Genomic DNA, 72,089 nt, shown 5'->3' on the forward strand with positions numbered 1-72,089 from the left:
ATGTTTTTGTAGATAGGCTTTAAATTTTTTCCAATCTTCTTCCACCGACTCTTCTCTCTGGTCTCGGATTCTGCCAGTCATTTCCGCCAGTTCCATGTAGTCCATCAACTTCATCTGCCATTCTTCCCTGGTGGGTAGATCTTGTGTCTTCCAATACTTTGTGATAAGTATTCTTGCTGCTGTTGTGGCATACATAAAGAAAGTTCTATCCTTCTTTGGCACCAATTGGCCGACCATGCCCAGGAGAAAGGCCTCTGGTTTCTTCAGGAAGGTATATTTAAATACCGTATTTTTCGCCCTATAGGACGCACTTTTTCCCCTCCAAAAATGAAGGGGAAATCTGGGTGCGTCCTATGGGGCGAATGCAGGCTTCGCGGACCTCTCCGCAAACAGCAGGAGCGCTCCCGCTGCTGGCGGAGAGGTGCCTGCATGCGGAAGCCTGCGTGCGCTGAGCTCAGCGCGCCCAGGCTTCGCGGACCTCTCCGCTAGCAGCGGGAACGCTCCTGCTGCTGGCGGAGAGGTGCCTGCATGCGGAAGCCTGTGCGCGCTGAGCTCAGCGCGCCCAGGCATCGCGGACCTCTCCGCTAGCAGCGGGAACGCTCCCGCTGCTGGCGGAGACGTGCCTGCATGCGGAAGCCTGCGCGCGCTGAGCTCAGCGCGCCCAGGCTTCGCGGACCTCTCCGCTAGCAGCGGGAACGCTCCCGCTGCTGGCGGAGAGGTGCCTGCATGCGGAAGCCTGCGCGCGCTGAGCTCAGCGCGCCCAGGCTTCGCGGACCTCTCCGCTAGCAGCGGGAACGCTCCCGCTGCTGGCGGAGAGGTGCCTGCATGCGGAAGCCTGCGCGCGCTGAGCTCAGTGCGCCCAGGCTTCGCGGACCTCTCCGCTAGCAGCGGGAACGCTCCCGCTGCTGGCGGAGAGGTGCCTGCATGCGGAAGCCTGCCCGCGCTGAGCTCAGCGCGCCCAGGCTTCGCGGACCTCTCCGCTAGCAGCGGGAACGCTCCCGCTGCTGGCGGAGAGGTGCCTGCATGCGGAAGCCTGCGCGCGCTGAGCTCAGCGCGCCCAGGCTTCGCGGACCTCTCCGCTAGCAGCGGGAACGCTCCCGCTGCTGGCGGAGAGGTGCCTGCATGCGGAAGCCTGCGCGCGCTGAGCTCAGCGCGCCCAGGCTTCGCGGACCTCTCCGCTAGCAGCGGGAACGCTCCCGCGCCCAGGCTTCGCGGACCTCTCCGCTAGCAGCGGGAGCCAGCACTGGGCTCCCACGGCTTGCAGAGAGCTGCCTGTTTGGGGGCTGGTGTCGGGGGAAGCTCGGGCTTCCCCAACCCCGCGCCTGGGGGGGAAATAATTTTTTTCCTTTATTTCCCCCCCAAAAAACTAGGTGCGCCTTATGGGACGGTGCGTCCTATAGGGCGAAAAATACGGTACCTTTTTCATTTCATTATAGATCATCTCCCAGAATGCCTTAATCTTTGGGCACGTCCACCAAAGGTGAAAGAATGTACCTTCAGCTTCCTTACATTTCCAACATTTATTGTCGGGCAGGTGATAAATTTTTGCAAGCTTGACTGGTGTTATGTACCACCTGTAGATATTTTCATAAAATTCTCCTTTAAGGCATTACATGCCGTAAACTTCATACCTGTGGTCCATAACTGTTCCCAGTCAACCATCATAATGTTATGTCCAACATCTTGTGCCCATTTAATCATAGCAGATTTCACCGTTTCATCTTGAGTATTCCATTTCAGCAACAAGTTATAAATTCTTGACAAATTCTTAACTTTAGGTTCTAACAACTCTGTTTCTAATTTTGATTTTTCCACTTGGAAGCCTACTTTTTTATCCAAATTATATGCCTCCATTATTTGATAATAATGGAGCCAATCTCTCACTCTGTTTTTCAATTTTTCAAAACTGCAATTTTAACCTGCCTCCCTCTTGCTCTAGAATCTCCCAATACTTTGGCCATTTGGCCTCCATATTGAGTTTTTTCAATGCCTTCGCTTCCATTGGTGACAACCATCTTGGGGTCTTATTTTCTAACAAGTCCTTGTATCTTATCCAAACATTAAACAATGCTTTTCTGATAATGTGATTCTTAAAGTCTCTATGAACTTTAACCTTGTCATACCACAAATATGCATGCCAGCCAAATACATTGTTAAAACCTTCCAGATCTAAAACATCAGTATTTTCAAGAAGCATCCATTCTTTCAGCCAGCAAAATGCGGCTGATTCATAATAGAGTTTAAGGTCTGGCAGTGCAAATCCACATCTTTCTTTAGCATCTGTTAATATCTTAAATTTTATTTGAGGCTTCTTGCCCTGCCAGACAAATCTAGAGATATCTCTCTGCCACTTCTTGAAACAATCCATTTTGTCCACAATTTGCAATGTTTGAAACAAAAACAGCATTCTTGGCAATACATTCATTTTTATAACAGTAATTCGACCTAGCAGTGATAATTTCAAATTTGACCATATTTCTAAATCCTTTTTCACTTCAGACCAACATTTTTCATAGTTATCCTTAAATAAGTTCACATTCTTAGCAGTCAAATTAACCCCTAAATATTTCACTTTCTTAACCAGTGTCAATCCTGTCTCCTTCTGGAACTTACCGTATTTTTCGCTCCATAGGGCGCACCTGACCATAGGGCGCAGCTAGTTTTTAGAGGAGGAAAATACGGAAAAAAATATTCTGAATCAAATGTTGCACTAAACTATTTAAAGCAGCAAAGCGGGCGGCTCCTGTCCACTTTGCTGCTTTAAATTGAGCCTCAGAGGAGGGTAGGAAGGGGAACCATGGCTTATCTAAGTCCAGTTAATAATGCTGAGCCTGAATTATGGCCATCGAGATTAGCCTGGCCATCTCAGTGGAAATCTGGGGAGGCTGGGGTGGACTTTCAGTGGTCAAAGTGTGGTTGTGTCTTCCTGCCCGGCATCTATTTCCTGCCGTCTTTCCCCCTGCACCCTGCTTCGAGGGAAGGAAGCGGAGCCATGGATCCTCTGCTCGCAACTGCAGTGGATTCCCTCCACTTTGAAGCAGCAAAGTGGGAGAGGAGCTGCTTACACAAGTGTAAGCTGCTCCCCTCCCACTTTGCTGCCTCAAAGGGAGCCCAGGAGAAGGGAGTCTGCTGCATTCCCCAGCAGAGGATCCATGGTCCCCTTCCTTCCCTCCTCTGTAGTTGCTTTGAAGAAGGAAAGTGGGAGAGGAGCTGCTTACACGAGTGTAGGCTGCTCCCCTCCCATATTGCCGATTCAAAGCAATCACGGAGGAGGAATCCGCTGCTGCTGCAGCCGTGAGCAGCGGAGGATCCATGGTCCCCTTCCTTCTCTCCTCCGTAGTTGCTTTGAAGCGGGAAAGTGGGAGAGGAACTGCTTACACGAGTGTAAGCTGCTCCCCTCCCACTTTCCTCCTTCAAAGCAATCACGGAGCAGCGGAGGATCCATGATCCCCTTCCTTCTCTCCTCCATAGTTGCTTTGAAGCAGGAAAGTGGGAGAGGAACTGCTTACACGAGTGTAAGCTGCTCCCCTCCCACTTTCCTCTTTCAAAGCAATCACGGAGCAGCAGAGGATCCATGGTCCCCTTCCGTCTCTCCTCCGTAGTTGCTTTGAAGCAGGAAAGTGGGAGAGGAACTGCTTACACGAGTGTAAGCTGCTCCCCTCCCACTTTCTTCTTTCAAAGCAATCACGGAGCAGCGGAGGATCCATGGTCCCCTTCCTTCTCTCCTCCGTAGTTGCTTTGAAGCAGGAAAGTGGGAGAGGAACTGCTTACACGAGTGTAAGCTGCTCCCCTCCCACTTTCCTCTTTCAAAGCAATCACGGAGCAGTGGAGGATCCATAGTCCCCTTCCGTCTCTTCTCCGTAGTTGCTTTGAAGCAGGAAAGTGGGAGAGGAACTGCTTACACGAGTGTAAGCTGCTCCCCTCCCACATTGCCTTTCAAAGGGAGCCCGGGAGGAGGGAATCTGCTGCAGCTTCCCCCACCTCCCGCAGAAGCCGCGCGCTCTTTAAAGGGGCTGCGCGGCTTCTAGCTTTTCTGGGAGGTGGGGGGATTCCCCCAGCTCGTAGAAAAGCCTGCAGGAGCTGCACAGCCTTTAAAGAGGGCGCCGCTCTTGGGGGCTTTTCCCCCAGGAGGGAGAAGGGACTGATACGGCCAGTCAGTCCCTTCTCCCTCCTGGAGAAAAGCCCGCAAGAGCGCACGAAGCTTGTTTCCCGCCTGCCTCCCCCCTGCATTCGCTCCATAGGACGCACACACATTTTCCATTGCTTTTTAGGAGCAAAAAACTGCGTCCAATGGTGCGAAAAATACGGTATCTCTCTCAATCTCAGTTAAATTATTCTCTAAAACCTTCGTTTTCATCTTATTCAGCTTAAAACCTGCCACCTGACCAAATTCTTGAATTAGTTCTAATACTCTTTTAGTACTAGATTCTGGCTCCTGTAAAGTCAATACCAAATCATCAGCAAATGCTTTCAATTTGTACTGTTTTGCCCCCACTTGAATACCTTTTACCAATTGAGTAGAGGGGTAATAACCTCACTCCTCAAATCTTTATAAAAAATATCATCTAGCAGTACATGAGCTACTGATTCAATACTGCCATCTCCACATGGACATAAATGGTTTTTCAGTGGAATTTTTTTAAACCGACCCTGCAGAACAGCAGTATGTTAAATCTTGCATAAATGAAAGCACATCTGTATTTTGGGACTGTTAAATTTTGCAAGTAGGGTGCCAATGTGTCAAGAAGACTAGGTGGGAAATAATCATACCATGGACAAAATTTCCTTTACCGTGGCCAAATTAATCTGTCATTTGATATATAAAGTGCTGTCTAATTAAATTATCTGCTTTACAGAAGCCCAATGATAATAACTGTTGTGATGAATCAGAGGAGTAAAGCTTTTGGATGACAATTTTAGTCCACTTGCTCTTGTGACTGTCTCGCAATACTAGAGGTAGTAGACCAGTGGGGGTTAAATTCAGCCAAAGCCAATAATTAAATGTCCTATGCCAAATCTGTAATTCAACAAGTTCTCTGCACCGACTACCAAGGAATTTGATGTGCCTGAGTTTAGCCATAGACTTGCCCTGGTCTGGCCACCACAAACTCTTGTGTAAAAGAGAAATTTGTTTTGGAAAGTAGTTCAAAAGAAAAATTTAGTCAGGAACTGGAGCACAAAGGTCTTCTGTAGAAATTATTAATATAATGGTGTTTACTTGATGAGCACAGCACTGTGTACTGAAATGTCCCTAAGCATACATCTACACCATTTTCACATTCACACATCATTCAAAACCAGTATTAGAATAAATCCTTTTAGCATCTGATTAAATCCTCTTTGGTAATGGAGGGGCAGCCTGGAGAGAGAGGGACCTGATCAGCTCATAAATATGGATCCAGATTCTGCAAGACAACATGGGAAACAGTCTATAACTGGCTGCTAATTCACTTACCAGCCATAGGAAGAAAAGGGGAAAAAACTGGATGGTTTTGTTGCTATATAATTAAAATGTTGGTTTTTTTGGGGGGGTGGCTGGGGCAGAAGTTACGTACATAAATGATACAGAAAACCCTGTAAACATCAGCCTCACCATTTAATAAAGTCCTCTGGGTGCTGGAGTGGAAAGACTGAGCCATTTGATAAAAATAGTTTTATCAAATGGATATTAGCATTTGATGGGCTCAATTATCCACATTTACTAGCTGGCCAGAGAATCGGTTCCACTGGATTTCCATTTTTCACAGAAGCAAGCAATTCATTATGCTGCAGGTGTCCTATGAACTGTATATACAAAACCAAGGCTGGGTTGTTGAGTGCTTTATACATGAAAGAGCTACATTGGATGAGCAACCTTTACATCAACAAACAGGCCCCTTCATCTACAGTCAAACATTCTGAATCCAGAAGTTCATTAGAGAAGCAAGGTTATCTCACCACAAGGTAAAATAGTGGTAGGGGGAACCAGAAATGACTTACACTCTGGCTCATCAGACCCATACTGACATTCTCTGACACATCCCACTTTTTGGGGATTCTGGCGTCTCTATTGCTGCCATTAAACACACAGCAGAATCCTGACTGTTCCTACAAAGGAGTTTTTCAGTTCCAGGAGTTTCTGTGTCAGGGCTCCCTCCATACACACATAGGCCCCCTGGGCCAATTTGGACCAACAATACCGTCATATTCTTAGCTGTATATTCCTGCATTGCAGGGAAATGACCCTTTGGGTGCTTTCCAACTGTACTATGATCCGAGCGCATTAAAAGTAGAGTGAAGGAGTGGGGGGTTTTGTTAAGTCAATGTTCTCTTCAAACAATGCAATTCTCACCATGTTATTATTACTTTAGATTTGATTATGGTATTCCACACTGAGAGTAGACCCACTAGGCTTAATGAAACCAAGTTAGTCACACCCAGTAACTTCAATGCATCTACTCTGAGTAGGACTAGCATCAAGTATCACCCTATTGTTTTTCAATTTATCTGTCATTTACTGCCCTGGGATTTCAATCAATGGCCACAGCAGACTTAGAGGGTGCACACTACTGCAATACCTGTAAATTGTTACCTTTCCCTTTCTGGTCAGAGAGAGATGGAAGATATACTGCTCACTACGAATTACCGGTATATGTTGTTGTCATAATTTAGATTTCCTGGGGTGGGCTGAAACAATTTAAAAATTACAATATAAAAATAAGTTGAAACAAATTGCTGTAACATGGTATGTTTAAGTTGTTGCATTGCAACCATTTGACTCTATTCTCTTGACTGTAATTTGCACGGAAATGTATTAATTGTTTTGGTGGATTTTTTTGTCTTGACTGTTGCTGAAGGATCTCTAGCTATTTAGTGTCCGTGGTGACACACAGCCTGTACTTGACCATCTCTTTAGTTATGCAAAGGCCTATTCTCTCAACAAAAGTAAAACTGCTAAGTCAGGGGTCACTAAACCTTTGGGACCCATTGTCCCATTTGCAAACTGGAGAGCCAACGGTGGGCACCGCACACAACACACCTTGAGAGGGCATCTATGAGGTAAGACGGTCCCACAGATAAACAGTTGTTAAGGTTGCTAAGGACTTTGTATACTAACAGTAAAACTTTGAACTTGCCCCAGTAACAAATCGACAACCAGTGCAGCACTCTGAGCAGGGGGTTATAAGCCAACAAGGCCTAACTCCACTAAACAATCATGGTGCAGCATTTTGCACTAACTGCAGCTTCTAGATCAAGCACAAGTGAAAACTCCTTTAGAGCGCATTGCAGTAATCCAGTCTTGCCATAACCAATGCATGAACTAGGTGGGTGTTGGGCGATGACCAGTGGCTTTTAGCAAATGAATCTGACTGAGTGATTCATCAGCTACATCATGTCAATGCAGGATGTCACTCACTTTGGACATGTGCCGTGGATTTTGTTCAATTAACTACACCAGCTGTGATGTTTAAGTCACCTTTATTTCAGTCAAAGCAGCAGCCTCTGGGGAATGAATTCAGAAGGCCTCCAAGAGCAGGTCAAATTTTATAAGCTTCCAGATTAACACATCTAAGCACATGCACACTTTCTATGTCACGTAACAGGCAGAGGTTACAATTAGGCACCTACGCAATGGCCTTATCAGAATATCAAAAGGTAGAATAATAATAATAATAATAATAATAATAATAATAATAATAATAATAATATATCCCGCCCTCCCCTGCTAAGACCAGACTCAGGGCGGCTAACATCAAAATATATAATACATTAAAATATGAAATCAAACGATCGATTGAAATACAGCTTAAAACCAGAATAAAATCACAGGAACAGAGGAAGAACTAGGCCATAAACTTATCCATCAATGCCAGTAAATTCCTTCACACATCTTCATAGAAATCTTGGCTCTTTTTACAACACTGTCTCCCAAACATCCTTCTAACACTTTCTTTTACTGCCCATACATCGTAGACTATCTATCAATGTATGTATATACCAATCATTTCCCCACTACACTTGCATCAACTTTTCGAAGTCCTTTGGCCAAAGGAGCTACCTATGGGCCTTGCTAGTGGTACATTGCACCTTGGTGCATAAAAGAAGACACATCCTTGAGAAATGTAAGTTGTGTTTTCACTTACCAAACCAGCCACTTAACACTGGAAATTAGAGGAAAGCCATTCCAGGAGCAAAAGCTGTTTCTTACAGGCAGCATCTCTCATTTCACACATTTATTAAATCTGTAGCTCTAGATTGCACCCAAGATTCCTGCTGTTGATCTTCATGGAGAAAGACTGCCCATGTAGGTTCCTGTAAATGCTTCTCTGACCTGGTGCCTCTGCCCTGTACCTCCCAAAATGCCGTATCTAGGTGCCCTTCTTTGTTGCCAGGGAATAGCTTGTTGATTTGTTGAGAAGCAAAAACAGTGCAATTGTATTGCATTTATGACCTTTCAAGGAACTGAATTGCTAAATTGCATTATATTTAATGGGAATCTTTGCCTTGGAAAAGCTCATTAGTGGCCTATTAGCCTTTGTACAACCTCTGTGCCTGCCTTCAGCACTAAACAAGGATACTTCACAGGAGACTTTTCCTCCTGCTAGACACAGCTACAGCTTCTCAAAGGAACAGCTTCATAGATTTCAGTTTTCAGCAAGATTGATTTGGGCCTATGCTGTGCAACATTAACATCTAAAACTACAGATGCATATACAGTGGTACCTCTGGTTACGAACTTAATTTGTTCCAGAGGTCCGTTCTTAACCTGAAACCGTTCTTAACCTGAGGTACCACTTTGGCTAATGGGGCCTCCTGCTGCCGCCGTGCGATGTCTGTTCTCATCCTGGGGCAAAGTTCTTAACCCGAGGTACTATTTCTGGGTTAGCAGAGTCTGTAACCTGAAGTGTACCCAAGGTACCACTGTATATAAACATTCCAAACTCTTGTTAAACATGTCAGCAATCACAGTGCAGATAGACTCTGCAACAAGTAGAGATGATCCCAACAATTTTCCCCAGCTGGGGTGTGGGAAGGAACCCTAGTTACTGGAGGGGGGGGGAGGACATTTTTAGTCCTGGAAGATAACTATGCACATATACTCCACCCAATGTAAAAGCTGGTATAAAGCCATCACGGCCTAGGACCCTTGTACCTATGGGACCACCTCTCCTGATACGCCACATGGAGGACCTTAAGGTCCATAAATAGCAACACCCTATAGGTCCCAGGCTCTAAGGAAATCAGATTAACCTCAACCAGAGCCAGGGACTTTTCAACACTGGCTCCGGCCTGGTGGAATGCTCTGTCTTATGAGACCAGGGCGCTGCAGGATCTGATTTCTTTCCGCAGGTCCTGTAAGACAGAGTTGTTCCGCCTGGCCTTTGGCTTGGAGCCAATTTGATTCCCTCCCCCTCTTTCTTTTTTCCTTTTCTCCTCCTGTGATGAGGCTGCATTTTAATGTTTTAACGTTTTAATGTTGTATTTAAACCTTGTTTTTTAAGTTGTATTTCAATCAACTTGTTTTTATTATTGGTTGTTAGCCACCCTGAGCCCGGCCTTGGCTGGGGAGGGCGGGGTATAAATAAAATTTATTATTATTATTATTGGTCTCTAACATCAGTATTGTATCTAGGAATACCCTGAGAATACACAGTCAGTACTTCAAGGGGAATGCAACCCCTTCAAGGCAGATACTATACCTACACCCAGATCACCAGAACCAAGTGCAAAAACACACCCATCCTGTCTGAACAAGTGAGCCACCATATGGCCTTGCTTGTCAAACAGGCTTGTCAAACTTGTTGTCCTCCAGATGTTGTTGGAATACAATGCTCATCAGCTCCAGCCTGCATGGCCAATAGAACCAGTTTTGCATTGTGTGAAATTACAATTCTCAAACCTGCATGCATCAATGTTGCTTGACTTGCAACTTTATCTGTAATTTTTGGAAACAGAAAAACCAATTTTATTTGCTTAAAACTCCTACAGACCCTTTGGCTTCCAGTTTCCTATTGTGTCAAAAATGCATTCTGTGATAAGGTTACCAGATTTTTTCCCCCCAATGAATCCAGGGACACTTTTCAACTTAAATTGATTTTGTATGGGGACTAATTTGTAAATCCAGGGACTGTCCCCGGGAAACGGGGACGTCTGGTAACCTTATTCTGTGAGAGCATACAATTTATTATCATCTGCTTTGACAACAGCCTGTGTGAATTCTCAAATGTCAAACAATGCTGGAAATTGTACTCAGTTTATAAAGGTTTTGTTGAGTTGCCTCAGAAGCATTTCCTCAGAAATGTCCCGTATAAAGGACTCAAAAGTAATAAGGCAAAATCTGAGGGACAAGAGCAAATTTCACTTTCTGTCTCTTATAAAATTCATAATTCTGAACACAATTTCAAACCAACATGCTGTAGTCATGATGGGTCCTTGTGCTGTCTTGCTATTTGTCTGGGATTTGAATATGGATGCATGGCTCTGGCAATTTTGGTTCTCTCTGTTTCACTCCCCCCCCCCCCCCACATCTTAAATTCAGTTCCCTACATTTCTGCAGCAATTTGTGCTCTTTTAAAATAAAATTAATATCCTTATGAAAATGCTTCAACATTCTCCCAATGAACATATTTTTCCATGCAGTTTTGAGTAATGGACATAGTTTCTGCAGACAATCTTCCCTAATATTATTTTGTATGTTGTTTTCACTAATATATTCAGTTTTATGCACCTTCCCCTAATATACCCATTTTGTAAACATTGGTTGGTTGGAGAACTGTATCTTAAAATTGAAGATCAAGATAGGAAAAAGGATGCATGTGGGAAAGTGATTGGCTGTTGGGTCAGCAACTGGGAGAGGAGCGAGAAGATTAATTATTTTGCATAGGTGGAGCCTAAGGAGAAGCAGAGGTACCTCACCAACCCCATCCTTGGACCCCTGTGGAAACTTGAAGGAAAGGTTCATTTTTCAAAATCAATGATAAATAAATAATAATCTTAAAATAAAGCTGCAATCCTAAGCATGCTTGCTTAAAAGTTTAAACCCTCCTTCTCCAGCTGGTGTCCTCCAGATGTTTTAGACTACAACCACCATCAGGCATGGCCTTATATCTCTGTCTGGCAGGGGTTGATGGGAGTTGTAGTCCAAAACAGGCACCAGGTCCATACAAATTGGATAGAAAAATTGGCTTCCAGGTGGAAAAGTCAAAATTGGAAACAGAATTGTTAGAACCCAAAACTAAGATTTTGTCAAGAATGTATAACTTGCTGTTGAAATGGAATACTCAGGATGAAACAGTAAAATCTGCTATGATTAAATGGGCACAAGATGTTGGACATAACATAATGATGGCTGACTGGGAACAGTTATGGACCACTGGTATGAAATTTACGGCATGTAATGCCTTAAGAGAGAATATTATGAAAATGATATACAGGTGGTACATGACACCAGTCAAGCTAGCAAAAATCTATCATTTGCCCGATAATAAATGTTGGAAATGTAAGGAAACTAAAGGTACATTCTTTCACCTTTGGTGGACGTGCCCAAGGATTAAGACCTTCTGGGAAATGATCTATAATGAAATGAAAAAGGTATTTAAATATACCTTCCTGAAGAAACCAGAGGCCTTTCTCCTGGGCATGGTCGGCCAATTGGTGCTAAAGAAGGATAGAACTTTCTTTATGTATGCCACAGCAGCAGCAAGAATACTCATCGCGCAGTATTGGAAGACACAAGAACTACCCACTCTGGAAGAATGGCAGATGAAGGTGATGGACTACATGGAATTGGCAAAAATGACTGGCAGAATCAGAGACCAGGGAGAAGAGACAGTGGAAGAAGATTGGAAGAAATTTAAAGACTATTTACAGAAATACTATAAGATTAATGAATGTTAGAATGACATCGGATGGAGGTTAAAAGGTTATTAGCAACAATGTGGTGAAGGAGTATGGAAAATTTGAGGGTTAAAAGATGTAAAACTAAAGGTTTAATACATAAGATATTAAGATATTAAGATAAAGATTAAGACATATTAAGATATTAAGACAAAGATTAAGATAAGAAAGAGGGAAGGGGTTTGCTGATTAAATATTTGAACTGGAATACAGCGAGGGGAGGTGTGGAGAAGTCTGGGAAATAAGCAAATGCAAGGAATATTATGAAAATGGAACTGTTTTTATTTGTTTTTGTTTTTCTTTTTGTATTCTTGTATTTTTCTTTTCTTTTATTTTTTCTATGTAAAAGTCTTAATAAAAATATTATAATAAATAAATAAATAAATAGGCACCAGGTTGCAAAAGGCTGGACCGGCAACCAAAATCAATAGGACTTCAGAGGAAATAAGTTTAGGTCTGGGAGCATTAAGTATCTTTTTTTTTCAGATTTTTTACATATGGGACAAAGCTCCCCTCCAACACTGAAAAACTTTGCCCTTTTTAATGCCCCCTCATAATATATTTTTTTAATTTACTTTTAAATCTTCTAAAATTACTTGATGTTAAAAATACTGTTATCAGTTTGGAGGGTCAGAATGGATGATATCTATGGGTCCCTTCCAAACCTGTGATCCTATGTATGTGCTGTTAAGAGTCTATGAGAAGAAGCCTACTGAACCAGCCAAACCAGGTGTAGTTGGGACAACCCCCCCAAAAAAGTTATATATCAATAGGTGATGAAGAAAAGTTTTTAGTATGGCCAAAAGCAGTTCCTTTTATTATTACTATTATTTATTAAATTTTTGTACCACCCTATCCCCTCAGGTCTCAGGACGGTTACAAGATAGAATCACAATATTAGGTAAAGGTAAAGGGACCCCTGACCATTAGGTCCAGTCGTGGCCAACTCTGGGGTTGCGGCGCTCATATCTCTTTATCGGCCGAGGGAGCCGGCATACAGCTTCCGGGTCATGTGGCCAGCATGACTAAGCCGCTTCTGGTGAACCAGAGCAGCGCATGGAAATGCCATTTACCTTCCCGCTGGAGCAGCACCTATTTATCTACTTGCACTTTGACGTGCTTTCGAACTGCTAGGTTGGCAGGAGCAGGGACCGAGCAATGGGAGCTCACCCCATCACGGGGATTTGAACTGCCGACCTTCTGTTGGGCAAGCCCTAGGCTCTGTGGTTTAGACCGCAGCACCACCTGCGTCCCAGAATCACAATATACAAACACACAAAAAATAATAAAATCAAAAACAACCCAATCCTTCCCTGTGTTGCCTTGTTTCTATGGGAAGAGGGTACTAAATACTCTCAACACTGATTGCTTGTAGTTTCCCAAACAAGGTTTGTAGCTTCCCAAAGCATTAAGCAAAATCTACTCTGGAAGATTAACAAATGTGCGTGCACCTACAGAAAAACTTCTGTATTGCCTTTTTAATAGTTCATCAATAAAATATGAATGTAATTTTCTTATTAGGCAAGCACAGTATGAGGCTTGGAACTTAATATAGTAAATTTAATTTATATTCAGCAAAATTGCTAGCTGAGCAGCAAGCACTGAGTGTCATTCTATGTTCGATGGCTCTTCTGAAGTTGTGCACAAAGATATTCATCATAATTTGAGCATAGGAATGTAATTGGTAGAAATGAGCAGCAGCTGAGAGACCCCACAATGAGGGTGCGACACAACAAATTTCTCCTGTTGGCTGCAACGCCCATGAATACTTCCAGGGTCAGCGCTGCAAACAAAGCAACATAAGCAAATGAACCTGGCACAAAGAACGCAGATCACCCTTCTTCCCCCCTCCCTTTTTATTAATGTTAAATGAGAACCATGTAGCACTAATACAACAAGAACTGACTGTGATATTGGTGCCAGCACCACCTATTGATGGGGTGGGGAGAAAACTGAAGCATCCAGAGATCACAAAATATGTAAGATGAAGAAACAGACATTTAGAAGACCGAAGAAAGTAATTCACAAATTTTTAGGCTAGAGGTCAAAATGCTTAGATATAGTACCAGTCCATAATAGATGAAGAACGGAGACCAAACAGCAGAGAAGGATGTTTTCGATTTCTCAATAGGGCTTATCCACACTTATATTTTGCACTGCTCTTTCCAGACAGAGGTCCACACTTTAACACTCAGGTCAAAGCATTTATTCCCCCCTCCAAGCTTTCCCTCCAAAAACCTGGTCTTTAAAGCTGAATCAGAGCAAAAGTCACTTCTGGGTTTTCTGTGGATTGATGTTTGCTCTGATTGAGCTTTAAAGAGCAGGTTTCCACTGGGAAAGTTCAGGGCAAAAATGGATACTCTGACACAGAGCTTTAAATGGTGAACCATGCCTGGAGAGAGTGGAGAAAAGGTAAGTGTGAATAAGCCTTAAGCTGTCTGTTCTGCTCCTTTTCTACAATTGCCAACTGCCACACCTTGTTCCACCATCCTTTCAGGTGAAGTGGGAATGAGATCTCCAATGTTGGGCCAGTTCCAACCTAGTAGGTGGTGGTAGGTGAATAATTAGGATATTGTATAACACATTTTGTAAGCTTTCTGGAAATGGCCCTGCTTGAAATGATACCTCACAAACTGTTGGATGGAGATAAAAAAAGATCTAGATATATGGTCTAATCTAAAACTCTCACTGTTAGGTCGTATTGCTGTGATAAAGATGAATGTATTGCCAAAAATGTTATTTTTGTTCCAGACACTGCAGATTATTGATAAAATGGACTGTTTCAAGAAGTGGCAGAAAGATATATCCAGATTTGTCTGGCAGGGCAAAAAGCCAAGAATAAAATTTAAAATATTAACAGATGCAAAGGAAAGAGGAGGCTTTGCCCTGCCAGACTTGAAACTTTACTATGAAGCAGCAGCTTTTTGCTGGCTGAAAGAATGGCTACTTCTTGAAAATACAGATATACTGGACTTAGAAGGATTCAATAATGCGTTTGGGTGGCATGCTTACTTATGGTATGACAAGGTTAAAGTTCACAGAATGTTTAAGATTCACATTGTCAGGAAAGCATTGTTTAATGTATGGATTAGATATAAGGATTTCTTTGAAAACAAGACTCCAAGGTGGTTATCTCCGATGGAAGCAAAAGCAGTCAAAAAACTCAATATGGAGGCCAATTGGCCAAAATATTGGGAGATACTAGAACAAGATGGAGATAAATTGAAACTGCAGAGTTTTGACAAATTAAAAAGTAAAGTCCGTGATTGGCTCCACTATCATCAGATAATGGAGGCATATAAATTGGATAGAAAAATTGGCTTCCAGGTGGAAAAATCAAAATTGGAAACAGAATTGCTAGAACCCAAAACTAAGGTATTGTCAAGAATGTATAATCTGCTGCTGAAATGGAATACACAGGATGAGGAAGTGAAATCAGTAATGATTAAATGGGCACAAGATGTGGGTCACAACATAATGCTAGCCGACTGGGAACGGTTATGGACCACTGGGCTAAAGTTTACGGCATGTAATGCCCTAAGAGAAAATATTATGAAAATGATATACAGATGGTACATAACACCAGTCAAACTAGCAAAAATTTATCATATGCCCGATAACAAATGTTGGAAATGTAAAGAAACTGAAGGTACCTTTTTTCATCTCTGGTGGACATGCCCAAGGATTAAGACCTTTTGGGAGATGATCTATAATGAACTGAAGAAAGTATTTAAATACACATTCCCAAAGAAACCGGAGGCCTTTCTCCTGGGCATGGTCAACCAAGAGGTACGTATGAAAGACAGGATATTTTTTATGTACGCCACAACAGCAGCAAGAATACTTATTGCAAAGTATTGGAAGACACAAGAATTACCCACGCTGGAGGAATGGCAGATGAAAGTCATGGACTATATGGAATCCGCAGAAATGACTGGCAGAATCAGAGACCAGGGTGAAGAGACGGTGGAGGAAGATTGGAAGAAATTTAAAGACTATTTACAGAAACACTACAAGATTAATGAATGTTAAAATAACATCAGATTGAATGTAGAAGGTTATTGGAGTAAAATTTTAAGGATCAGAAGACCCAACATTCTAAGTTCTAAGCATTGAATAAGCTATATTAAGACATTCAAATCAGAAAAGAGGTTAATTATGACAGAGGAATGGGATTTGTTGTTTAATTGTATGAATTGGAATACAGGGAAGGGAGACTCGGGGAAGTCAGAGAAACAAGTTAATGCAAGATTAATATGAAGATAAGATTGTTTTTATTTCTGTTTTTTGTAGTATGTTATGTTTGTGTAATTCTGTATGTTTTTGGTGTATTGTTTGTTGTTTTGTTTTGCTTTGTTGTCTTTTATGCAAAAACGAATAAAATATTTATAAAAAAAGAAAAAAAAAGAAATGATACCTCACAAACTACAAGTATATAAAGGACAGAGGTTGATGACCAATTCTCCCCCCCCCCCCATATATGATATTATTTTATTTCATATGCGAATATTGAGGCACATGGTCACTCAGGGCCACTGGTATATGCAAATGTCTGGCTCAATTAAGACTATACAGAACCTTTATTCTATATAGTCTTAATTGAGCTGGACACCTTTATTCTCAATAATGATGGAACTCATAGGTGGATAATATATAGGTGGAGTAAATGGGATATTTGTATGAGTTAAGACATTATTATTCCTTTGAAGCTGTGCTGTATGTTTGTACTTGTCTGTGGTGCTTTTTGTACCTGTTTGTGGTGCTTTTTGGTTTTACGGTTTTTTATTCTTTGTTTCTTTTCTTTTTGCTGTGTTTACGCCCCCCCGGCCCGCCCCCCTGCCCCCATTAATAAAGCAATAACATTTTTTAAAAGATAAAAAGAGACAAGAAACTGTGTTCTTTGTGTATTGGACAGAACTTGATGCTCAGAACTGCCATTGTGTACCTCTCAAAAATGATTTCCCAGAAAAGGCAGAACTTGCAGCCTGAACCATCAATCATAGCAAACTCTGGGCTCTCTCCATGGATATTATGTAACTCACAAGCACTTTAGGTGAAAAAAATAAAAATAAAAATCAATGTTGCAATCCATGAAAGGCGTGTTCCAGTAGACTTTTGTTTGCAACTTTCTCTTAAGAAATGGCAGCATGGTGACTATGGTTGTACTTTCATGAATTGCCAGACTAAACAAATCACCTAAAGTTTTGAGGCCTTGTGTCCCAAATCCTATTTGGACATGGGAAGATGGCAAACAGGACCTGAGAACAACAGCAATCTTGAATACCAGCAATCCAAATTATGAAGATTAAAGGTCTTCCGGGATTAGGCAATACAGCCCTGCAATGCTGTTAAGAGATGAGAAATAAGCACATACCGTAGTTTCTGACCTCTGAGTGTTGATGAGAAATTGAGGTTGGGACTGCAATAAGATATGAGCAAGTGAGGGTATGGTTCTTTGTTTTTTTCTGCTTCAAACATAGCAAAGTTATGTATGTAGCTTGTTAGCAATATCCACTGCTTCCAACAAGTCCCATTCATCCTGCTCTGCCACTCACCCCACAACTACCATTAAGTCCACCCACCCAATGTTCCTCCCTACTTTCTTGACCCTGGCCTTGCCAACGGAAACTCTATCAGTCATGAGGCTAAACACAACCTCCGTGTTCAGAGGATATTTGGCACAGCGGTGCAAATGTTTTCTGCATTCCCGCATCAGTGCCCTCATTAGAGCCCCCAAAAGAACGCTTTGGCCAACCACTGCAACAAAGGCAAAAAGCAAAACTCAGGAAACCAGAATTAAACTGTGTCCCTTGCAATCTTGGTTTAGAGGGAATCCCACATATCAGAGTTTGCCAGGTCAGACATCACAGTAAACTGTAGTTTGCTTGAACAGGGGAACAGGAATAAAATAGGACAAGGAGTAATGGTGCTAGGTAATTTTAGATCCTGTACTTTATAGTCATGCTGTACAACTTCTAGATTCTTGATATGTTAGAGCAGAAGGAGGGGTCCATCTTGGCAATCATGATTTTTTTCTAAGAAATATTTTGATCATATGCAGGTTCACATTTCAAACTCACTTAAATCACAGCACCAACAGGACTCTAGGAATGAAATTGAGTTTGTTTCTTCTACTTGGATGCTACACATGTTTGCTTTGCTATACAAAATGATAATATGCATATTTTAAGTAAAAACAACAAAGCCAGTGGCTGTCACCTTGAGCATGCCTGCCTGACAGTAACCCTGACAATAAACCGGGGGTAGCTAACCTGGGGCCTGCAGGTTGGATCTAAACTGCCAAACCACAAGAACGGGGGATTGTTGGGTTGTTCTTGTTTTTACTGTGCATTTTGTGTTTTTTTTATTGTGGCTTTATGCTGTGAACTGCCCTGAGACCTGCAGGAATAGGGCAGTATGCAAATTTAATAAATAGTAGTAGTAGTAAATAGTAGTAGTAGTAGTAGCTCTTCTATGAGACAGAGTGAGGCAACTGCCTCAGGTAGCAAATGGTGAGGGGTGGGACATGGACAAAGCTGTGTGCCACGTTGCCCACACTGCAGTTTCTAAGCTGCTCTGCTGCCCTCAGGGAGATTGGAGGATGCTATCCGGCACCAGCATTCTGGCTGTCTGGCTTTTGTACATGAACTGTGGGAGGTGCTGCCTTATCCTTCACCTCAGGCAGCAACATGTATTTGGACAGTCCTGCCCCCACAGCTTTAAGACTCTCTCTAATGGGCACTTGGAACTTAGTGCTAAGTACCAGAGTGCTAATAAAACCTCCCTGCTCTTGGAAGACTGAAAGACAACATTGACAAGGGCACAGCCCAGCGCTGGAGTTTGTGAGGGGTAGATATAAATGCTGTGTTTTACTTTGCACAGAACAATCTGTGTGAAGTAAAGACAGCATTTCCAGCACTGGAATGGGGGAGCATTGGAAATGCTATTCTCTCATACCCTCCCAGTGTCCCTATTTTCCAGGGACAGTCCCAGATTTAAAGATGTCATCCCGGTTTCTTATTTGATCCCAGAATGCCCTCTTTTTCCTTAGGACATCCCTGCTTTCACATCAGATAAATGTTGGGGGGTATAGACTTATGCAACCCCCGAGCCAAGAAAATAAGTCTGCAACCTTAAGAAGATATCAGAAGGCAGCCCTGTATAGGGAAGTTTTTTTTTAAAAAAAGTTTAATGTTTTTCTTATGTTTTTATATATGTTGCAAGCTGCTCAGAATGGCTGGGGTAACCATAATAAAATTATATTCCCTAGGATGTCCCTATTTTCATCCGAGAAATGATGGAGGGTATGTATTCTCTCTGTGTGACATGTGTGTACATAAATGTTTTTGTGTGAGAGGTTGTATTTATGTCTATGAGATAAAGAGTGAAATGAAGACATGACAAGAGAACACTGCCTGCCTGCCGGCCTGACCAGTAGTGTGAGTGTGTGTGGCCCATCCTCCACCAAGGCCTTCATTGGAGTGACGGACCATCAATGCAGCCCTCGGGCTGAAAACAAGTTAACCACCCTTGTTTGTTTGTTTGTTTGTTTGTTTGAAAAAAGAAAATAGAAAAGATGCTGCTGTAATCAGCGCCAACTCCAGTGACCCCCTTGCTGACCCAAGAGGTGACATTGGACCTGTTTCCCATGGCTTCCCTTATTCACTGCTCTTTGGGTGGTCATTTGCCCGCCTCCTAAATTGGGTGTTCTGTCTGTTAGCCCCAATATCCATTCCTAGATGTAACAACTCACCATGAGGGGAAGAGGTTGGGAGCACAGCGCCTACTCTCAAGCTTCCTAACCACAGTTTACAGAGCAGTCTTAATGGAAGGGCCCAACTCAAGTCTGATCTGAGTATGGGGAAGGTTTGGACTTTCCTGTTGGATGCCTGGCACCTAGTGAAGACCATTTTATCCCAGCAAAGAAGTGCAAGAAAATTTTCTGGCTTGATTGTTACTCTTGGCAGATGATGATGATGATGATGATGATGATGATGATGATTACTATTAACTTTAGAGGTAATTGTGTCTATAACCTGTGGGACCAAGTAAATCAGTAAACTGAAGCACATGGCCTGCTCAAAGTGTCTTCAGCAATATGCTTCTGTGTGCCTACAAAATCTGCCCCCTCCAGTGTTTACCAAGGATAAAAAAAACGATTTGGGCTTTTGGGTGGTAATGCTTAAGATGTCATGCCAAGTTGGCCCTGACCCTGAGCTTCCATTGCTTCCTCTGCCTAAGAGATGCCTAAGGAAAGTATCCGGCTGATGATGAGTCTGGCTGAGTCATTCAGACTTAAAAGGTGCCAGCATATGCCAAGGACAGATGTTAACCAGACACAAAATTCAATTGTTATCGAAATATGACCAAAAAACCCAAAACAACCTTATGGCTGTGAGCACAGCAGAACCTTTAAAACAAAGTGGCCAGCTTCTTCGGCCTGAGACCACATTCACTCCAGATATTGATTTATTTACAGTGTGATCACAACCTACGCAGATTTGACTTGCAATTTCAACCATATGCAGTTGAACCATCTTGGCTGTTAGTCCTGGTAGACCTGATCCCTGCCTTGCCGGCTGCCCACCCCTGCTCTCACCCCACAACCTGGTCTGGGAAGGTGGGGCCCTGATTGACTCCAGCTATGAAAGCTGAGGCTGCTGAGCAGGCTCTTGGGTTGGAGTATTGTTTAGGGGGGTTGGGGTGGGGGTGAATTGTTGCTGGCTTTGATATTAATCTCTTGTATCTTTATTTTAGATTGTATTAGGGTTTCTGTGGAAATTGTTTAATTTGGTTGTGTTTTATGTAATGTTTACGAATGCTTTTGCTATGTTTGTAATGTGCTCTACCCTGCCCCACCCCCAGGAAAAATGGACCTCACCATGAAGTTGTTGCAATAAGTTGCCGGTGATTCGGGACAGCCCTGAACAGAAGCCAGTTTGACAACAGCCACATTCACCAACTGTGGAGGTGCTAAAAACTATGGCAAACTGTCTCCCTAGCTGGTTTGGGGAGGTTGCCCCTGATCCTGGTGACTTCAAGGGTTTTGGTAAAGGCAATTTTCATGTATGTATGGAAACCATGGAATGAACCCCTGCATAAGATGTGATGATATTTATTTATTTCTTGCATTTAAGCCCACCTTTTCCTGCAAGGAGTTCAAGATGGTGCAGGTGGTTCTCTCCCTCCTTGGTTGATCTCCATGACAATCCTGTGTAGGCAGCCACTGGCTCAAGGCCAGACTCAGTGAGCTTTCATGTGCTCAAGTGGGGAATTTGAACCCTGGTCCATTACTCTTGATATGTTGATCTGACACCTCTGCTCCTGTAGGTGTGAAAACATGTCCAAGGTGGCTTTCTTTGTGGGCACCCGTTGGTGCAAAAGAATGGTTAAGCTCCCACAGCTGCTCCAATCCAATTCTGAGCTCCTCACAGCTGTGCTATGGTTAAAAATGAGAGAGAAGGGACTCCAGTTTGGCTCTCACCTTCAGAGTACATTCACAAAGAGTTGCCAAGGTGACTCAGGAACAAGTCACATCCCTCTCTTTCAAAGGGTTCATCAACATCCACACTGAGTGGATGTTCCCAAGGACTGCCTGACTCATGAAGAATGGCACAAAGCAAATCAGAGTGAGACCCTGCAAGTAGACCTTAAACAGCAGCCTTTGTGTGGGGGATATATTACCCAAGGTTGTTACATTTCTCTAGCAGGAACAACAAATGCTCAGCAATGCTCAGCCTTACACTGAGGCTCATCCACACTTTTGTTTGACCACCCATATTTAGATCGTATTGCTCGGTTAATTTCCTTGGGTCCAAGAGCTTTTCTCGTTCTTTCACGGCGGTGCCTTGCAAAAATCCCACCTCACCCACTGAATTGGAGCTCCATTAAGCAAAACTACTCTTCAGATTTCCCATGCATCTGCACAGATCCACTTCTGTGGATTGGATCAGATTTTCACATGGAACGGCTATGGAACAATGAGGAAAAGCTTTCAGACAACACAAGCAAAATTCGGGGGGGGGGGGGCAGCCAAAGTGAGGATGAACTCAATGATCGGAACGAGTCAGATCGTTGGTCCGGCTAACTCAGCATTAACTGGCAGCAGCTTTTCAGGGTTTCAGGACATTCCCAGTCCTATCTGGAGCTGCTAGAGATGGAGTTGAAGAACTTCTGCATGCAAATGTGTTGTTCATTTAACTGAGCTCTGGCCTTTCCCAGGGCGCCCACTTAGAAGAGCTCTCATTTGACGAACTCAGAACACTTCAATATGGAAGGATATTACCTTTCATTAGAGCGATGGCTTTGAATTGAAGCCCTGTCGTTTACCTTTCTGAACCTTGAAGATTGTCACTGCTAATTAAACATAAACAGGAAGGACCTGCAACACCATTGTATATGCACAGCGCCTTGTGAGCACTAGTTAATGCAACAACCCAGCTCTCCAACTAATCGGCAAACTTCCAAAATTGACCTCCCTCTAGGACTTTCCTATTCTGTTCTCTGCCAGTAAACACTTATATAAATGGGGAAGATTATGTAAGAATAAATTTATGGTGCAGTCACATTTAGAATGTTGTGCATTAGTTTGGTCTTAAAAGAATGTCATGGGGCTGAAAAAATTACAGAAATTGACAGCTTAAACAATACCCTTTACCACAATTCAGTCTCCCAGCTTTCCTGTTTGTGCTTTAATCCAGCTGCAGGGGGCTCTGAATTTCATTGAAACAGCCATACCGTCGGCAATGGGGGGGCAGGCTTCTGCATCCCCTCTGTGCCCGCTTTCATTTTGCCTTGGTAGTACAGGTAATAAGGTATCCAAGCTCTTCTGAGTCCCCAGTTCATCTCAAAATTGCCTTATATAAGTGTAGATACATTTTATTGCATTGTGAAATTCTTCTGAGATGCTTCATAGAATGCATTTCAAAAATTAAATGGACATCATACTAATAGATTTCAGTTGAAAGAACCCATAGCTCTTACTCATCAGAGGCATTTCTCATGTTCCAAGGTAGATAATTTCAACATTATTATTACTATACAAAAAAACAATTATTGCAATAATGTTTGCTATCATATTTTTGTTAATAGGACTATTTATTCAACTAGCCTTGAAGAAGGGATGAGGAGCCCATGACCTTCAAGACAGGATTGGACTCCAAGTTTCTATCAGCCCCAAAGAGCCTGGCCAAAGGTCAGAGACAATAGGTCTTAGGTGAGTCTTGGATGGTTGAAAATTCCCTACCCTTGCCTTAAGACAATAGCTGGTCAGAGTATTGGATTTTGGCAAAGGAGTATCAGTAGCCTGATATATACAGGCATTGTGTTTCCATGGGAAGTAATTGCTAGACAATTGTTTCTTGATGCAGGTAAATGATCCCAAGAAGGCTAGCAGATGGCTGGAGGAAACGACTCATTCTTATTGTACCTTCTAGCAAGAGAGAAGGCTAAAGAAGTAGAGAATAGGTTTTTCAAGTGGGACACAGACAAAGCACAGTTTTGGAGGGCTCTGTAAGCTAACGCATACCCTCCAAGTGTCCTTAGTTTCCAGGGACAGTCCCGGAATTACAAAAGTCATCCGGCTTCTGATTTAGTCCTGGAATGTCCCTATTTCTCCCATCAGCACAAACCAGTGCCAAGAATGCTTGCCCCAAGTGGTGGCAGCAGCTGTGGCAGCTGCAAGAGAGCATCCTTTCACCTCTCTATGGCCCCTTCATGGTCTCTCCATGGCTGCCGTTGCTGACCTCCTGTCTTGGACGTCTTGTAGTGGCTACTGGAGGACGGGTGGAGGAGGAGGAGGAGGAGATGCTGCCACTGCCAGGCCCCAGCCCTGCATGCCGTGCTTGCTGTGAGGGGCAGGCAGAGAGCTGGGCCATCCTGGGTGGGAAGAAAGGAGGAGCATAGAGGGGTGCAAGGAGTCTTGGGGTTGTTTTTTTATAAATTGAAGGTTTGTTTGTTTGTTTGTTTGTTTGTTTTGTAAATCTACAAAAGAATAAAATAAAATAAAATAGGGATTCAGAGGTTTTCTCAGGACAGTGGTGGGTGGGTGTGCTGTGTCCCACTGACGTAGTGGTGGTGGAACTTGTCTGTCTTCTGATAGGAAATGCTCTACAGGACGGGGAACAAAAATGGGGTCTTGAGGAGTGTCCGTTGCAGGGGGAGTAATAAATTTCCCTATTTTCCTCTGAGGAATGTTGGAGGGTATGCTGACAGTATCAGGAAATATAGGGATTCTCAGGATAGATAAAAAGTCATTCACTCAGTGCAGAGTTAAACTACAGAACTTGCTTCCACGGGAGGCAGTGATTGCCACCAACTTGGATAGCTTTAAAAGAGGTTTGGACAGATTCATGGAGAGGAGGACTACTGAAGGTTACTAGCTAGAGTGGCTGGGGCAACCCAGTCAGATAGGCAGCACAGAAATAATAAAATTGTTGTTGTTGCTGCTGTTGTTGTTGTTGTTGTTGCTGATGCTGCTACTGCTACTGCTACTGCTACTGCTACTGCTATGCTCTGTCTCGAGAGGCAGCAATGCTTCTGAGTATCAGTTGCTGAAGTGGAAAGTGTTGCCCTTGGGCTTGAATTTGTTCATTTATGGCATTCATTCCTCCAAGAAGCTCAAGGTGGTATGTGTGGTCCAGCTCCTCTCCTTTTAATCCTCGCAACAACCTGTGAAGTAGGTTAGGCTGAGTGATGGTGAGTGCCCCAAGGTCACCCAATGAGCTTCATAGTTGAGTATGGATTTGAACCCGGGTCACCCAGGTCCTGGTCCAGTGCTCTAACCACCACACCAATTATTGGAGAGACCAACAGTGACCTTGGTGTGGTGTCTGCTATAGACCACCAAGCAAGAAACTACAAGGAGGAAGCAGCTGGAGCGAATGACTCATGGATTCAGTTGTCTCTGTACTAATGCGCAGAGTATGGGAAACAAGCAAGATAAATGGGAGCTTTTAATACAAGATGGCAAATATGACCTAATAGGCATTACTGAAACATGGGAGGGTAAGACTCATGACTGAAATCTGGGAATTGAGAGTACAACCTACTCAAAAAGAATAGACCAGACAGGAAGGAGGGAGGAGTAGCACTGTATGTAAAGGATGTGTACACATGTGAAGACATCCATGACATAAGCTGGAGCATGGAAAGCAGATTGAGAGTTTATGGGTAAAAATTGTAGGAGAGAGAAACAACTGTCTGCTATAGACAACCAAGCCAAACTGAAGACTTGGATAATGCTTTACTAGAGCAGATTACCAAACATTCCACATTTGGAGATTTCCAACTGACTATAAAGCAAAACAAAGTCAAATTATTTTAAATTATTTAGAATGGAGAGCCAGGTGTCCCCTGCAGAACATTGCTCAATCCTCATACCAAGCACTGAAGGGGAATCATAGAATGGTAGGGTTGGAAGGGATCCTGAGGGCAATCTAGTCCAACCCCCTACAATGCAGGAATTTCAACTAGATCATATGTGGCGGGCGGTCAACCAAGCTCTGCTTAAAAACCTACAAGGAAGCAGAGTCCACCACCACAGAAAAGCCAGGTGCTCGAGATAGCAAGAGGACCAGGACACACAATGGAGGTCATGGTATGGTACAGTGGTAGCAAGTACATGCCCTGTGTAGTTCTGTAATAAGATGGATTTCCTATTGTGTGTGTGTGTGTGTGTGTGTGTGTGTGTACATATATAATGATGTCAAAAGGCAAGTACAGTGTAAAAATGGCAAAATAAAAAAAATAATAACAAGAAAACAAAACCTATCTTTTTGTTGCAGGTTGGGAAGATAGAAATAAATGCAGAGGTTGATTAAAAGAATCGGAGGAAGCCAGACAAAAGAAGGAACAGCAGGTTCTAAAGAGCTCACAGCAAAACATAAAATAAATAAAAGCACATTGAGAGTATTTCTAAAAGGTGCCATATTTAGCTCACCCAAGGTTTTTGTGAAGCTGCTTATTCATATGCATTACACAAGTCTACCAGAAAGCAGCAAAGCCCTCTGCTTCTGCTCAACCCTTCAAAACCTTCAGCTGATAGGGCAGTTTCCTAGCAGTAGCAATGTATAGAGCTTTGTTTAAAAAGGTACCTGTCCAAGGTAATATTGGTAGCATCTTTCCATCCTTGTGCAACCTCTAAACCATGGGTAAGCAAACTAAGGCCCCAAGGGCCGGATCCGGCCCAATCGTCTTCTCAATCCATCCCGCACATGGTCCCGGAATCAGCATGTTTTTACATGAGTAGAATGTGTCCTTTTATTTATAATGCCTCTCTGGGTTATTTGTGGGGCATAGGAATTCGTTCATTCCCCCCTCCCAAATATAGTCCAGCCCCCCCACAAGGCCTGAGGGATAGTGGACCGGCCCCCTGCTGAAAATGTTTGCTGACCCTTGCTCTAAACGCTCACAGTGCCCTCCCTTTCCCTCTCCATGCCTTTCTGCAATGCAATGCAGGAGCAAGAACGAAAAGGTTACTGGAATTCTAGGATGTGTAAACAATAGAGTAGTACAGCAGACCCCAAACTTTTCTTCCCCATTCAAAATTTGTTTGGTAGACCACTTAATGGTTTTTTTCGCTTGTCACAGCAATTGTAACGGTGCTGGATGTTTTTAATTGTATTCTTACCACATCTTTTATTTCTTGCACATTTTTTAAAATTACATATTGTATTTTATTGTATTACAGTGTGAATTGTACAATACCATTTATTTAGTTATTTCACAAAATTTATATACTGCTTGATAATAATAATAATCCCCCACAGCCTCAAAATGATTTACAAAGGGAACGAAACAGTAAAATTATCAGTAAGAACAACACTTGAAAACATTCAAAAGATAAAATCAGCAATAAACTAAAAATGGATTATAACGTATATGAACATTCTACATGTCTGGACAGGTTTTTTGCAGACACCTAAAAGAGTACAGTTGTTGTTCAGGGCATTGTATACTAAGATGTTCAGGGCTTCGTACACTATTAGCCAAGGGCTGCATGATGGAATCTAGTGAATCAGTGAATCGAGATGCCCACTGGGTGGCAGTGATAAGGACAAAGAGTGTGTGTGCGTGCGCGCGCGCACATGCATGTACTCACTGTGTGCTCGCTGTTGCATACTACAGTTGTTGTTGTTTAGTTGTTTAGTCGTGTCCGACTCTTCGTGACTCCATGGGCCAGAGTACACCAGGCACTCCTGTCTTCCACTGCCTCCGCAGTTTGGTCAAACTCATGCTGGTAGCTTCGAGAACATACTACAGTAGAGTTACCATATTTTGAAGAGCAAGCAAGATGACACATTTGCCAATTTCCAAAGGATGTTCATATTTCAGCACCATATACGACTGTTTGAAGCAAACACGCTCCCCAAACAGTTTTTTATTAGTTGTGGAAGCTCATGGGATATTGGATTCAGAGGCTTTGCCCAAAATATCTCTTAATCACACAGTGTTATATTGAGGGAGCTTAGGCTAACACATCAGTTTGAACTTCTCAGACTGAGGAGGACTGCAAATGCCATAGTGTGATGATGATGATGATAATAACAAAAATACATCATATTACAGTCCAGTTTTGATTTTTACAACACGGTGTGCCAGAACAATACAAAATCTGCTTCTCTCCTTCCCCCACACTAAAGAAAAACAAGTTTTCCTCTTCACTCCCAATTCTCCCACACGTACTCATCCACCCAAGTTCCGGTGGGCTGCATGGGGAGGCAGCAATTCCACACCCAGCATGAGCCACATCAGGGCATTGAAGCCATAATGGTTCCAATATCATTTGCACAGCACATAGTTAAACCATGGAGCTCACTCCCATAGGAGACCGTAATGGCCACCAACCTGGATGGCTTTGAAAGAGTACAGGCAACAACCAATTTAGGCATATCCGAAAGATGCATGATTGTGCTCACGTGCATGGCACCAAACCCGGATGTTGCCCCAAAACGTCATGAAGGTGTCATGGAAGAGGCGGGTTTATGCACAATCTGTCAATGCATACAGGGTTCTGGAACAGAACCTCCATGCAAAGTGAGGATTGCCTGTATTAGGCAAATTCATGGAGGAGAAGGCTATCAATAGCTACTAGCCACTGCAGCTATGCTCTCCTCTCCACATTTGGAGGCAGCTTTACCTGTTGCTGGAAACCACAGGAGGGGGGTGCTGTTGTACAGTGGCACCTCGGGTTACAAACACCTCAGATTACAAACACTTCGGGTTACAGACTTTGCTAACCTGGAAGTAGTACCTCAGGTTAAGAACTTTACCTCAGGATGAGAACAGAAATCCGGCAGCGGCGGCGGCAGCGGGAGGCCCCATTAGCTAAAGTGGTACCTCAGGTTAAGAACGGTTTCAGGCTAAGAACAGACCTCTGGAATGAATTAAGTTTGTAACCAGAGGTACCACTGTACTCTGATTGTACTTGAGGGTTTCCCAGAAACATCTGGTTGGTCACCGTGACACTGGCTCACCTGATGTTCTTAAGTCATGGAGGTATCAGTGAGCTATTTTTCTTCTTTTCTTTCTTTTACATAAATAGGTTTTTAAAAAATTAATGTTTAGCCCAAACAAAGACATGGTACACCCCTTCCCCCTACAACTGTCATAAAATGTCAGTGGTACAGATTGATGAATATTAATATCCTTCAAGATTGCCATCTAAGTAATACCAGAACATTTCTATGGCAATCTAGTGACAGTCTTTAAAGGCCAAAGCCTTCAGTGTTCAAAGCCCTGCATGACTTGCACTCCTAATACTTGAAAGGCTGCTCCCTTCCCTACAGACCCTCCTGGCTGTTAGGATGAGCATTGGGGGAGCCCTTGGTGCTTCCTCCACACTCAGCGGTTGGTGGGGGAGGCAGGAGAGGGCCTTCCCTGTGGTAGCCCCCTAATTTGTAGAACTCTTCATAGAGGCATATCCAGCTTCTTAACTATGCAGCTTTTGGTGAGTGCTGAAGACACACCTTTTTATCCTAGGATGTGTGTTTTCAGAACCCATCCTATATCTGTGATTGTAAACTGGCAGGTAATTGATAATGCTCCTAATGTGATATCCTGAGAAAATGAACAATTACAGCAGTCCCTTCTATGGCACACTGACATCCATATTTGCTGATTTGCTGGTGATAGCTTACTTACTTTGTATACATGATAAATAGATGCCATGCGGAACGGAATGTGGTTAGTTTCACAAACCCTTTCATTGCTTTAGCATCACAAGTTATTTTTTTCTACTGTTGCTGGTCTCTGTACAGTTTTATTTCATAAATCTAAATTTAATGCAGGCAAAGTTCTCTATATCTGAGCTTCAACTGGTCTTTTGTTATAGCATTTTCATTTTGTTCTACAAATAACATTAATATAGATAGCAGAGACATATATTGAAATCAAGAGAGTCAGTGTGGTGCAGTGGTTAGAGTGTTAGTCTACTCTAGGCCCTGGGAGACCAGGGTTCAAATCCCCCACTCAGCCATGAAACTCGCTAGGTGACATTGGGCCAGTCACTGCCTCTCAGCCAAACCTACCACACTGGGATGCAGTGGCATAGCGTGGGTTGTCAGCACCCGGGGCAAGGCAAGTAATTTGCACACACACACACACCCCCCCCCCGCTGCACTGTCCCTCCCCCAGATAGTCCCTCGCTCTCTCTCCGCACCGCACGCCTGGCACCCTACCCTCCACAGTGGGCGGCGACCCGGCGGCTCGGATCGGATTCGCACAGCCAGCACTGCAGTGAGAGAGAGAGAGTGAGCCAGGTAGGGGCAGAGAGCTGCGAGTGCGAGCACCCCCCCCCCAGATGTTGCGGCCGGTGCGGCCGGCCCCCCCTGCACCCCCCACGCTACGCCACTGCTGGGATGTTGTGGGGATTAAATGAGGAGGGGGAGAACCATGTATGCCACCTTGAGCTCCTTTTTCATATTTCAACTTTATTTGTCTTTAAGGCCTTCATTTATTCAACAGGTGACATTCATGGATATATATATAGGCATGACTTCTAGTGCTAGCTGAACACTGCAGAATATCTACCAGATCAGTTAGGAGGGGAAATGTTCCAACTATTCTATAAATATTATGGCACCAACACACTAATTACCACCTGAGCTTTGACACAGGCCATTACAGCTAATAGCTGAACTGGCCCCTGTTCCACAGTCCAGCATTCTAACAGGCAGGCAGTTGTGTGGCTTTCCTCTGGGGTCCCTTTAATGAATTTCTGTTTTCATCCATTAATCACATTTTTGTAACGGAGCCCATCGGAACACAGTTTCTTGCTGCCTTGCTCTATGTCAGTTTCTAATTAATGCTTCTCTTGCATGATCACAAACTGCTTTTCTCCTACCCAAACAGGCTTTTCAGGTGGCAGAACAAATCAAACTCATGTTGCCCTCTCTTGCAGATGTTTAGGACAAATGCAACAGAAGCGATTTACTTGGGAAAGAACGACTGCTTACCATTTTCGGTGGCACTGGTGATTGTGGCCTGGTGCAGCTGCAGGCAGGGCTGTCTTTAGCAGATGTGGTGCCGGGGTGCAAATATCCACCCAGCACCCCCAAATTACCACGGATAGTGTTGGGGTGGCCATAGCTGCGCACTGCCAGCCATGGGGGGGGGGAGCAACTCTCCCCCATGCTGCTGCAGGAGAGCAATCCCCGCAGAGGCTTGGGAGCCTTATGGTTGGTGGGGCACAGCTGGCTGGCATGCAGGGAAAGGGGAGGCTGCTGGCAAAGCCGTGCAGCTCCCCCACTTGCTGGGGCGCCCCTGAGAGGCCGGCGCCCTGGTGCGATGCACCACTAAGTTTCCGACGGATTTCTCATTTACAACTAGCAGAAAGATTTAAGTTGAATAAAAAGACTTTTGGTATAGAACAAAAAATACAGATTTTGAAATACAATTGTATACAGATGATGAACATATTGTTGAGAAAATGTATAAACTTTTCCGGAAATTTGAAATGCAAGAAGAACAAGTTAAAGAATGCATGTTTAAATGGGGGGGAGTTATAATATACAGTTGGACAATCCATACGTGAACTAAAGGGTTAAATGAATTAAGATGCACATTGTGTTATGATTTAAAAGAGAATTTTTACAAAATGATGTATCATTGGTACTTAACTCCTGAGAAGTTATTTGGAATGCACAAAAATGTTTCACATGTTTGTTGGAAGTGTCAAGAACATGAAGGGACATTTTATCACACAGTTGCCAAGACCAAAAAATCCAAACTACAGTATTGTTACAAAAGCCCCAAAGCATTTGTCATACTTCTTATATTGCCTGTTGCACCAAGAGATAACTGCTCCATTTCACACAACTTCCAAGACAGCACACACATTCTTATGCCTTGGTTTTATTATTAGGATTTCTAACTTTACTGGGAAAAATTCAAGCTACAAGTACATTCAGCACAAGTTTTTAAAAGGGATTATTATAAAATAATAATCATAAACAACAACTGCAAATATGTAAAAAATGCAGGATCTGAGTGACATTTAACACACACTCTTTCTCTCTCTCTCTCTCTCTCTCTCACACACACACATTACCCATGGACTCCACTACTTAAATCTGAAATTGTTTCCCTGGTTGCTCTTATATTATCAGAGTCTGCTTCTAAATTCAACCTCTTCAGTGCTATTGAGCATTACTTTTCCGCAATTGTCAGGAACAGAGATTCCACAAAGCACTTTAGTGTATCGCAGCATTATCCAGACAAGAACCTTCTATAATATTTAATTTCAAATAAGTTCCATCAAGCAAGGATTCCTGGCAATTTCAATTACTGTAAATGTTTAGTGCCGTAAGTACATAAAACAGCCTATTTCGCATATCCAAAGGAGAAAAACTAGTTAATTAATACCATCTCCACACACAGTAACAGAAACACACGTTAAGTGGCAGTTAAGAGAGACTATTCAAGAGTCCATTCCTTGCTAATTCCCTATCCAGAATTGGGGGGGGGGGGGTAAAAGGAGGTAAATTATAGTTCCTGAAAAGCCTCAATAGTGCAGCCATAAAATTATAGTTCCCAAAAAGTCAATATCAGGAGGATGCGACACAGTAAACTATGGATTGCAGTGATTTGCAGGTGCAATTATCTAACTGCTCTTTTAAGAGGGTGAGTGAGCAAAGCAGAGGTGAGCAAATCCAGCCCACCAATCAATGTTCTCTAGCTTATCCTAGACCCTGGCAGACCCTGGATTGAGTGCCTGTGGGTGGGTGTACATGCGTACAAGAGTGTGGGGTTGCCACACCTACTTTGGGCCATACACATTGATGGCATGTGGCTCCTAGAGGGGTGACCTCCCCCATCCCCTGCACACAACTCCTGAGAAAAGGCTGATTAGCTGGAAAGGCAAGAGTGAATTCTTTTATCCCCTTGCCCTTCCCAGCCCAGCAACATGGCAAAGCTTCAGAGGTGTTATGTACTGAAGTTCTCACTCTGGGCCAGCAGGGGGATACTGTAGATAGTTTTCACTCAGGTCCGCATATGCAAATAAGGAATTGAAAGTGAAGTGCAGTGATTGGATAGTTACAGAAAGTTGTTACTGTTGCTTTGTAGTTGAGCTCTATATAAGCAGGTTGACTGAACCCTTCAGCCCGGTTCTGTTCTGGCCTGTGAATAAACAAGAGCTGTTTGAAGAATCGCTGTCATCTGATATGTTCACCCACAACTTAACAAGAGGCACCCATGGCGCAGCTGCCTAACTGTTGCACATGTGCACTGCCTTCCCCTGAATCGGAGTGGATGGCAACCCCAGAAAACCCAAATTCAGCATTAAAGAGCAGGTTTTCCTGGGGAAAACAGCAGGGCAAAAAAAAGCACTTAGACATAGACTAGGAAAGCACAGGACTGTGCCTAGATTAAAGTGTGGGGCAAAAGGTACATGTGGATGATACCCTGCTCTCTGTCACACACTTATGTACTGAGCTTGGATCCTAGAACAATAGGCAGGTAGGATCCTAGAATGCAACAACTTGATTGGACTGCAGGAGCAGACCAGTCAGACCCCAGGAGGTAGTTAATCAGCCTATTAGGCTGGTAGGATCCTTCACACACACACCTAATACATTCAATCATGGTTTCCAGTCTTTTGGGGCTCGGTGCACATCTGGAAGTCTAAGAAAGTGTCACGGACACCATGACAGCGCAACACTTCCTGTCAGGGTGGCACTTCCTGTTCTACCTCAAGCAGCAAAAGGGGGCATGTTGCTCCTGACGATAGCGTTTCATTATATTCACAAATGCTCCAGAAAACCAATCCCATATCCAATCCCAAAGGTGTATATAGTGGTACCTCAGGTTACAGACCCTTCAGGTTACAGACTCCACTAACCCAGAAATAGTACCTCGGGTTAAGAACTTTACCTCAGGATGAGAACAGAAATCGTGCACCAGCAGCATGGTGGCAGTGGGAGGCCCCATTAGCTAAAGTGGTACCTCAGGTTAAGAACAGTTTCAGGTTAAGAACGGACCTCCGGAACGAAGGTTCTTAACCTCAGGTACCACTGTACTAACTTGTGGACAACTTTAGAAGAACATTTTTTATAACAGATGTATGCTGTTATTAACTGCAGTGCATGTTTGGGAATACAAGGTTTCATAAGATATTTGGGGGGTCTCTGGTGACATTTAAAGAATGAGAAAAAGAGAAAGAAAGTGGGTGCTGTTTCCGAGAAGTGACAATCTCCCTGTCATTTTGACATATAAGAAATACATGTAAGACTTAAGCTGACTTCAAGCCAAGGCTGTGGATAATTTAAAAAGCAGAACTCAGGAGGTCAGCCTGACCTTTCATGTCTATAGCCTTGTTTACCACAACAGAGTGAAAGATTACTGAGTGAAGGGGAACTGACCAAGTTCATCCAGAGAATATAAGAAGAGGCTGCCGGATGTGGCCATTGGCCCATCTAATCCAGCATCCTCTTCGCTCCCTGGCCAACCAATTACCTATTCAGGAAACCAACAAGTAGGATTTGAGCTCAAGAGCACTCCAAACTCCTGTGGTTTCTAGTAACTGGTATTCAGAAGCATTGCTGTCTCCAGCTGTGACTAGTAGCCATCAATAGCTCTCCCCTCCATTAATTTGTCCAATAATATTTTAAAGTTGGTGGCCACCCCTTCCTCCTGTGGAAGCGAGTTCCATGGTTTTAACTATGTGCTGAATGAATAGTGTGGTAATAGGAGCACCTATTTTGCCTTGTTCAGACCACACCTGGAGTACTGTGGTTGGATGTCCACATGCCATGTATGTTTTAGTTGAGATTCCTGTATTGCAGGGGGTTGGACTAGATGGCCCTTGGGATCCCTTCCAATGCTACAATTCTATTATTCTAAGAAGTAATTTCTTTTATCTGCAGAGAAAGCTTCACAACTCAGCCTGGAAGTGGAGAGGCAATTCCCACAACTAATCCCAGCACATGGGCCACTGCCCCTTACCTTTCTCCATAAAAGTTTTCCTCCCTTTACACGCACACTTCTGAACCACTTCTTGTAGTACTTCCATCCTCCGGCCTGAAAGGAATGCTTCTGAAAGGAACGAACAAACAAGCTTTGTTGTGGCCACCCCCACTGAGTTCTAGTAATTCTGGGTCCAATCCACAAACCTGTCCAGGAAGAGAGCACATGGCAAGAGTAGAATGAGGCTGGAAGATTCCGGATTGATAACTTCTTCCCTTAACTTACTCGCTCCCACAGGAGGCAGAAACAACCACCACCCTAGATGGCTTTAAAAGTGGATCAGATGCATTCATTGAGCAGAGGGCCATCAAATGCAACTAGCCATGATGGCTATGATCTGTCTCCACAGTTGGAGGCAGCTATGCTTCTGAATATCAGTTGCTGGAAACCAAAGGAGGTAAGAGTGATCTTGTGTTCAAATCTTGCTTGCTGGTTTCCCATAAAGGGCATCTGGTTGGTCACGTGAGAACAGGATGCTGGACTACATGGGTCACTGACCAGATCCAACAGGCTCTTCTTATGAGTCTGTGGAACAACCTCCTGACCTAGTCTCCAGATGTCTCCATCTAATGGGCACCTGGTTGCAGAAGGCTGCTGTAGAGCTGGTGACAACTGAACCACACCCTGTCCCTTATGCTGCCCATATTTCTGCTTCAGCAAATCCTACAAAGGATCCTACATTTACTGTTTAGGGCAAAACTAGACCTTTCCAACTTCTATGTCTTTTTTCCTCTGTGCTGTGTTGAAGACTGTGTTTGTGTGCATGTTTTAATTTGAAAAGGCAAGGTTCCTAAGCCTTTTCCCCTCTAACTTTTCAGTTCAAAATCACCCTCCCACAAACCACTTTCCTTTCACAGTGAAAAATACAGAAAGTCCGTATCACCATTTTTCTTCATGGTGGAAAAACATGTCAGAGGGACCTCATTTTCAAATCAACAATGAACAGGAAGAAAAAGAATTAAGAAAGCAATCAGAGAGTATTCTTAGTAGTCTTCTGATCTCATTGGTAGCCTCCAAGGCTGTTCTAAAACAGAAGCAGCAGAAGAATAAAAGCCACACAAAGGAAAATAAAGTCCGGAAAAGATGCAATGAATTCTATGCTACATCTCATCTGGTTTGGCCCATAGCAAAGTTATGACTGTATATGATGTATCTATTTATATCTGGTGGTTGTTTAGGCAACCTTTTAATACAGATCTGGTGGTTATACAAGCAATCTCTTCCAATATCTACCTATGGCTGGGGAGAGTAAAACAAAACAGAATGCAGCCCTAAAACAAGACTCATGTTTTCAGACCTCCTGGTTGCAGAACCCACAATAACTTGCCTATTTTAGTTTAATGGAGGCAGATTTAAGTCAGGGCTCAGCTGAATTTCCATATGTTTTATTATTTGTGCCAATTCTAGCATTATTGGTAACAGAGAATCTTTCACTGAATAGGGTAGTCAGATTGCACTACAATTCTTTCTCTTTTTTTGGCTCAGAGATGAAATAATTGAAATAAAACCACTGAGCCTAGGGCTTGCTGATCAGAAGGTTGGCGGTTCAAATCCCCGTGACAGGATGAGCTCCCGTTTCTCGGTCCCTGCTCCTGCCAACCTAGCAGTTTGAAAGCACATCAAAGTGCAAGTAGATAAATAGGTACTGCTCTGGCAGGAAGGTAAATGGCATTTCCGTGCGCTGCTCTGGTTTTGCCAGAAGCAGCTTAGTCATGCTGGCCACATGACCCAGAAAAACTGTCTGTGGACAAACATCTGCTCCCTTGGCCAGTAAAGCGAGATGAGCACCACAACCCCATAGTCATTCACGACTGGACTTAACTGTCAGGGGTTCTTTACCTTTACCTTTTTAATCTAATAGCCACTGATAGCCTCTCCACTCTGTCCCTCAAAGAATTTGTCCAATCATCTTTTAAAGCCATCCAAATTAGTGGTCATCACTGCCTCCTGTGGGAGAGAGTTCCATAGTTCATGCGCAATGCGAAGAAGCCCCCCCTTTTTAATCTGTCCTACATCTCCCAACATTCGGCTTCAAGGGATGTCCACAAGTTCTAGTGTTTTGAGAGGGGAATAAAAACTCTATTCACTTTCCCCGTGCCATGCATTTTTTTATAAACTTCTATCATGTCAACCCTTACTTTCCTCTTCTCTAAACTAAAATGCCCCAAATGCTGCAGTCTCTCTCCACAGGGAGTTGTTATTACACTGATAACCTTTAATGGAGGGGTGGCTAACCAGTGGGCTTTGAGCCTGATCTGGATCCCCAAACTATTTCCAAGGACCCCAGAATTGCCAATAATTTGGTGGCACCACCCACCACCCACCCACCCTCAGAAAGTCATGAACCACTCTGCAGTTTTAGGGGTGTGTGTGCAAATGTATTTATTTATTTATTCAATTTATATCCCACCTTTTTCTCCAAGGAGCTTAAGGCAGTGTGCATGGTTCTGTCCCCATCCTCATTTAATCCTTGCAACAACCTCTGCGGTAGGTCAGGTTGAGAGCAGTGATTTGGCTCCCAAGGACAAGCCCCATGAGGTTCATGGCTGAGTGGGGATTTGAAACCTCTCCCAGGTCCTATCCCAATACTCTCTAACCACCATTGGCCATGTGGTTTGGGAATGCAAGGATCAGCAGTTAGGAGACATTGATGGCAAGCAGCATCACCACTGTTACTTCTGCATTCTTGAGCGTTGGCAATTTCTCCTGTCAGCAGTTAGGAGAGTGCTTCATAAAATCAGAGCAGACTAGAGTTGCACCTGGTGCACTCAACGATTTCCAAAAACACTCTTCATAGCCCGGGTCAAAACTTGGGTCTAAGAGGTGCAGATCATCCTCCTGTCAGCATTGCAAGGAGCTGTACTTCTGGACAGGGATAAGATCCCATGTACATGCCAAGTACTTATTTAAGAAAGGCATTGGTCAATAAATTAATTATTCTGGAATCTGAGTGCACACCAATTATTCCCCCCCCCCCGCCGATATATACCTAATATATATATAGAGAGAGAGTGACCATTCTCAGTTGTTTGGGGGCGGAATGGGGAAAAGAAGGTTGGAGGGAATGTTTTTATCTCAAATGAATGCAAAAGATGGAAGAGCAGAGGAAGCTTTCAAATAATTATAGGTACTTTTGAAAATATTGGTCAAGCTAGCCTAATCATTTCATGTCAATTAATTCAGGCTCTTACAAATAGTGTCACAATTATTTGGGAATATTAGAAAACTAATTTGCAAAGTAAGCGTAGGCGACCGCTGAGTAATGATAACATCACTTGACTTTGACCCCTCTGTGGCACTTCACTCCCTCCCACTGTGACATGAAAACACACACACACACACACACACACACACACACACCCCAGAGAATTTGCAATGAGGCCCTTTGACCTCCAAAAGTTCAGCCACCCCTGCTTTATAGTGTCCTGGAAGATAACAGTAGCTGTGGAAGCAAACCCAAGGTTTGGAAGATGGGCACACCCCCAAGTTACGGCACATACATTTGTGAAATTTACAAAACCCCGGGCTTCTGAGTCTCACATGGACATTGTGTATGGATTCCTATGGTTATTTACCAGTTAATGGAGCTTAGTTGGCTCGGAAGGACTGGACAGAGATTTATGGGCAGAGATTGGATAACTCAGATAGGACCTAGGAGCTTGTCTCATACTAAATTAACCTACTGGTCCATTTAATCTGATATCAGTACTGAGTCTCTGGCAGCTCTCAGGAGTTTCAGGCAGGGAACATTCCCAGACCTACCTGGAAATGCCACTGGGGATTGAAGCTAGGACCTTCTGCATGCAAAGCAGGTGCTCTACCACTGAGCTACATCCCCTTCCCAAAGAATGACCCTCCATGTTGAAAGGCAGCCTGACTCTGAGCGACAGGTGCTGAAGGCAGCAAAAAGGAACAAGGATGGGGGAGAACATCATTTGCCACTTTGAGTTTCTTGGAGGAAAAGATGGGAAGGAAATGCAATAAATAAAATAAAATAAAAATGGGATAGGGTCAGAATGTTCTTGGGGAATGGTTTTCTTTTTGATATGAAGATATGTATTTATTTAAATACATATACGGTACTTATATAGCACCAGTTATGCAGGCATCTCAAGAGTGTGTACAACAAAGGGTAAAATACAAGACTAAAAATGCAATTTATTTACATTTATATCCCAACTTTCTCCCAAGGGGCTTACGGTGGCATACAATGCTGTGAGGTAGGCTAGGCTGAAAGGGGCAGTGGCTGGCCAAAGATCACCCAGTGCGCTTCATGGGCAAGTGGGCTTTTGAGTGTTTTAGCAGCTGTTCCCCACTTGTGATTCCCAGCAACTGGTAGAGAGTTGTGAGGCATTGACAGTGAAGGTAGAGCACAGCCATTGTGGCTAGCAGCCATTGATAGTTTATTGTCCTCCATGAATTTGGCCAATCCTCTTTTAAAGCCACCCATCACTCCCTCTGTTGGGAGTGAGTTCCATAGTTGAACTACGTGCTATGTGTAATATTTGTATTACAAGGTATAGTACATTGCCTTTATGGAAAAAACTGGAAAAGAAGCTGAGAGTAGAGTCTCTAAGTCTGACAAATTTATTTCATCATGGCATTCTTGTATTAATTATCTCAATAATTAAAATAACAGTCAACATCCCCCTGTTGCATTATACAATAATTTGGCATGCTTAGTTTCATAAGAGCAGTACAGCTTTATTCATTATTACACAAACAAGAAATGAGTACCTGTGGCATTTAAAAGCTTTTAGATCTCATATAGATTCCCCCCTCCCCATCAGATATTCTTCACTCACCGGAAATGCCCTGTGAAGAGCTAGAAATAACAAATAAGGCTGTTCGTACTATATGGAATGCTTTTCCCCATTACATATATTTAGGTGCCAGGTGAAAACGTTCCTCTTTTCCCAGGTCTTTGGCTCCTTAAACAGGGGGTAGTTATTGTTTTGTTTGTACTATTTCATATTTTTGTGTTTTTATTCTGTAAACTGCCCTGTGATCCTTGGATGAAAGGCAGAATATAAATTTAGTAAGTAAATAAGTAAGTAAATGGTTTTCTGCTTCCTGTTACATCAATATTGTATGTTTCCCACCTGAACAATCTTTTCTTTTTATTTTCTTTTACTTACCTGTACCCTTCATTGCTTTTCTCTATCCACTTTCTCCAGGACATGCATAAATTTATAAACGTCTATCCTGTCACTTCTTACATACCCTTTCTCTAAACTGAAAAGTCTCAAACACTGCAACCTTTCCTCTTGGGGAATTGCTCCATCCCTTTGATTATTTGGATTGTCAAAGAGCTGTCCTGTAGGTACCTCTTTCAGTCATCTGTGTTCCTCCCCGCCCACAGCTTAAGCTGTCTGCCAACCTTCCCAGCTAAGGGTGCTCTCTCTCCACTTACTCAGTTTGCCCCCTGAATTATCAGGGGCAAAAGGTCTATTTGGAGACAGAGAAGAAAGGAGGGAGGCTCCAGGAAGGGGACACCTAACAGAGGAGCAAAAGAGGTTGCAGCCTTTGCCCTCCAGAACTCTCAGTGACTTTGGAAAGAAGGAGGGAGAGAACCAGTACAGAATAAGGTTACAGCAGGTAGAGCATCAGGGTTTGAATTCCCACTTGACCATGAAGTTTGCTGGGTGACCTTGGAGCAGTCAATTTCCCCCAACTTTAGAGGGTTTGTTGTGGTGATTAAATGAGGAAGGGGAGAACCATGTACCCAACCTTGAGATCTTAGAAGGGAAAGGAGGTGTAGACTGTCTGTCTCTGGAGACAGTGGAAGACTGCAGCTTTGGAGATGAAGTCAAACTGTTGGAAGGTTTAAGCTCCTGCTCTGGCTGGAGAGACATGTTTTGTTGCAGCTGGGGCAGATGAAGGCGTCAGGTTGTGCTGATGCAGGTACACCACAGAGTTTCTTCTTTCTGCACTCCTCCCAGAGGTCATTCCTCCTCTGGTATATAAAATATGTCTGGGTGGCAGCCTCATTCTACCTTCTATATGAATGGCATTCACTGTCTCATCAGTGGCGAGAGTCAGGGGATATGGCAATTAAGGCAGTGTGGTATAGTGTTTAGGGTGTCAGACTAGGGCCAGGGAGGCCATGGTTCAAATCCCTGCCTGGCCATGAACCTCATCTTGGGCCAGTCACCCACTCTCAGTCTGACATAGACCAGAGGGTTGTTGTGTTGATAGTGGCAGGCAGCAATGTTCCTGAATGCCAGTTGCTGGAAAGCACAGGAGGGGAGAGGACTGCTGGGGTGCCCAGGTTTCCCACAGGCATCTGGTTTGCTCCTGTGAGAACAGGATGCTGGGCTAGAGGGACTATCCGCCTGATCCACTTGGACTGGGTCTCCCGTGAGGATAAAATGGGAAGAGAACGGAGCCGCCACTTTGAGCTCCTCGGAAGAAAAGGCGGCTATGCGAACGTAAGAATGAAATAAAACAAAGACGTTGCAGTTTTGACCCCCGTATGGGACAGCTGCATTGCAGGGGGTTGGGGCCAGTCGATCCTTCCAACTCAACAGGTCTTTATTCCACTTTCTTCTTCGCTCTTCGCGTGGAGCATTCAGCTGGATGAGTCTCTGTCTCTCTCTCTCTGGCCGAGCGAGGACTCCTCCTCCTCCTCCTCCTCTTTCAATGCAATCGTCGCCGCCTCGCCTCCAGAAGGGAAATAGGAGGGAGGGAGGGGACAGTCATCCCCCCCCTCCCAGTCCCCATTCCTTGACTGTTGACGGCTTCGTTGCGCGGCCAGGTACAGCAAGACTCTGGGCGCGCGTGGCGGACAGAGGGAGGAGCAGAGCGTGGTGGGGGTACTTCGAAGCAGGGGTAACAGCCCATCTCTGACCGGGTGGGGGGAGAGAGAAAGCAGATATAAGGCAGGGAGGCAGAGGCTGTCCAACGTCCCGGCGGCTCCCTCTGCCTCCGCAGCCGCAGCCGGGACGCAGCTGGCAACAGCTGGCTCGCAACTTTCCGGACCCTCGCAAGAAAGCTTAGATCCGAATCCAATGGGCGCTGCAAGACCCTTGGCTTCTGACCAACTATGAGCCGGCAGCGGCCCTTCTGGCTGCCTCCGCCTCTCTTCCTCTCAAATCCCTTTTTCCGCAGCCAAGATGCCGAGAGCGAGAACAGCAGCGAAGACTTGTTTTCAGACTTCGAGGGCTTCGACAACGAGAGCTCCTTCTCCCTAGACGACTGGGACGTGGACGACCTAGACGGTTTCGACAGCGGCGCGCGCTACGAAGGGGCGTCCCAGAGCAGCAGGGTGAGAGCGATGCTCATCATGGCCTACTCGGTCATCATCTGCATCTCGCTCTTCGGGAACCTGCTGGTCTGCCACGTGGTGGTGAAGAACAAGAAGATGCACACGGCCACCAGCCTCTTCATCGCCAACCTGGCCGTGGCGGACATCATGATCACCACCCTGAACACGCCCTTCACTTTGGTAAGAAATGGTCACTGGAAGGGAACGCTCCCCTACTCACCCAGCCAGCAAGTTGCAGTGAGCAAGAATAAGTTATGTAGCTCCTGGCTGCAGGCTTAGAATCATAAAGGGCATAGCACAAAAGGAAAAGGGATTGGGAGGGAAGAGGGGGGGGGGGGACTCCAATCCAGAGGCTAGCTCTGAGTTGGAAAGTTCTTATAAGTATTCAGTCTGGCAGGGAAGGGCAACACCAGCTGCATCTTCTCCAGTGGATGGATGAGATCAGGCTGGTTTCCCCCTCACCATGATGTTGCTCATTGGGAAGAGTAATTCCTTTTGTAGATCTAAATCTGAACAAGCTAGCAGCAGCTGGGTCATCAGGTCTTAGAATCGCTAGCCCACAGCATTTAGCATTGTGTTGGCTCCCAAACAGGGCTCAGTCCCAAGACAGGAGACAAAATAACAGGGGCAAGAGTTCCCCTGATGATATGCAGAGTTCCCTCCTCTTTCCAAGTGGCTGCTCCAAACTGCACACCGAATCTCTGTGCTGGTGCCAGCCTCCAGCAAAAAGCTCCACATACCATGTGAAGCATATAAGAGTTAATCAATAATTTTTATCTGTCTGTGCAATTGCTCCAATTTAAGTCTCAAGGCTAAGCAAGTTTATCAGAAAGTATTGCAGCACCTTAAAGCTGATGAATGTACTGAACAGGCATAAACTTTTGTTTGTCTTTGCTGTTTTTGCAGGAATAGACTGACGGGGGGGGGGGGAGAGGCATACCTCTATCCTAACCAGGAGTCAGTTTCCTTCTTTGAAAGCCTTTGGGGGCTCGCTCATACCCCTCTTTAAGAAACCCTACCCCAATCCCAGAAGCCAAAGGAGAACTGTCTAGTCCAGTGTTTCTCAAACTTGGGTCTCCAGCTGTTTTTGGACTACAACTCCCATCATCCCTAGCTAGCAGGGAATACGGAAATTGTAGTCCAGAAACAGCTGAAGACTCAAGTTTGGGAAACACTGGCTCTAGGGTTATTCAACAAGGAGTGAACAGCAAACTACATTTTAAAAAGAAAATAATAAAATAACAATCCCCCTCAGGACCCTCGCACCTCCCATCCTTCACAACTATGCCACTTTTTTGAGAACTAAGCTCCAGCAGGCTCCTATTAAGTTTATTTACTTACTATATTTATATCCTACCTTTCCTCCAAGGAGCCCAATGTGTGGACAGACGTCTTCCCATTTTATCCTTATAGCAACCCTGTGAGGTAGGTTAGGCTGAGAGATAGTGACTGGTCCCCAAAGTCCTAGCCCAGGTCTCCCAAGTCCTAGCCCAGGATGCTAACAACCTTACCAATACTGGCTGTCTAGTTCTGGCTATGGTTCTCGATTTCTTACAATGTGTGCAGGTTGTTGGTATGTGTGTACTGGATTTCAACTTCCTGCTGTAGTTTTATCTGCTGGCTGGGCACAGTGTGTCTGTCTATAAGAGTGTAGGAACAGTTTGCCTACCTAGTCCAACATCCTGTTCTCACAGTGGCCAGTCAGATGCCTCCATGGGAAGCATACAAGCAGGAGTTGAGCACAAGAGCAAACTCTTCCCTCTTGTGGTTCCCAGCAACTGGTATTCAGAAGCATTGCCGCCTCTGACTGCGGAGGCAGAGCATGCCCACTGATAGTTAGTCGCCATGGGTAGTCCTTCTCCATGAATTTGTCTAATCCTTTTCTAAAGATATCCATGTTGGGGGCCATCACTGCCTCCTGTGGGAGAGAGTTCCACAGTTTCACTATGTGCTGAGTGAATTATCTGCCCTGAATCTGCCAATGTTCAGCTTTGTTGGGTGTCCACGAGTTTTAGCATTATTATGAGAGAGGGAGAAAATCGTTCCTCTCTCCACTTTCTCCATGCCATGTGTAGTTTTATAAACTTCTATCATGTCGCCTCTTCCTCACTTTTTCTCTAAATGAAAAAGTCCCTAACTCTCCATTCTAGTTGCTCTTTTTCTGAACCCTTTTCCAACTCTACAATATCCTTTTTGAGGTGAGGCGACCAGAACTGAACACAGTACTCTGTGGGGATCATTGGGGACTCTGCTTTCTCCTTCTCTTCATTCAGAGAACTGTTATCTATTCCGGCTCTTTGCTTCCTGTGACTTAACCAATTCCTGACCCACAGGAGGACCTCTCCACACTAGCACAGTGTGCCAGAATGTCTTAGTTTATAGCGCCATCAGGGCAGGACTTTGGGGCAGAAGCCCCGGGTCCTGCTCAGCAGAATGGGGTGGGGGGAGGAGAGCAGATGCAGTTGGACTGACTTGCCATATGTTTGGTGTGAGTGAAGTTACACACATTTAAAAAGCCACCCGCCCATCATATGACCATTAAGTCCTGAGTCTAAAATTACCAAAGTGCATTTCTAGGGTGTGCTTAAGCTTCTGTGTATTTTAAACCTTTTAAACTTCTGCAAATGCTATTATTTTGGAATGCCGTGTATAGTCATGTACAGCCTCCAACTGTGAGAGAGTATGATTTCACAGGGGAATAAGAGGGAAGGTGTACATTTATTATCTATTATTTATTTATTTACATTTGTCTCCCAACTTGCCTCCCAAGGAGCTCAAGGTAGCATAAATGCTGTCATTCCTTTTCATGCTATCCTTGGAACGACCCTGTGAGGTAGGTTAAGCCAAAAGAAAGTGACTGGCTCAAGGTCACATCTAGTGAGCTTCATGGCAGAGTGGGGATTCGAACCCTGGTCTCCCAGGTCTTAGTGCAGGACTCAAACCGCTGCACCAGCACTGGCTGGCTTTATTTCTCTTCTGGTAATAAGCATTTGGAGTTTTTGTTCCTGATCCAGCAGGGACTTGCTCTGTTCTCTACTGGACCACCACCATTTGTACACAAAGTTAAAACTCCCCCCAGTATTGGAGCAAAGGAGAATGTATACTATTCACGTCTCTAGAAAATGAAGAAACTTCCTGTCTCTTCTCAGTGCAACAAAAATGGTGCCCAGTTCTTTCAATCAGTTTTCAGTAATGATATAGTTATCCCACACTTCCTCCAAAGAGCAGAGTCCCCCCCCCCGCTTTTCCTTTTTAAAAATAATCCTCACAACAAACCTGTGAGGTAGATTAGGTGGGAGAGACTGAAGGACTGTTGCTCCAGGTGAAGCATCTTCCTTGCAAGCAGACGTTCCCAGGTTCCGTCCCCAGCATGGCCAGATAAGGAGGGTAGGAGAGGCTATCTCTGGAAACCTGGAGAGCCACTGCTGGTCTACTGAGGCAGATGGACCAATGGTCTGACTTCATCCATAATTTAAAATATATAAAAAACTTAAACCACTACAGAATAAATTACGGCAAAACAAATTAAAACTTTCTAATCATCTGGATAGGCTTGTCTAAATAAGAATGTCTTCAGCAGGCACCAAAGAGAGTACAGTGAAGGCACGTGTCTGATATCAACTGCAAATCTAACCCTAAATCAAATATTCACCACCACCCACTCTCCTTACTTAAAGTACCTTATCTTGATACTGGGCTTGGGGAGGTGTGCAGATAGATGACTCTTCTCTGACAGCTCCTGAAACAGCTCCTGACCGAACAGAAGAAACTGGTCCCCCCGCCCCCAAGTATGTTTTGAAAACACAGTGTACAATCCACTGGGAAAATCTCTTGTACCATCCCAAATGGATTGTGGCCCCATTTCCTCACAGACACTTTTACAATTTGCCTCAGGGCCAGTCCACCCATGAGTGAGGTGACTGCCTCAGGTGGCAGAATCCCCAGGGGCAGCAGATCCCAAAGCTGATCTTTATTCCCCTCTTGTTCCTGATGTAGATCTTCACTTATCTCTTCTTCCCTGGCAGGAAGCAGGGTGCTGTTTTGTACTTCATTTGAGGTGCCCAGAAATCTTGGGCTGGCCTTGGTTGGTGTGATGAAAGTCTTCTGCCCTTGTTTACAACAATTCATGCAGTTCAATGGGAATTGTACCCTAAAAGGGAAGCTTTGGTAACTTGTTTTCAAATTTGCATCTGGTGTGTGTGTGTGTTGATGGGGGGTTGTATGACAGGTTCACCTGTCTGCCAATCTATCTCACTATACAATGCTCTTGTAAGGATACACTGAAGAGGAACTATGAATCCTGTGTTCCTTGGTCTGACAAAATGGCTAGAGGTTGAGGCTAAGACCTGGGTTCAAATCTCCACTCAGCCATGAAGCTTTCACTGGGTAACCTTGGGGGCTAGTCACACTGCCTATCAGCCTAACCTACCACACTGGGTTGCTTTGGAGATTAAATAAGGAGGAGGCCTCTGAAAGCCCCTGGAGCTCACTGGAGGAAAAGGTGGGATATAAATACAATAAAACAAACAAACATACAAACAAGTAAACAACTAAGAGTGCTTCCACATGGGTGTCTACTATGGGATGTATCCTCAGACATGCAAATATTTTGTACACCCACATGATATCTCTATTACCCCCCTCCAAAAAAATAATAATAATCCAGGTTTGCCCTTTCTAGTAAGATTCTGATAATGTGAAAAAACATTTTGCCAGCAACCCATTTACGATATCTGAATGATCTGTTATGATATTAAGCTCCTGTTTGGGGGAGGGGGGAAAAAACCCCTTCACTTTAATCCACATTTGGGATGATTTACAAATTGCCTGCTATACTTTCTAGGTCCGATTTGTTAGCAGAACCTGGGTTTTTGGAAAGCAGATGTGCCACGTGAGCCGGTTCGTTCAATATTGCTCTGTCCATGTGTCTGTGCTGACTCTGACAGCTATTGCTCTGGACCGCCATCAGGTAGAGTATCGTTTTTTTAAATCCCAATACTTTACAAAGAGAATACGAAATCTGCACCAAGAGAATGCAGATTCCACAATCAGAATTAATAATGCACTTTAAAAGCTGGGAGAAACAGAATGGCCTGCTAATGGCAGGTAAGAGGGAACACTGAACGTTGCTTGGGCAGGTGGTTGGGACACTGAAACAGTCTATGCCAGCCTGTGCTGGCATTCCAAGACAAGTGTATCAAGGCATTTTCACATATCAACTGACAGCCAGTTTTTCTGGTGTTTCCCGAGAATGTCTTTCAAACATAACACTGGAATGGGCTGATGTTGTTTTTTAAATGGGCCTCAGATTTGACCAATAATGGCCACCAACCTTCATTGCTTAAAAAGAGGACTAGACAAATTCATGGAATAACTACTGGCTATAATGGCTATGCCCTGGCTCCACTGTCAGAGGCAGCAACGTTTCTGAATACTACTTGATAGAGCTGGAACAGAGAGCTGCTCCTGTGCTCAAATCCTGCTTGTGGGTTTCCCACAGGTATCTGGGTGGCCAGTAAGATAACCGGATGCTGGAACAGATGAGCCACGGCCCTGATCTAGCAGGCTCTTCATTTGTCCTTATGTTCATGAAATAATATACTAAGCAAATTCAAAGTGGGAGCAAGTAAACATCACCCGCGCTCTGAAAGGGAAAAGCACTTGTGCCCAAATCTGCAATAACCCTGCCACTGCCAACCTCAGTTGCAGAGACCATTTTCAGCAGCTTGCAAGACCTTTTGCAAAAACAAACAAAGCCTCTTTTCACCTCTGTTTTGACTCGGCCCACTTTATTACATGAGATTGAGTCCTATTGATCTCCATAAGACATAGGAATATGTTTGTGAGTCAAGGCCTGTAGAGTCGTACCTCGGGTTAAGTACTTAATTCGTTCCTGAGGTCCGTTCTTAACCTGAAACTGTTCTTAACCTGAAGCACCACTTTAGCTAATGGGGCTGCCACTGCGCCACCAGAGCACGATTTCTGTTCTCATCCTGAAGCAAAGTTCTTAACCTGAAGCACTATTTCTGGGTTAGCGGAGTATGTAACCTGAAGAGTATGTAACCCAAGGTACCACTGTATGAGAATTTACAACCTTATTCATTCTGTGACTTCCTTAGGTCATCGTGCATCCACTGAGGCCTCGAATGTCCATCATGAAAGGAAGGATCTGCATTGCTGTCATTTGGTTAATGGCAAGCTGTTTCTCCCTGCCCCATGCCATCTACCAGAAGCTGATGTGGCTTTCTATGGGGTAAGAGGAATAAACAAGACACATCATTAAAAGGGGCACCCTCTGCATTATTTGTCGCTGCAAATATTACAAATGATGCCTGAAGAATCATAGAATCATAGAAGATTAAAACTTGTATCAGGTTTCTATACATATCTTACAATTAAGTCGTTTAAATATCCAGTTATGAAATGTTTCTTATCGAAAATCAAGGGCTTACCCACAATTACCTTTTGGCCTGCTCTTAGAATCATAGAATCATAGAGTTGGAAGAGACCACAAGGGCCATCGAGTCCAACCCCCTGCCAAGCAGGAAACACCATCAGAGCACTCCTGACATATGGTTGTCAAGCCTCTGCTTAAAGACCTCCAAAGAAGGAGACTCCACCACACTCCTTGGCAGCAAATTCCACTGTCAAACAGCTCTTACTGTCAGGAAGTTCTTCCTAATGTTTAGGTGGAATCTTCTTTCTTGTAGTTTGGATCCATTGCTCCGTGTCCGCTTCTCTGGAGCAGCAGAAAACAACCTTTCTCCCTCCTCTATATGACATCCTTTTATATATTTGAACATGGCTATCATATCACCCCTTAACCTCCTCTTCTCCAGGCTAAACATGCCCAGCTCCCTTGTCCGTTCCTCATAAGGCATCGTTTCCAGGCCTTTGACCATTTTGGTTGCCCTCTTCTGGACACGTTCCAGTTTGTCAGTGTCCTTCTTGAACTGTGGTGCCCAGAACTGGACACAGTACTCCAGGTGAGGTCTGACCAGAGCAGAATACAGTGGCACTATTACTTCCCTTGATCTAGATGCTATACTCCTATTGATGCAGCCCAGAATTGCATTGGCTTTTTTAGCTGCCGCGTCACACTGTTGGCTCATGTCAAGTTTGTGGTCAACCAAGACTCCTAGATCCTTTTCACATGTACTGCTCTCAAGCCAGGTGTCACCCATCTTGTATTTGTGCCTCTCATTTTTTTTGCCCAAGTGCAATACTTTACATTTCTCCCTGTTAAAGTTCATCTTGTTTGTTTTGGCCCAGTTCTCTAATCTGTCAAGGTCGTTTTGAAGTGTGATCCTGTCCTCTGGGGTGTTAGCCACCCCTCCCAGTTTGGTGTCATCTGCAAATTTGATCAGGATGCCCTTGAGTCCATCATCCAAGTCGTTGATAAAGATGTTGAATAAGACCGGGCCCAAGACAGAACCCTGTGGCACCCCACTAGTCACTCTTCTCCAGGATGAAGAGGAACCATTGATGAGCACCCTTTGGGTTCAGTCAGTCAGCCAGTTACAAATCCACTGAGTGGTAGCATAGTCAAGACCGCATTTTACCAGCTTCTTTACAAGAATATCATGGGGCACCTTGTCGAATGCCTTGCTGAAATCAAGGTAGGCTACATCCACTGCGTTCCATTCATCTACCAGGCTTGTAATTCTGTCAAAAAACGAGATCAAGTTAGTCTGACATAACTTATTTTTCAGAAATCCATGCTGACTATTGGTGATCACAGCATTCCTTTCTAGGTGCTCACAGACTGTTTGCTTAATGATCTGCTCCAGAATCTTCCCTGGTATTGATGTCAGACTGACTGGGCGATAATTATTTGGGTCCTCTCTTTTCCCCTTTTTGAAAATAGGGACAACATTTGCCCTCCTCCAGTCTGCCAGGACTTCGCCTGTTCTCCAGGAATTCTCAAAGATGACTGCCAGTGGTTCTGAGATCACATCTGCCTATTCTTTTAATACTCTTGGATGCAGTTCATCTGGCCCCGGAGATTTGATACATCTAAACTAGCCAAGTATTCTTGTACTATCTCCTTAGTTATTCTGGGCTGTGTTTCCTCTACTGAATCATTTGCTCCAAATTCTTCAGGTCGGGCATTGTTTTCTTTATCGGAGAAGACTGAGGCAAAGAAGGCATTGAGGAGTTCAGCCCTTTCTGTGTCCCCTGTTTGCATTTCAAGAGATGGGAAGGTACTGCAGAGGAAATTTATTTGAAGGGTTCAGCTCTGACAATGCTGCTGCTATCTTTTAGCTGCTTCTTTAGGTGTCCATGCTCTACTTGGGAAACATTCAAACCATACCTTTAAAGCACTATGATACCACTTAAACAGTCATGGCTTTCCCTAAAGATTTATGGGACTTGGATTTTGTTTAAGGGTGCTGAGAGTTATGATGAGGCCCCTGTTCCCCTCACAGAATTGCAGTTCTCAGAGTGGTTTAACAGCCGATCCTTCTTCACAGGGAACTCTGGTACTGTAGCTCTGTAAAGGGAATAGAGGATTTCCTAACAATACTCAGGGCCCTAAAACAAAACAAAAGAAAACAAAATTACAGCTCCTGGGATTCTCCGGGGGAAGCCATGACTGTTTTAAATGTTATGTTGTGAAGGTGGCCTTGGTGTTCCCCAGAACCACTTCCCTCCCTCCATACAAAGGCTGATAGACCTTTTAAAAAAAACCTTCTAAGTTGCTTCCAAAGTTCCCCACTTCCCCTTAGCTTAGAAAGAGACCACACATTTGGTAAGTTAAAAATGGCTTCCTTACAAATTCTTCAAAATGCCATATTCCACCAGCAGCAAGAAAAGACCAGCAGTACAACTTACTTCAAAATGGGCAAATATTTCTCAGTAACTATTTGTATAAAACACAAAAGTGGCTTGCTTAAGCAACACAATCTAGGCTTGGAACATCCAAATTAGACCACTTTACTGGTAGGGTTCTCATAATGGAAAAGAAGAGAACAGAGAGTTTGGTAACCCTTCCTCCCAAGGTGAGGAGATGTGACTTAGTAAAGCCTGGCAGCACAGCTTACTTTATGGTCTTAACCCCTTCATGCATTAATTAGGGTTAAGCATGGTGGTTATATGATGCTATATTTATCACAGTCCATCCCTGTCCCCCCGCAACTCCAACAGGTTTGGGGTGAGAGGGCTGTGCTGTCTGTCTAGCCCAACTTACCCCATGCAAGATGGAAACCTGTTTCTCACCTTTTGCCTGAAACCTCATAATACCTCTGTTAACAAACTGCAGTTCCCAGAATTCTCTGGGGGGGAGCCATGAATGGTTGTAGTAGTATGATAGCACTTAAAATGGATGGTGTGAACATGGGCCTAGCTTGCCTAGTCTACACTAGTCTGGTGGCCTCCTGATGATTTGGGCTACAACTCCCATCAGCATTGTCTACTCTTCATGGAGGAATTTGTTCTTCTTCTGTATTCCAGAAACAGAACAATTCGTGTGGTCTGCCTCCCAAGCTTCCCCCCTCCAAAAGATCTTTATTGGAAGTACCTGGATTTGACCACCTTCTTTCTCCTGTATCTCCTGCCCCTGTCGGTAATCTCCATCGCTTACACAGTGGTTGCCAAGAAAATCTGGATGCGGAACGCCATTGGTGATGTGACCATGGAGCAGTACTATGCCCACCAGAGGAAGAAGAAGATGACTCTGAAGATGCTGATGGTGGTCGTGCTGGTCTTCGCTGTCTGCTGGTTCCCGTTAAATTGCTACTTAGTCCTCATGTCTAGCAAGGCCATCCAGAGCAACAACATCCTTTACTTCGCTTTCCATTGGTTCGCCATGAGCAGCACCTGCTACAACCCTTTCATCTACTGCTGGCTGAATGAGAACTTCCGCTCGGAGTTCAAGTCCCTGCTGCGTATGTGCTGGAGGAAGAGGGCCACTGGAAATCACACCCTGCAGTTAATAATGGCCCCTTTCAGGCACACCTGCAGTGAGAATTGCCCCTGCAAGCAAGGTACCATTTCAGCAAACAAGAGGTGCATCCCACAGGAATTTGGTATGGACAGAGATATCCAATGTCCAGCCAATAATAATGGGTAGATGCATCTCTGGATCAGCCTGGTGCCCCCCACATATTTTGGGCTACAACTCCTATCAGTGTGTTGCCTGAGGCTGAAGGGAGTTGTGTTGCAAAACTACGGTGGGGGCACCAGGCTGATGAAGGCTGCTCTGGAAGAATGAATGGGTTCAGATGGCTCCCACAGCATTGTGTATGGAGCTAGCCAGCCAGTGCAACTCTGGGATATCAGCAGCTCCATACACAGATGCATGGACTGTTCAGGCATTTGAGAAACAGAGGCATTATTGGTTTTTGGCCTGAACTTAGTCAATCCACTCTTGCACAAATCAGTCACAGCTTTAGGGTGCAGCTCTCCAGGAAAGATGTGGTGATTTTGGTAGAAGGCAGGCATGGCCAAACTTGGCCCTCCAGATGTTTTGGGACTACAATTCCCATCATCCCTGACCACTGGTCCTGTTAGCTAGGGGTGGTGGGAGTTGTAGTCCCAAAACACCTGGAGGGCCAAGTTTGGCCATGCTTGGTAGAAGGGATCATTCTCACAAAGCACTTCTAACTGTGGCACAGAAGCCACCATTAGGACTGAGACTTCATTTTCAATCACAGGTTAGAAGGTCCCAGTCACTAAATTGATGCAGAATGTATTTCCTTAGTGCCTAGCTTGCAGGCCCAGCTACAGATGTTTTTTCACCTTAGGCAAAACAGAAAATGAAGTGCCTAGAGGTGGCATGGGGGAAGCCCCTGTACAGTGAAGGGGGAGGGGAGAAAAAATGAGGCCAGAGAACAACAGGCAATGGAGGTGGGTGGATAGTGGTGATGAGGATAACAAGTGCAGAGGGCTGCAAGCACTGTGCTCCTCAATGCCCAGATCTGCCGCCCCCTCCCAGCGGCCCCCAGCGTGCCACCTGAGGCAACTGCCTCACCACGCCTCGTGGTGCCTCAGTTGCCACCTGACACCGGTGCATGTTTTGAAAGTATTTCCTGGGCTATTATTAGCTCACAGGAGTGCATGCACACAAAAAGCAGCACTGGTGCATTTTGGACCAAAGAAGGATAGTTTCACCCCTCCTGAAAAGCAAAAAGCTCTGGTTTGGATCCAGCTTACATCTTGGTCATCAGGAGGAGAGAGATTGTGAGAGGTGAAGGAATACACTCCAACATTTTTGTCCCCAAAACAGGGAAGTCAGGAGAGGCACACCTTCTGGTCCAGTGCTCTGGGGATCATCAGCAGGATCATGCCAGAGCATCTTCTGGTCCAGCACTCTGGCACGAACCTGCTGACTCACACCAGAGTGTCTTTAGGTTTGGCGCTCTGGTGTGAGTACTTGCATCAGAGTGTTGGACCAAAAAAGGGGGACATTCTGGGATCCAAACAGAAGCCAGAATTGACTTCTGTGATCTGGGAAGTCCTGCTTAAAGTGGGACACTTGTGGGTATGTGAAGGTCCTACATGCATCTTTTCCTCTTAAACATTAGGACCTTCAGCAGACCCTCCCTTGTTGAGGCCTGGGAACATGTTCTTTCTATACTTTGGAGATGGAGCAGTTTTCCTCTGGAGAGGAAATCCAGTTTTGAATTGTCAAATTTTGTCAAGTTATCAAATTTTGGCCTGTGCTTAAATGATAGGATGCTAAACAGATCTTTGGTGAACAGGCAACTTATTTCAGTAGGAACCAAGAGGGTGAATTTGACTGATGGTCGACGTTATGATGGGATGCCCATAATTCAGGATAAACCTGGTCTTCGAACCAACAAGGTGTGTGTTCAGTAATCTAGGCTGCATGGAGGCATCTTCACAGTGCTGTGGGAGAGATTGGTTGTTTGTATCTGGAAGGGGTGCAGGGAGACTGAATCTATCACCTCATCCTTTTCCCTTAACAGCTGGTAAGTGTGATTTCTGATTCTGGAAGAAGCCTCTATTTCTTAATGCATAGGGGAGAAGAAACCATGGATGCCACCCCTGTTTACATGCATGGTTCTTCATCAAGCCTGAGATTCACAGGAGTTGCCAGCAGGATATTCTGTGCCTGCTACACTGTAGATAGTTTGGACCATCCAACTAGCTCATGAAACGGGGTACATGTCATATACAAGTTTGTGCCCTGTTTTGTGTGCCTACCGGAAGGCCCCAAAATAAACCAGTCACTACAAGTGTATGATAAACAACAAAAATGTGAGCATTTGGAACTTTCCCCATAATTGCATTTCCATGCTTGAAAGTGCTTAACCTGTTGAATTGCTGCCTGCCACACAGCTGTTAAAGGTACAAGAACCCTGCTTTCTCCCAGTGCCAACCCTAAACCATGCCCTGTACATACATCAAAGTAAGTCCCATTGATCACGGAGACTTACTGCTGAGCAGACATGTTTACCATTCTATTGTTTGTTAACTATATAGTGAATTTTTAAGAGTGACTGGACTTCAGCTCCTGCACAGCAGGAGATAAGCCTATGCCCTTTTTCTGGAGAAAGTTTTCACATTTTGCTTTTGCCATTCCAGGGAAGAGGGGTTCTTTGACCTTCGCTTGCACTCAGTGTGTAATAGTATTTGCAGGAAATATCTTCTGGGGTGTACTGTATCTGAATCCACTGCAGAAAAGATGCATCCTGTTTTTCTAGGAAAAAAGAAGGGCAGAGAAGAGAGAGAGAGAGCAAAGGACTGGGGAAAGAAATGAGACCAGGGCAGGAAAAGTGGATGAAAGCGGAGAGCAAAAGAGCAGCTCTTTAGGTGCCCAAACAACTCACTCATCAGTCACAACTCTTGACTTTACTCATCAGCTAAAAACACTACCAGGCAGGCTCACTCCACAGAAAGGGCACCTAAACATTTTGCTTTATAACTTTCATTCTAGTAGACTAGAGACTTGCTTTGAAAAAGAAAAAGAAAAATGGAAGCCCCAGGGGCTGTGTATTTGGTACACTAGTGTGCCCTATACCCACCTCTAGGTGGTGCTGCTTCTGCACATACTATATATGCGCACATATGCTCCCTTGCTGGATGAAGACACAAGTTTGTGGATAGATTAATGGTTTTATGTTAACCCTTGCAGAAAGTTAGACCTTACACTGTGGCTCATCACTTTTGCTAACTGTCATCCTTTCCTAAATAAGATTAAAGTAGTTTCAGAGAAAGAAATCTTATTTGCTTCCCCCCACCCTGCTTTTTTTTACTTCCAACTGTCTGGTTTGCAGGAACGAGAATGGCTGTTGTTTTATGCTTATATATTTGTTTGAAGCATTTTTACCTTACTCTTCAGGAAAAAGAAGACCCCTCAGGATAGTTTGCAAAGATCAGTAATAAGACAACTCCTGCCCTCAGGCTTGCAGCCTAAAAGGTACAGCATAAAAGGAAAAGCGGTTGGGGAAGAGGAAGAGGAAGGGGGGAAGCAACACTTGGGGTACTAGTTCTAAAATACCTTTTTTTTAAAAAAAAAGTCTAGCTGGGATGGAGACAGTTCAGGGAGAGAAGGAGAGGGTCCTTCAGCTGAGCTGGTGAAGTGGCACTGCCCTCTGCTTCAACCTGATGAAATGGTTGCTGGTGGTGGCCCCAACTGCCTCATGTTGTTTTAAATAGTTTTGAATGTTGTATTGTTATGCTGCAACCTGCCCTAGGACCATAGGGTGAAGGGCAGGTAATCAATTAATGATGATGATGATGTTCAAATCATGTTCCGTACAGGGAGGCCTGTTGCAAGCTCTAGGATTTGCAGTCAGTTCAAGTGGTTTACTGACAAAGAACTGACAAAATTTTGAAATCACAGTAGCATGCATAACATACTTTAAATATTATATTTAATGTGCTATATATATCTATAAAGAGTTAGTTCCGAGATTTTAAAGAGTCACTTATAAAATGAACATTTTAGTGAAAGGAACACAAAATACAATAAGATTTGAACATTAGGGGGGAAATCCAGTATTTCAGAGCCAGCCAGTGCAAGGCATTGCAAAAGATCACAGAATTCTGGGCACTGTAAAATTCACTTCATAAATAGCTCAGGTAGAAATTTGCAGTTGAAATTTGCTACTTTTTCAAATTAATGAGTCAAATTAGCAACACTAACCTGACATTTTAAATGTATGAAAATGAGTAACTGTTCAATCAAAACATGACTCATTATCACCCATGAAGCAGAAACTGATTGCTATAAGACCATGATATTCCTCAGTATGCGCCAGATATTCTTTCTGTTCCAAAAACCCCCAAAGTAATTCCAGTTAGTATGAAATAATATAATTTGGTGAGTCCCATCTTACCATGTGCACAAGTTTAATCATATCCAGGGCATTTATTCTCAGAGATCTATTAACAGAATTAGTAAAATACAAACTAATCTGGAAAACAAATTCATAAAGATGTAACTCTTTATCAGGTGCATAATTTTCTTTATTTCTTTAGGTGCTGGAATGGAAACCACAGATATGTCGATTGATCTCACCACCACTTCTGTAGTGCTGCAACACTGGCCACCACACTCCAAAAAATTAAGAACCCAATCTTCTTTTTTCAAAACACAGCTGTCTCCTACCATCAGGTGTCTTTTACCAGCATTGAAACACACAAGTCCTCATTAGATGAGCAGAGGGCTGATGCCACAGACCTAGCGGGGGATCTACACTTGTCGTTTACAACTTTAAAAAGTATTATTGAAATGTAACAGCTGCAGAGGATGCTGCAGAGCAGCAAGCCACCAGCAAAGAAAAACTGCCATTAAATGTTATAGAATGTTATTTTTAATAACGTTTAAATGATCAATGTAGATCCAGCACTAGAACCCCACCCCAGCTGATGCTCTTGTCTAAAAGATCTTAGACCAGTGGTTCCCTGGGGGTGGTAAGATTACCTAGGGGGTGCCAAGAGGCAAGGAACAGCACACAGTCAGTGTAGGTGGGTCACTGAGCGCATTGATTGCTTCTTTACTATTGACCAGGCTGGAGTCTAGAGTGAAACACCACCCTTGCTTTTAACTTAAAGCTCTACTGCTCTTGTCGCTTTCAAAGCTATTTTGTTTGGTCACTTTTGTATGTACGATTTTTAGCTGCTACAAGATTATTGGTAATAATAATATTGGTAATAGTTATTTATTTTCTTATAAATTAGTTACCGTGCATATGTGCAAGGTGAAGGTTTGTGTGTGTTTGGTAAAGAGTTATATATAAACATTTTATGCTATAGATTTACTTCGTCATGCTTTTGTTGGTAATAATGCATAGAAATATTTCTCATGAAATATTCATTGCTGCATATTCTTGTTTTAGCCTCAAGAATAGATCAGAGCATATATTTGTGTTGTGTCACAAACTCATGATTGTAAGCCCATCCATCATATTAAGAATTTACTGAAGTTGTGAAGTAATTATTAAATGTTGTATCTAAGACTCTTGCTAAATGACAATCATAGCCCTGAAAAGCTGTTATCACTGGATCAAGTTAATCAATATTGTGAAATTGTTTTTAATTGGATCGTGAATAAATGTGCAATTGAATTTTTGGGTGTCATTATCTTCCTTAGTGTGTTGTGCAATCCACAAAACTTTAGATGCTACTTTGATGTCATTGAGTTCCCTTTGTAGAGAGTTGGTCCCCAGGTCAGCAGCATCCCAGATTCTGACCTTGAGATTTTAGGGTCCAAACCTGAAACCAGTCCAGACACTCTCCACTCCTGTCTCTTAGCATTCCAGTCTCCCTCAGTCAATTTTTGTCCTTGTTGTCTTTGACTCACTCGAGAAGAACAAAAGGCCAACCAGAAGTTGCTGAAGGTGGTAGAGACAGCAGGGTTCGGCTCCTGTTGCTGCTCTTCACGGGCTCTGCTTACTTCTGCAGCCCTACCCCTTGCACCAGGTACACATGCACACTCACAACCCTCTCCTCCTCTTGAGCCCAGCCCAGTTCTTTTTCTTCTTCTGTGTTCCCTCCCATCACTGAGCCTTGGAAGTGGAGGTTTACTGAGAGAGGGTGAGGGCAGTATCCCTTTCTCACAATAACTGCTATAATTTGTAGACAGCTCCTGCCAAACTGAAGCTCACAAGCTGTCCACAGAGTCTTGTAATTAATAAATAAAAATCCAGGAGTTATCACTCACAGGGTGGGTTTGGCAACCTGAGCTGCACCAAGTAGAACCTGGAACTTCCCCTGCCTTTTCTTTGAGGAATAATCTTATTGCAAGATGTATTTATTTGGGAGCAGGGAAAGCCGATGGTTCATATTTACCTGCTGAAGCCCAAGACCTCCTGGGAATGGGGTACTGACTGGCTAGTCCTTCCTGGGACGTGGGTGGCGCTGTGGTCTAAACCACCTAGCCTTTTGGGCTTCCTGATCAGAAGGCCGGTGGTTTGAATCCACACGATGAAGTGAGCTCCCGTCACTCTGTCCCAGCTCCTGCCAACCTAGCAGCTCGAAAGCATGCCAGTGCAAGTACATAAACAGATACCACTGTGGGGGGGGAAGTAAACAGCATTTTTGTGCGCTCTGGCACAGAAGTGGTTTAGCCCTGCTGGCCACATGACCTGGAAAGCTGTCTATGGACAAAATGCTGGCTCCCTTGGCCTGAAAGCGAGATGAGTGCCACAACCCCATAGTCACCTTTGACTGGACTTAACCGTCCAGGGCTCCTTTACCTTTTTACCTTTTCCTGGCCCCTCAGATATTGTCTACCATCCCAGCCATTCTGGTTGGGGCTTAATGGAGTTGTACCCAAGCTTTTCTCATGGAGGCAGCAACTTGTTCTTGGGACTGATTGCCTCTAAGAATAAGAGAAATGCACTGCTAAGGAAGACACTCTCTAAATAAGAAGGGTGATCATGTAAGGGGATTCCATTATTAAGGCATCTCATCCTCCTTCCTTCCCCCATTTGCCAGGCACATGAAATCATTGTCCTTTTGTCAGGTCCTTAAAGCGTTGCATTAAAAGAGAGTGCCTTTGGAAAGTTTTCCTCAAGAGGCTTTTGAAAAGCTTTTTTGAAGAAGCTACACTTTTAGTCCTTGAGTAAACGACACTAGGGATAGGTATATGCTGTACTTATTTTCTGCACAGAATAATAGAGCATTGTGAGTGAGACCTGTAACGAAACGTTGCAGTGCGTTTAAGTTTATTGTGCCACCTTGATCATGGTTTTGACTATAGAAAGGCGGCATAAGTCCAGCATAAGTACAATAAAATAATGTATGCATGTGTGTGCTTACTGTTACAGGAAGCCAGCCGTGCTCCGCCAACATCACAATATGCCACAATCCTCTCTACCACTGCCAGTTTTCTGGTGTTCTATGGACTCTTAATTCACATTGGCTGTTTTAGCATTGCCACTGCTGCTTAGGAATATTATTTTCTTTCTCTCCCTCTCTCTGCTGTACCTCTGCAAACTTTAGAGCTCCTCCGAGCCTGCTGAGACCTCCCTCTTGTGTGTTGGTCATGCTGTCAGAGGTGTAGCTAGGGCTGCACATCAGAGATGAATACAGGACCCTGAAGCCCAGGAAAACCTCAGATTTGAATGTTGTAAGTGTGATCAGAAGGTCCCAAACTACAAGAGAGATGGGTCTAATGACACCTACAAGGAAAGTACTGACAGGATAATAAAATCATTTATTTCAATTACAGCGCTACCTCGGGTTACAGACGCTTCAGGTTACAGATTCCGCTAACCCAGAAATAGTACCTTGGGTTAAGAACTTTGCTTCAGGATGAGAAGAGAAATTGAGCGACAGCGGGAGGCCCCATTAGCTAAAGTGGCACCTCAGGTTAAGAACAGTTTCATGTTAAGAACGGACCAATGGAACAAATTAAGTTCTTAACCTGAGGTACCACTGTACGTATTAAATGATAAAAACATGATCTGCACTTGAATTAAGGGGTGGAACATTCATACAAGTGGCATAAGAGTCTTAAAGGTCATTGAAAGTTTAATGACAGGGAGGGGCTGTAGCTCTATGGCAGAGCATCTAAAGCGTCTGCTTTGCATGCAGAAGGTCCCAGGTTCAGTCCCAAATGGTAGAGCTGGGACTGTCCCCTGCCTGAGAGAACTTCTGGCAGTCAGTGTCACTGAGCTGGATGGATCAACAGTCTGGTTCCATGCTATTTATTTATTTGGAGCATTTGTACCTGAAGAAGCTTACCTATAATCCAAACAGGACATTCCCTGCCCACAGGCTTGCAACCTTTAAAAGGCATGACACACAAAGAAAAGGGAGCAGGGAGGGAAGGGGGGGTGGAAATCCAATCCTTAAACAGTTGTGTTTATATAGTGACCAGCTGGCCCAGTTTAGGGGCAGTGGGTGCCTGCTGGAGCTGGGCTTTCAGGAAAGCTGATGTGCACATACGACAAGCATGCATATGGTCCCTATGAACATATTATTGCATGCCACCCCAAACTTCAAGCAGTGCAAGATTCCAGGGGTTCCAGACACTTACGCAGGGTTCATGCTTCCTTTCAAATGAGGGACAGTGGAGACTGTGTTTTCTTTGGGATATATGGTTTATTTGCACATATATACAACCTGAGCCTACAATGGAGGGCTTCACAACATTAACACCCCAAGAGGGTCTTGCGTCTCTTCCCTGGACTTCAAGAGAAATCAGGCATAGCCCTGTCTCCCAGCTGCCCAGCCTGCAACCTTGCCAGCTTCCAGCTCACACAACTCAACTCTCGACTCAGTCTTTCTAACTCCCAGTAAGTTGAGGGATTCGGCCCAGTTATTTGCTGTCTGGCACACAATCACTTCCTTTCTACCCTTAATGTACCATTACCTAGGGCAGGCATAGACAAACTCGGCCCTCCATATGTTTTGGGACTACAACTCCCATCATACCTAGCTATCAGGACCAGTGGTCAGGGATGATGGGAATTGTAGTCTCTAAACATCTGGAGGGCTGAGTTTGCCTATGCCTGACCTAGGGTTATCACCTCACCAGGAAACTAGCCTACTCCAGGAATTAGAAGAGCCTCTGCATGCAGCCTACTGCCCCCACCCTGCCATCCAAACTCATAACACTATAATGATGTACATATACAGCTCTTCCATGTGAGGGACCCTGGCTGGGCCAGGATACACCCTCACATGGAAGAGCTCTATGTGCTCATATGACATATATGTGCATATAGCTGTTTCACATGATGGGCTGGCAGTGGGAGTGTGGGTACCTCATACCTTGGTGATAACATGGCTATCCTACATGGTTCCCTTCGATATGTTCTTCATGAGGAGTCTCTGAGGCTCCCAAAATACAAAACTGGAGTTTGTGCCAAATCCTCCTAATCTGAACAATCTTTCTACATTTAAATATTTGGACAGAGATGCTTTGTCATTTCACAGCCTTATGAAGATATTCATGCAAAGTGCATGAGAGAGAATTATCCCCTTTCATGTTTTAGTTGTCTGCTCTGTGAACATATAATTTTTCAGAAAAATTAATTTACTGCATTTATATCTGTCACAGTGGCGTCGCAATGGGGGGGCAGGGTGGTGGTGCGCCCCAGGTTCCCAGGTTCCATGTGGGGTGCTTGCCCTGCCGCCCCAGCCCGGGCGCAGTGGTGCGAGCAGCCATCACACTGCAGCCACGAGCAGAGGATCCCGGCACCATCTGTACGGCGCTGGAACACTGGCACCAGCAAACCGCTATGTACAGCGCATGTGCGGTGTTGCTACGTACAGCGCATGCATCATATATAGCGACACCGCACATGCGCCCTACGTAGTGATGCCCCGCCCTGGGTGTAACAACGCCTTCGTTCGCCCCTGATCTGTCATGGACTGGCTGTATGCAGAGGACTCCCTCCATGCAGACTGAAGGTGACTAAACCATATTTCTTAAAGCTATGACAGTCTCTGCCATGTCTCAGTTCTCCAAATACTTTTGTAACACTGGTGTTAGCAGTGGGATCTGTTTCCTGGAGACAAGGTCTAAGAGCAAATTACACCTTCAGTCTGCATGGAAGGGCTTGTCCCCCACAGCAGTGCACCTCCAGAGTCCAAGGCATCTCTCCCAGTTAGTCGGCTGCCAGCCTGCCCAAGGTGGATCCCAGACCTTCTTCTTTCTTCTCCCAGCAACCCTTGCTCAAAACTCTCTTCTTCTGTCACCTCATAGCCAGTTACCCTGACAACCTTCCAAACCCGTGTCTCTGTTCGCACCTCGGGGCAATGGGGAAGAACTGTTCTCTAGCATTGCCAATGGCCCTCAAAGGCCCTCTATTGTTCCTTAAGGACCCAAGCCTGGTCAGGTCATTTTGCATAGGCTAGCCCAGGAATTCCTCTGCAGCTTCTGTTCTACCTTCACATCCTAAATAATCCTAGCATTTGTTGATTTCCAGGGTTTAGTGTAGGGCTTTCCAAACTTGGCTCTCCAGCTGTTTTTGAACTACAATTCCCACCATCCCTGGTTTAGGGAGCCCCCCCCCCAAAAAAAATTAGGGTTGTCATATTTCAAAAAGCAAAAATACAGACACAACAGTTGTTGAGCTTTTTGCTAAATCAACACTTATGCCCAGGTTTTTGGAGACATTTTAGCCGCTTTCCGAAAATTCTGCTAGGATAGAGATATATTGATCCATACCCTGATCTGAATGACAGCCTAGACAGCTGCATTTATCCTTATAAAACTATGGAAGATCTGATCTCCCACCACTATCTCATCCAGGTTTGCCTTAATCTTGGAGCCTGTGGCTTGTCTGTGAGTAGCACTTCAGAACAGAATATGTTGTACTTTCAATCGCTCTGTTATTCTTCCTGCTTTTCTGGGATTCTGAAGAGAGCAAATTAGAGTATAAAGTTGCTTCTGCTTCTGCTTCTGAAGAGTAACCAAGAAATAATATTGGCAATAATTGCTAAGAAATAATATTGGCAATAAGATGCCTCTTCCCTGTCTCGGTGTCCTTCTGCCTTTTACACATTTTTTCTACTCCTCCTTTTGCAGCCAGATTTGATAGCGACATCTGATGAATTTTTAAAGGACCCATGTGAACATTTCACAGTCATCCACTCATGTAACTACTAAGCAAGCAATCATATACTCGCAGTCACAGAGAGCGAAGCGAACGGTTTGTATCATCTTGATGAGTAATTCAACCAGCATTACAGGAAAATAAGCCAAATCATGTCAAAACTAGGGTGCATTCCTCTTTCCAATAAGGAATCACTATGTCTGTGGAGTTCAGCACGACACCTTCATCTCCCTTGTTAAAATTACATCAATCACAAGATTTCTCGAAACCCTCTCCTGAAACAAATGGAGATTCTTTTGGAAGCTGAGTCGGATATCTTGGAAAGGGTAAATTCAAGCAGAGAGAAACTGCAGGAGAGAAAAAGTACAGCATGAGAGAGGCACTTCAGAAATTTAGAGTGGGAATCCACAAGAAGTTGCCTTATACCAAGTGAGATAGAATCATAGAATCATAATGTTGGAAGAGACCCTGAGGGTCATCTAGTCCAACCCCCTGCAATGCAGAAATCTCTAACCACTACACCACATTGGCTCCATAATTAATTAACTCATTGCATTTATATCCCACCTTTCCCCAAAGCTGCTCAAGTCTATACATGGTTCTCTTTGTTCCAAGATATTGGGACAGAGCTTTAACCTCTTTTCTAATACCTCTACCCATTGTGAATCAAACCAGGTTACCCCCACATTCCTACCCAACCTGATTCAAAAAGGAGGATGGCGGTGGAACTTCTAAACACCAGAGAAGTTTTGAAGATAGGCTGTTGCTTCTATGTCCAATTCCCGAGCCTCTCCAAAGTGGCATCTGGCTGCTTGCTGTTGACCGCTGGACTAAGATGGGCTTTTGAATTGAACCAACAGAACAACCGCCCCTGCAGTTTAGGAAGCTGCTTAAATGTCACTAGGACCTGCATGTGAATAAGCGACTAGTTAGTTCAAATGATACTGTGCTGTCTGTGAATTATTAACTAGCCCAGGAATTTTCATTAATGCAAGTTGATGACTCACTTTCCAGGAAACAGCACTGCCCCCCCCCCATTCTCATTCAAGCATAGCTTTGTATACTTCCTTCCAGATGGACCTCTACTCTAATAGCTAGTTAATTGATTCCTGCTCCATTTGCCATCTATAATTAACAGCAGCCCAGGGACAGCCAGCTTCTCAATTAGCTGATAACAAGTATGCCTTGGCCTTCTGGCCTCATTGGTCAAAGGCAGTGCTTTTTTGTAACATGAAGTTGTTATAGTAAGTGCCACACTTTTACCAATTTAGGGGGGAAATGTGCCCCCAGAAAAAAAGGCACTGGACAAAGGTACAAGACTTTTATTGTACCAGAAGTTACAGCTAGCGATGTCATTGGTGATGTCATGTTACTTCATCCATTTTATTGCGAATTATTGAGCCCAACCCACTTTCTTGTGCAGCATTTTGATTCTCTTTAACAAGATTTCATTATTTTTGAAAACTTCAGTGCCTGTTTTGGTTTATGTAATTTTGTGAAGTCTTACTACTTAGATCAGATATGCGTATGCACAAATGGAAGCTGACCCAGCAGGTTTTATTATTACAGGGAAAAGGTTTTAACTATTTAGAAAAGAATATGGTCCAGGGCATTGTAATCCCAAGAACATTCACTGAATCCCACCCAATGTGTGCTTGCTTCAACAAGGGCACAAAATCGTGAATTACATTGTGCTTCACAAAAGCAATTTCAAAACAAAAACAAAAAAACATGAATTTGGTGCACATACCTAGTCAGAGATTTCACCTGGAGTTTAGAGTCAAATGAACAGCATTCGAGGAGTACTGACTTGTTAAGCAAATAAAGACGAAAGGCCTAAGTACAGTGCTACCTCGGGTTAAGAACTTAATTCGTTCTGGAGGTCTGTACTTAACCTGAAACTGTTCTTAACCTGAAGCACCACTTTAGCTAATGGGGCTTCCAGCTGCCGCTGCGCCACCAGAGCACGATTTCTGTTCTCATCCTGAAGCAAAGTTCTTAACCCAAGGTACTATTTCTGGGTTAGTGGAGACTGTAACCTGAAGCATCTGTAACCTGAAGCATCTGTAACCTGAGGTACCACTGTATTTATAAATTGTGTCCTCCCTAAGAGAGGGCACGTGTTGCAGTGAGACCTGGAGACCAACCTCCTATGTTGTGGGTGGGTTGGATTGGTTTGCCACAACACCTGATTGGTAGGTCCCTCGATGCTGGGTTCAATCTGACCAATAGGGCGCAGTCCAAATGGATACCTATGCACATGACCCAGAGCTTTCTCTTTCGGCTCGTGCATTCAGAACAAGCTAACAGTGTGTCCTCTGTGCAGCCAAGAGACTTACCTTCGACGGATCATCTTGGTGATTTCTTTCCATTTTTTAATTCCCCCCTTTTCATTATTGCCTTTTATTATTCCTTTTTGAGTTGTCCTCTTCCCCTTTCCTTCCCTTTCCCATCCTTCTAGAGGAGCTTTGCCCCTCTGGAGCTCCATCCCCGGGAGCTCCCGTTGTGGAGCTTGCCGCGGCCTCACATTGCAGCGGCTGGTGTTCCGGCTCCAGCAGAAGCAAATATGCGACATTGGGCAATTGCGATTGTCGCTCTATTAGCACTTGTTAAGTCCTTTATTGGTTTCATTGCAGCATGAGTTCCCTCTCCTTGCCTTGATTGTGCCCCCTTTTGTTTTAGCTTAGTTGGGTATTTGTTAAGGGCGGGGGGGAAATCCCTGTTTCATTCTGGCCGCCATTTTAGATAGCAGGGACAGGTTCGTTCCTGACTAGTTTTTTGTGGGAGCGCCATTTTGCCTTGGCAGGAGCGCCATCTTGTTGGCACTGGAGCACCATTTCAAGGCCTGGGTCCTTTTGTGTGATTGTAATTAGTACCCCTATGCAAGAAGAAAGGATCGCAATACCTATTAAAAGGAACCCCAGTCCTGCTCTCCCTTCTAAGAGGGTCATTAGAGGTCCCTCTCAGTCACTGAGTTCTGTGCCAGCCCCTGCAGTTCATCAGCCTATGATGGATCGCTCGAGTGCAATTATGGCCAATATTGGCTCAGACCCTGCTGCCATGGCTTGCTTCAATACAGAACTTGAGTCACTGGCCCAGCAGTTTGGGAGGCAGCCTGATGTGCAGCCCGGCCCCTCAACATCCTCTACTGTTTTGAGACTCATGGTCCTTCGGATGTGAGTGAAGGGAGTGAGGTTTATGATCCTTCTGGAGCTTTGCCGTCTCAATTTCAGCCTTCCAGAATACAAGTCCCAGCTAGTCCCAGGGGTCATCCTAGGAGTATGGGCACTATGGTGCCTTTCGGTCAGGGCTGCCTCGTTTGCAGTCAGCACCCCCAGGTTCTGGGAGCTCGGGGCTTCAGCCCGCACAGCATGTGGGAGGGGAAATTTTCTCCCAGCCAAGCTCCTCACATATTTTTAGTTCTGCGCAGGTTTGGTCTGTTCCTTTGAGGGAGGCGCTCAGTGTCCAGTCTTTGGAGGAGTATCTTCCAGTGCCTAGAGTCCCTTCATCTGGTGGCAAGTGGCAGAGGAGTAGTTGCTCCAAATGCAGAGCTAAGAGGTGCAGAGATTTGGATGCAGGCTCGGGCTCCCTGACCACATGTGCGTCTCCTGGGTGTCCAGACGAGGAATGCATTGGGAGGAGCTTCTCCCAACGGTGCAGAACAAGGTGTCTGCGGAAGGCATGCCTGCGGCGATGGTGGTGCAGCTGGGCAAGAATGATTTGCCGGACGCTCCCAGCTTGAGTCTGCAGGAGGACTTGGAGGAGTTGAAGGCAGCTCTTCCTGGACTCAAAATCTTTTGCTTGCAGCTATTGCAGCGACGTGTGTGTCGAGGAAGCCAATGCCCAGTACAATGAAGGCACCTGCCTGATATTAATAGGCAGGGAGTTCCAAACTAGGTGCTGCCTCATTAAAAGATCAAGTTCTTACAAATGTGGAACAGGGATTATGTGGCACCTGTAGGAGTTCCAGTTCCATTGATTGAAGTTGTAGGAACTGAGTTGCTGAATTCTGCACCATGCAATTGTCTATAGAGCCAGATATGAGAGAAGAGAGGAAGGTCCCAGGGGAAAGTCCTGTGATCTGCACCTCCCCAAGGGACATATTTTTACTTTTGTGCAGAAGTTTAGGCAGGCATCATAGCAGGCATGTGTGTGATGAATGACTTCCATCTTCACTTTGCTCCAAAAAACAGAATGACCTAAGATCTTAGCTGTTGATTTAAAAGAAAACCATATCTTTGACAAAAAGGATCTGTTCCAACTGTGCAGATGGCAAGGGGAAAGGTTGGGAGTTGCACTGTAGCTTAAGCATCCTGTGATCTTTCCTCCATACTTCAACCATGAGAAACATCTGACAACACAAGGCTTAACTGGAAAATCACTCTCTTGCAGAATCATGCAATGATTCAACGTTTCTGCTTCTTAAATGGGAAATTGATATAAACTGCGTTGATCATATAATTGATAGCTCACTACTGTGCATCAAATCTAACTGCACAAGAGGGTGTTTTAGAAACCAGCAGAGGTTGTTTTGAGTAGCTATTGGCAATTTTCAACCTTTTTAAATATGGGCTGAGGCCGTGGTCTGAATTCCAAAAAGCACCTTCATAATGTATATAGTAGACATAAGTTCTTATACCTTATATATAAAAAAAATATTGAGAGGATGGTGTTCAGAATAACTCCTGCTATGACACACCACACTAACTGCCTCCTGCCTCCTGTAATGCTGTCACCCACTGTTGCACCATGAGGAAGACATTAATGTGATTTCCAGACAAAAGCAACCTGCTGTGAAGCTGGAGGGCAAAATAATTCTATTGATTGACCCCAGTTGCCTGCTGACAGTTGCTGGTCCCTTGGGCTTGTGTTTGCCAGGAGCCCGAAACAGCCACATCACCAGGTCTGAAAGCATTTGTGGGTGTGGAAAGTAGACAGAAAGCTGAAGAAAATTGACAGTCAGTGGTCCGATATTTTTGTGTGGATTGATGGGCCTGTGACTGCAGAAGGAAGTACCTAAAGCTGCTGGTATAAGCTGCCTTCACTAGATGTGCAAAGAGACATACTTCACTGTATAGTACGATCACATTTTGTGCACATACGCAGTTGAAAGCCACTGGTTGAAATTGTGCATGTTAAATGCAAGCAAGGCAGAGAGTTTAAATCAGAGCTTTCCAAACTGTGTGTCTCGACACATTAGTGTGTCAGCTGCAATGTGTAGGTGTGTTGCATGATTGCTCCCTGTGCTCCTCCCAGGGCTGGAAAGTGGTTAGTTTAACCTCTAACTTGCTAGTAAAACTAAATTATTGTATCGCAAAATGATGCATATCTAAAAAGTGCGTCACCAACATGAAAAGTTTGGAAAGCTCTGGTTTGAACACTGTTTTTGCACCAAGAGAACTTGGCACAAAAAGAGCATTTAAGTTCTGGGGCTCACTTAGGAAGCAGGGCCTTTGTTGCACACTGGGTCTCAGATGCTCCGAGATCTTTTGGGAACTTGGACAGCTCAACAGGATCTAGGGAGAGCATCTTGGGGTCATGGTGCATTGGCTCCAGAAGTCCTGGGAGGCCCTGGTTCCAAAGGTTTGAGAATGAATTCCTATGTAAGATGTAATCATGCCATACTGCTTTTGGTGCCTGCTAAACCAAAACAATTTTTAGACAAGCCTACGTTGATGCTTAGAAGATTAATGCAAGGGCTGATCCTTTCAGTCCCCTAATAAAATATTTGAGGGGGCTACCCCCCAAGTTGATGGGTGTGTGTCAAATGGTGTGTGCCTTGTGATCAATTATGCTGTGTGGGGCTTACCTGCCCTCCCCCTCAATATTTTATCCAAGCTGGCACCTCTGGGTGTGAGCCTCCATACAATGTTAGAAACTGAGATATGAAAGCTAGGAGCTAAATGGCTCCTTAAAACTAGGTTATAGAATGTCTAAGTGCACTTTTTTATAACAAGAATACAAAGCTGAAAATGAATGAAATGCAGTTAAAATATTATGTTCATTTTTCACATGGTCTAGTCCTTCCCCTGCCTACCCCCTAATATTCTTAAGAGGGTCTCTTCTCCAGTCTTCAGAGAGTAGCTGGAAGTGGGGCGGCAGAAAAAGGTCCTCTGTTTCTTCCACTCTGCAGTTTTAATCTGAAATCTTAGGCACAGTACTGCGCCCAGAGCTCAGAAACCTCTCATGCTAATGAAATTCCCTGTCACAAAATGCGCCTAGAACAATAGGAGTTTCGAACACTGCCTCCATATTGCACCCTGAAATGGTGTTTTCTCCCACACTTCATTTCAAGGAAACCAAACCTGGGCAAACACAGGAGCCCCTGGAGTTTCTCACCACTCAGAGACTAGGGTGGTGCCTAACAGTATGTTGAAGAGTGCCTTCTTTGTCCCAGTGCTGCAAAGCAGACCTTTCTCAATCTGAGTTCATCCAGATGTTTTGGGCTACAACCCACATAGATCCAAGCCAGTTCTGCCGTTTTATTGTGATGATTATTGTGTTAATGTTGAAAGTGGGATAGAGGGCTCCTGAAACAAATTAGAAAACATTGGAAGAAAGGTCATTTGCACCAAACGAATTCTGCCCAGCATAGATTTTTCTGCTCCCATCTCATTTTGGATTGCCTTCATTAAAGATCTGTAATTTAAAATATGCAATTTCCCTAGAGTTTTTGGAATATATGTTCCTTTTATATTCCAGAGTATAAGGTCACGAGAGTATATGTCCATGAAATTCATCTATATATATAAAAAATAAAATAAAAGCAGATGGAGAGGAACTAATTTGGCTACATATTATGAAGCATTCCAGCCTTGACAACTATGGAGACTCATCCACACATTCCTTTTGCCCCACACTTTCTAGTCACAGGTATGTGCTTGAAAGCGCTGTGTCCGAGTGCTTTCCCCTTGCCCCCAGGGTTCCCTGGAAAACCCCCTCATAAAATGCTGAATCAAGACAAATGGCAATTCGGATTTTCTGCAGAATGCTGTTTGGTGGTAAAGAGAGTGTCTTTGTGGGGAAAGCACCAGGGCAAAATGAAAAGTGCTCAGACATGGAAGTTGAAAGCTCAGACCTATGTATGCCTAGAAAAGTGGCACAAAGGGAAATCTGTATTGGATCCCAGGTTGTCCTGTTTTGTTGTTGTTTTTGTCCATCGCTCTGGCATGAGTCAGCTGGCTCGACCCAGAGCACCAGACTAAAAGACACTTGCTCTGGCATGAGTCAGCTGGCTTGCACCAGAGTGCTGGACTGGAAGGCACTCCCCTTTCAGTCTTGCACAGTACACCGGAACAAAAGTCATTTATTTTTTGGTCTTGGACATGTGCAAGAGCTTGGGGCCAAAAAAGAAGCACCTCGATTTTGGTCCCCAGGATGTTGGAGGGTATGAGATAAGGGCTGCAAGTTTATAACTGGCTTGACTGGTAAACTTTTAGTAGTTGTTTGGTGGGGTGCAGCTGAAGCAGGACCCTAGAGGATTATTATCCTTAGGCTTTTCATATAATCAGTTATTCATATAATCAGTTACCAATAATCAATATATTCACATATGCTCACACATAATCAGGGCTTACAGTGATTTTTATAATCCATTTGAATAATAAAAAAAGCTTTTTGCCTAGTGTGACAGCAAGCGGCTCGACCTTTCCCCCAGTGCTTTTTGCACCCTAGCGAAAGGGGAAGCTATAAATCAGAAGATGCTGGTACATCTCTCCCCCTCAGCTCCAGACTACTTCTGGACATGAAACAGGAAGGGCTGACCATAATACCCCTACATGAACAGAGGCATGGGGGAGTTTGCACCAGGAGATCCCCTCCTAGCTGAAGTTTTGATTCCCTGTTCCATCAACTAGGGAAAAGGTCAGACTGTACTTTTACTGTACAGACAAAGAAAGCAGAAGTTGGAAGTTATACTCTGTGCGCGGTCAGGAGCCGACAGAATGTGCTTATTGGTGATTCGTTGCTGGTGTTCGTGATTGTCTCATGATTGTCTCATGATCTGTGATGCTGTACTCAGGTATATAATCTCAGAACTTGAATGCTTTGGGGTCCCAGTCTTTTGGAAAAGATTCCAACTGGGTCCATTATTGCTCAGCAATAAAACCTCACCTTCTTTTTCTCCAATTTGCTGTGTCTGTCCATCCTTTGTCTCCATTAAGTGGGTACCATTTTAAATTTATTTGCAACACAGCAAGCAAGCGGAGGGTTCCCATATTTGTTTGTTTGCTTGATAAAATATATACACTGCTTGGATGTAATAGAAAACCTCAAAGCTGTTCACACACACAAAAGACAACACAACAAAACTATCAATAAGAAGAATTAACAACAATAATTTAAGACTTTCAAAAGGTTAAAAAATGGACTAAAACTAGATTAAAACTTGTATCAACTTTCTGAACTTCTGGGTAGGGTTGTGCAAACAAAAATCATTTTAGCAGGTGCTGAAAATATATCAATAGGCAGGGAGTTTCAAAGGGTAGGTACTGCCACACTAAAAGGTTGAATTCTTACAAATGTGGAATGGGTTAATTTGTGGCTCCTGTAACAATTTGCACCTTCTGCCAATTGAAGTGGCTGAGTGGGTGTGTCTGGGGTAACGTAATCTCATAGGTAAACTTATTGAAAAGTCACCTGTGTTTGAATTCTGCTAATATGAAAGGATTTAAACTTAATCAATGAGCCAGCCTGTAAGAAAGTTGCTGCTCAGTCAATCAACTAAAAAAATTAACCTGCTGATCTCCTGAAAATACATGTCAGTTTCTGCAACATAGACTGTGGGAACTGCAGTCAGGCCAAAATCTTTTGACACCAAGGGTTGTACACTGCGGGGTAAAGAAAATTCCATCTCCACAAAGTAATATCTCTTTTTCACAGCTGCACCGTTAAAGCAGCAAAGCCGCTGGGTCTCTTACCCAATCTTTATCCTGAGAGCACCTTTTGAGGAGGCAAAATTCAGAGGTCACAGAATTCAGCTGGTTTGAAATATCACAAAAAAATTGTACACCCTGAACTGTTATTCACCCTGAATAAACCAATGATACTTTGACTAACAGCAGACCTGCTTAATAGCTTAAAAGGTGCCATTCTGGTACTATTCAATTTTCAGTCTTCTAATGCTCAGCCAGTCACTCACTGTACTGACAGATTACTGTGAACATTTTAACCTCCACAAAGAGTATAGTTAATAAAAAGGAGTTGCATTTATTCAACTGATTTCATTATCTGCCATGATATAATGGTTTGTCATAAAGGATAATACAATGGGGTGTCCTAAAGAATATTTAAATTTGACAGATCATTGGACTTGTTCAGCCCCTTTCACAGTTTATTGGGCAAAGCGAAACCCATTATTTGTTCTTGCCCATTTATCTCTCCATCAATTCAGGAGAGAGGGAGAAAATGCTAAATGTTCTTGGAATCAGTTTGGCTGTGAATCATTGGAAGCTGTGCCCATTACCAAAGGATGATGGGGAACAGCCATAGTTAACTGGCAG

The 72,089-nt window shown here is 44.1% G+C and overlaps 1 protein-coding gene across 5 annotated transcripts; it reads left to right on the top strand.

The window, feature by feature from the left end:
* Positions 1-40,983: 40,983 nt before the first annotated feature.
* On the top strand, positions 40,984-57,144 carry LOC310669548 (G-protein coupled receptor 83-like; the record flags this gene model as incomplete). Of its 5 annotated transcripts, none has more annotated exons than XM_083423851.1 (7): positions 40,984-41,098; positions 41,457-41,788; positions 46,452-46,577; positions 47,728-47,861; positions 51,062-51,616; positions 54,915-54,992; positions 56,057-57,144. In XM_083423851.1, the coding sequence occupies 7 exons, from the start codon at positions 40,984-40,986 to the stop codon at positions 56,088-56,090; spliced, it is 1,374 nt and encodes a 457-aa protein (XP_083279977.1). In that variant the 3' UTR covers positions 56,091-57,144. The 5 variants fall into 5 exon arrangements, 3 of the variants coding, with proteins under 3 accessions (XP_083279977.1, XP_083279975.1, XP_083279976.1); XR_014507235.1 differs by lacking the exon at positions 40,984-41,098 and adding an exon at positions 53,325-53,413 and having other exon boundaries at positions 41,163-41,788; positions 51,062-51,594; XR_014507236.1 differs by lacking the exon at positions 40,984-41,098 and adding an exon at positions 53,328-53,413 and having other exon boundaries at positions 41,163-41,788; positions 51,062-51,594.
* Between the last annotated feature and the right edge of the window lie 14,945 nt (positions 57,145-72,089).

Source organism: Podarcis tiliguerta, assembly GCF_965153285.1.
Source record: "Podarcis tiliguerta genome assembly, chromosome: Z".
Taxonomy (NCBI): Eukaryota; Metazoa; Chordata; class Lepidosauria; order Squamata; family Lacertidae; genus Podarcis; species Podarcis tiliguerta.